Source organism: Chaetodon trifascialis, chromosome 1 (genome assembly GCF_039877785.1).
Source record: "Chaetodon trifascialis isolate fChaTrf1 chromosome 1, fChaTrf1.hap1, whole genome shotgun sequence".
NCBI classification, from domain to species: domain Eukaryota; kingdom Metazoa; phylum Chordata; class Actinopteri; order Chaetodontiformes; family Chaetodontidae; genus Chaetodon; species Chaetodon trifascialis.
Genome location: NC_092056.1, coordinates 34,065,118 through 34,137,206, shown reverse-complemented (window position 1 = coordinate 34,137,206; position 72,089 = coordinate 34,065,118). Strand labels below are relative to the sequence as shown.

At 42.1% G+C, this 72,089-nt stretch overlaps 3 protein-coding genes across 5 annotated transcripts in view; 1 reads left to right on the top strand and 2 right to left on the bottom strand.

Annotated features, from left to right (window-relative positions):
- The window catches only part of LOC139333376 (anoctamin-9-like), a 47,593-nt gene extending 42,375 nt beyond the window's left edge, over positions 1-5,218 (bottom strand). The window contains exon 1 of the mRNA XM_070965770.1: positions 5,003-5,218. Coding sequence (XP_070821871.1) covers positions 5,003-5,023 — 21 coding nt within the window. The 5' untranslated portion in view covers positions 5,024-5,218. The remainder of the gene's footprint in view (positions 1-5,002) is intronic.
- A 15,969-nt stretch (positions 5,219-21,187) lies between these two features.
- On the top strand, positions 21,188-40,978 carry shcbp1 (SHC SH2-domain binding protein 1). The gene is made up of 14 exons (XM_070964069.1): positions 21,188-21,406; positions 26,194-26,427; positions 26,562-26,677; positions 29,861-30,069; positions 30,151-30,246; positions 30,327-30,557; positions 30,685-30,752; positions 31,338-31,447; positions 33,365-33,485; positions 35,159-35,290; positions 37,064-37,182; positions 38,089-38,175; positions 39,644-39,782; positions 39,899-40,978. Exons 1-14 carry the CDS (start codon positions 21,238-21,240, stop codon positions 40,216-40,218), a joined length of 2,151 nt encoding a protein of 716 aa, XP_070820170.1. The 5' UTR covers positions 21,188-21,237; the 3' UTR covers positions 40,219-40,978.
- Positions 40,885-56,658, bottom strand: spg21 (SPG21 abhydrolase domain containing, maspardin). Of its 3 annotated transcripts, none has more exons than XM_070964661.1 (9): positions 56,521-56,658; positions 56,236-56,298; positions 54,206-54,367; positions 53,471-53,551; positions 51,525-51,670; positions 51,326-51,434; positions 48,386-48,493; positions 48,151-48,291; positions 40,885-41,885 (listed from the first exon to the last, which is right to left on the bottom strand). In XM_070964661.1, exons 2-9 carry the CDS (start codon positions 56,296-56,298, stop codon positions 41,760-41,762), a joined length of 936 nt encoding a protein of 311 aa, XP_070820762.1. In that variant the 5' UTR covers positions 56,521-56,658; the 3' UTR covers positions 40,885-41,759. The 3 variants fall into 3 exon arrangements, with proteins under 3 accessions (XP_070820762.1, XP_070820921.1, XP_070820840.1); XM_070964820.1 differs by having other exon boundaries at positions 54,260-54,367; positions 56,521-56,643; XM_070964739.1 differs by lacking the exon at positions 56,521-56,658 and adding an exon at positions 56,397-56,471.
- Positions 56,659-72,089: the final 15,431 nt, after the last annotated feature.

The window sequence follows — 72,089 nt, the reverse complement described above, 5'->3', positions numbered from 1 at the left end:
CAGACTGGGGTGGTGGTCCCTCTTTTTAAAAAGGGGGACCGGAGGGTGTGTTCCAACTATCGGGGGATCACACTCCTCAGCCTCCCTGGTAAAGTCTATTCCAGGGTACTGGAGAGGAGAATCCGGCCGATAGTCGAACCCCGGATTCAAGAGGAACAATGCGGTTTTCGTCCTGGCCGTGGAACACTGGACCAGCTCTATACCCTCCACAGGGTGCTTGAGGGTTCATGGGAGTTTGCCCAACCAGTCCACATGTGCTTCGTGGACTTGGAGAAGGCATTCGACCGTGTCCCTCGCGTCATTCTGTGGGAGGTGCTCCAGGAGTATGGGGTTGGAGGCCCTCTGTTGAGGGCTCTACAGTCCCTGTACAACCGGAGCAGGAGCTTGGTCCGCATTGCCGGCAGTAAGTCGGACCTGTTCCCGGTGCATGTTGGACTCCGGCAGGGCTGCCCTTTGTCACCGGTTCTGTTCATCATTTTTATGGACAGGATTTCTAGGCGCAGCCAGGGGCCGGAGGGGGTTCAGTTCGGGGGCCGGCAGATTTCGTCTCTGCTTTTCGCGGATGATGTTGTCTTGTTGGCTACCTCGAGCCAGGACCTTCAGCATGTGCTGGGGCGGTTCGCAGCCGAGTGTGAAGCAGCTGGGATGAGAGTTAGCACCTCCAAGTCCGAGGCCATGGTTCTCGACCGGAAAAAGGTGGCTTGCTCCCTTCAGGTTGGGGGAGAGTTCCTGCCTCAAGTGGAGGAGTTTAAGTATCTTGGGATCCTGTTCACGAGTGAGGGAAGGATGGAACGTGAGATCGACAGGCGGATCGGTGCAGCGGCTGCAGTAATGCGGTCGCTGTATCGGTCTGTCGTGGTAAAGAAGGAGCTGAGCCGAAAGGCGAAGCTCTTGATTTACCGGTCAATCTACGTTCCTACCCTCACCTATGGTCATGAACTTTGGGTCATGACCGAAAGAACGAGGTCCCGGATACAAGCGGCTGAAATGAGTTTCCTCCGCAGGGTGGCAGGGCGCTCCCTTAGAGATAGGGTGAGGAGCTCTGTCACCCGGGAGGAGCTCAGAGTAGAGTCGCTGCTCCTCCGCATCGAGAGGAGTCAGCTGAGGTGGCTCGGGCATCTCTATCGGATGCCCCCTGGACGCCTCCCTAGGGAGGTGTTCCAGGCATGTCCCACCGGGAGGAGGCCCCGGGGAAGACCCAGGACACGCTGGGGTGACTACGTCACTTGGCTGGCCTGGGAACGCCTCGGGATCCCCCCGGAAGAGTTGGAGGAAGTGTCCGGGGAGAGGGAAGTCTGGGTGTCCCTGCTCAGACTGCTCCCCCCGCAACCCGGCCCCGGATAAGCGGAAGAAAATGGATGGATGGATGGATGGATGGATGTTATCTATGTCATCTAATGTTAGCAAACTGTAGGTAAATATTGCTGTATAAAGCACATTACTGATGCCAAGAACTACAGTGTTTCCTCTAGCACTTATTTTTCTTGTTTTTTTGAAGACCTCTAAGGCTCCATCCTTGGGAAACTCATCCAGAGGTAGCCTGTTGATGCTCAGTAACAGTTAAATTAGCTAGCTGGTTAAATCAAAATTTTTTCTTGTTCTTCAAAGCTATTTGTTTACATAAGCATACCTATGTTGTGTATGCATGTGTGCACACACATGGTTAAGTTGTTGCTTGTTTCACTGGTTATTTAACCACTGTTCCAATGGTGGAAAGTTTACATAGTCAACAATAACTGACCTCAAAATCAAATGTTAGACTGACAACCAACCATCTAAGTATTATTTGGCAATACCATAGATGTAGTAGGGTTTTTTTGTCATGAAACCACATCTCAACCTAGACATCATCAGGGGATTGAAACATATTGCCAAAATTAAAATTGAACCAATGTCGGGTTGTAACATCGACGCCATCTTGCCTGCAGTCTTCAACATCTCAACAATATCAAGCCACAACATAGATGTCATCTCAATGTGCAGTCTTCAACTTCAGGTCTATGGCACAACCTGGTTGAAATGATGTGCAGATTTTGCCCAAACAAAAGAAATACAACACTCACAAAAATGTAAATGTTATTGAGTATAAACTCATACCCTAACAGTGTTGTAGAGGACTTTCATATGCAATCTGACATGTTATGAAGTTACATAGGGTTACTGACCTACTGATTTAAATATCCTGCACATATCTAAGGTTTTTACTGCTGATCTGGTCTGGTGTGACCAGTTGCTTGTGCAGTGCCTTATGTCAACAAAAATGTATTGCAAAGACCTTTCTCACAGTGCTCGAGAAGTTTCGCTTTAAATCTGTAACTGTCAGTGTCTCTAACAAACTCCTATCAACCCAAAATTTCTGTTCTGTTTTCTTCTCTTTGTATTGAAACAAAAAATCTATAATTTCTGGTCAGGATTCACATGGATGTTGACAGAGTACAATCAAATATATACGGAAATAACATTGATTGGATTATATTCACAGGAAGCATAAAACACGTGAGCTGCACCCCTTATAAATGAAGAAATCCCACTAAATTGTGAGGGAAATGAATATTATTTGATGTTGGGTTGCTGACAGAAAAAATCCAACAACTTTGTAGTCATGTCAAAGAGGCCCAAAGAACTGAGGAACTCCACAATTACAAACAAATTTAGAGCAGATTATGAAGCTCAGATATGAAAAGGAATCTTTGAAATGATGTATCTGTATTGAAGCCCTTTCTTTGATAGACAATGTTGTGTTATCAAATTAATTGATATTCATTACATTTTGAACATTTTCTCATTGAATTGTTGAAATTTGATCTATCCACCACAGGATTAGACACTGTTTCTGATGACAAAATATGCTTGAATTGTAAAACACAGAATTCAGAAAAATTAAAGTGGAACACACAAAATTTGGGAGAAAATTTAACAGAATCTGAAAAAAATTAAAATAGATTTCATAAAGCCCCTATACAAATCTGCCACTAAGGTACTGGTTACATCAATGAGGGAAGGCTGAAGAACAGAAACACACAACAGTTCAACAGCAGCACAACGTGATCCTACATCATAAGCTTCATTAAGGAGGATCGATAACACAGCTATTGAATTACAAAGGTCTCCACTTACTGATCACTGTGTGATGAATGGAATAATATTATCTTTAAATATCAATGAGCAAGTCGACGTGTAAAATCTTAAATCATTCCTCCAGCTGTTCACATGGTGTGTTGTGATTCATACGACATAATCAGGGCAAGTTGTCATTCCTTGCCTTCCTCCCTAACAGACATTCAGCAGCCTGCAGGTTCAGACCTGTCTTCTCTCCCACTCTCAGCCTCTGCCTTGTTCTGCTCAACACCGTTTCCACCTTTTACTTCCCTCACACCATTTACATGTCAGATAAGGTTAGTTTCTGGATCTGCTGGATCCGCATATACTGCAGTGAACCTTAATCATGGGTGTGACCCTGACTGCTCCCAGCAATAAATAAGTTTCACTTCTGGCCCGTTGACCCCACACATACACAACTGATCTGATAACTGACTATTCACACACTGTCACAATAAACTACAGTCACAAGGAAGGCTGCTCATGCAGTTCATCTCTTCTTTTTCATACTCCGTGTCTGCTTCATAGCTGAAACAAATAGCTAATCAATTCATGAGCAACAGAAAATTAATCAGCAACAATTTTCAAGGACAATTCACTTTTTAATCATTTTTCATTATTCTCTGGTTTGTTTAGATAGAAGCTGCACATGTAGTAGAAAATCTGATGAAGACTGCTGGGAAAGAAACTGTGTTAGCAGTTTAAAGATTTCAGGTAATTATGGTCTAATCTGAAAAGCAGAGCCTTTACTTGCCTTGGTGCTGTTTCCCAGGTCAGATTAAATGTTGTTGAAATTTTGAGCACATTAACAGGAGACAATCTACCCACAGACACTGTGCGTCCTCCTTTTAGTTGAATAAACATTTAACCTTTCCTAATAAGTGAAATGAGAGGTCAATCCATGTACTGCACTTTCTGAATGAATGTGGTCCAGTTGGCTGTGCTCCTCTGTCCCATATCAATAAGTAAGATAGAACTCAGGGCAAATCCCTAGATAATTTGACAAAGTTTGGAGCCCTATTAGATTTACTGGACACATCTGAGAGTCTGTTGAAACAACAACGGTGTTAAAGTGTGGTTTGTCTTTTAATTTAAGACAAAAAAAAAATGCTTTATATGCATTATTGTAGAGTTCATTTTTTCATTTTTCAGAGTGAGAAAAATGAAAAAGAATAAAAGATAAATAAATGTTTTGGGCATATGATGAGTTTTTAAGCATTCTGTATTTGCCCTTTTAACTTCTCTGTTCAGTTCTTCAACTAAACTGACCTTTGATGGTTTTCAGTTTCTTTTCTGAGTAATATATTAAAGTAGTGTGTGTGTGTGTGTGTGTGTGTGTGTGTGTGTGTGTGTGTGTGTGTGTGTGTGTGTGTGTGTGTGTGTGTGTGCGTGTGTGTGTGTATAGATAGATAGATAGATAGATAGATAGATAGATAGATAGATAGATAGATAGATAGATAGATAGATAGATAGATAGATAGATACTTGGACTATGTTCATAGATTGTTGGCCAGTTAAATGCATCACATTTGATAACTGGTCATCATATGTATGTTTTATCTGTTGATGACCTCGAAATTCCACTTGACGTAATAAACTTAGTAACGTGATGACGGATAAGAGCTAGTTACTGTAGTTGTGACGTTATTTTTTTAACAGTTCCGAGCGGTTTTGAGCAGTTCCGTTATGCACTACGTTCACTGCCCTGTTCCTGTTCAGTTTACTGCAGTTAGCCAACACTCACATCTGTCAGAAGCGAAATAACACGGCCGATGTGAGTCGGCTGTGTGTGTGTGTGTGTGTGTGTGTGTGTGTGTGTGTGTGTGTGTGTGTGTGTGTGTGTGTGTGTGAGAGAGAGAGAGAGAGAGAGAGAGAGAGAGAGAGACAGAGTTTGTGTGTTTACCTCGACAGTCTTGTAGAACATTTTGGAAGTTGCAGCGGTGTTTCTGTGGAGTTCGTCAGAGAAAACTACATCCAACAAGGAAATTCATGCTGCCTACTGAAGCTCTGTCCGGCTTCATCAACATCACTCCATTATTAAAATGAACCAAACCTAAATGAACATTTATCTCCTCAGTGACTCTTCTCGGTTCACTTCCGCATACTTTCAGACGACTGTTGCCTGGTCTTGGTGTGCGCGTCTACACGGTTAAGGTAAGGTGTGCCGCATCACCTGCGCCGCTGACGTCACCGTTCGTCAACATGGGGTAAGTAATGCTGCGTCCAAGTTCCACCGGTAATGTAGGTAATATGGAGCTTTTCACATACTGTATGAACTGTTTGTTTGTTTGTTTGTTTGTTTTACTGTTGATGTCAGTTTTAGAATAAATACCAGTGGATGTTTTTCAGACCAGCTTGCATAGAGGAAATACTTTGGAAATGTTATGAAAAGGCTAAAAACTCAGTAATTAACTCATTGTTTTTAAATATATAGTAGACTGCAAATTGTTTTTTATAAGATGAAAAATATAAAGAGTGATGTATAAAAATAAATCAGTGAAAAACACAGAGGACAGCCATCAACCCTCCTCAGCATCCCTCCCAAACAAGTGCAATACAAAGTGCATACAATAAGAAGTGCATAGGATTCATGCTGGTCGTGGGAAGTACTCAAGTACTGTGTTAAGTGCAAATTTGAGATAGTTGTATTTTACTTTTATGCTTCTTAATACTTCTGCTTCACGACATGTCAGAGGGAAAAATTGTACTTTATATGGCACCACAGTTATCTGACAGCTGGGGTTACTGGTTAGATGACAGAATAAGATTTTACAGAAAAACGTGTGAGCTTTTATAATATTAGTTAGATTAAACCTTACAGCAACATGTAAAGAGATAGTTTGACCTCAAACAGTTACAACATTAAAATGCTGCTTAAATGTTAATGCATGCTGGGCTGGCAAGTATATGAAATCAACATCGAATTTAGGAATGTTTTTCTGAAAATGATGTATGTCATCATATGACAAACTTATGAAAGATAACATGTGACAACATCAAATTCATGCTGCAAAACTCCCAACAGATGCAGAACATCAGAAACATTAACTTGGCAATAACAAAATTTGTTTTTATTGTCACAATGTGACTGCACTGAAAGCTGTTGGTACATAACACTCTGACAACAGCCATTATGAATAACAGATACTTTTACTGGCAATATTTTATTTTATGAATACTATTTCTCTCATGCAGGACTTGTAGTTGTAATGGAGTTTTATCATGATACAGTGTTACTAGTTTTACATCAGTACAGGATCCGAGCACTTTTGCAAATACAGATGAAAAGGTAGATCATAGTCTGGCAAGTTCAAAGTTGGTGCTGAAGTGAGAGCAGGCTCTAAAGTGGTAGCATGAAGGACAAAGCCCATTGCAGTAAATCTATGAATCGAACAACTGCAGTGACTGGTCATGCCTAAGGGCATTTGGATATGTAGTTAGTTTCATCATAGGAGTGATAGTAATAAATGCTTCTTTTATTAAAGTTAATTTGTGCATTACAGACACTCTTTAGCTAGCGTATTAATTCTTATTAATGACCTATTTCTCCAAAACTGATTCAGTTAAATATTAATAAAAATGTTGTCGTGAGTCAGTGCAGACTTCTCTAACATCAACCAAAAGCTGTGAGATTCTGAAAAAACCATAACACAGTTGAATAGTATGGTAGTGTCTACCAGTTGATATTAGCCAGAGTTTTTGGTGGAAAACTATTGAAAAATGTTGTCAGTGAACTTTTGCGGATACAACACAGACTCCATATAAAATGGGATAATGTGAAAGGTCAATAAAAACAGAATGCAATGATTTGCAACATTTACTTAATGCTCAAACTGATAGCCTTTACTGTTCTTGGTAAATACACACTCATTCTGAATATGATGCCTGCAACAAGTTCCAAAAAAGATGGGACAGAGGCATGCTTATCACTGCGTTACATCACCTTTTCTTTTAAGACTTAGACTGTTACTTCATTTATTCCAATTTGGGAAATTATTCCATTGCAGCAGCAGTTTAAACATACAGACAAACACAAAATATATACATCAAAGAAGAATAAGGATGAGAATGAAAAACTAAGAGAAAAAGAATGTGCTCAAAGAATATAACTAAGCGTATAAACATAGAATAATAGCAATTGTTAAAGATATAACTAAGTATGACTAAATACATAGTTATATGATAGGTATTATAATATATAATACCTATTATATAACATGGTAAAAATACAATGTAACTAAGTATATAAACAAGTATTTACAGTAGTTCCTAAGAGAGAGAGTGAGCCAGGGCCATAAACTATATACCAGAAAACAAATGTACAAGTTGCAGATTTTAGATAAATGTAAACAATAAACAGTATGTGCAATATTGCAGTAGTGCAGATAATATGTAAAATATTGGTGTTTGTGAGGTTGGTGGATTAACTGTTTAACTTACTGTTGTACAGTGTGATGGCTCATGGCAGGAATGATTTCCTGAAGCGTCCTTGTGACAGTGGAGCTGGAGCAGTCTACTGGAGAAGGAGTTCCGCTGTCTGTCCACGAGGTGGTGAAGAGGATGTTCAGGGTTATCCATGATGGATAACTGTCCAGTGTCCTCCTCTCCACCACCTCCTCAAAATGTGTCTGGTTTGCAGCCAATAATGGAGCTGGCCCTCCTGAACAGTTTATTCAGTCTGTTGGTGTCACCAACTCCTATGCTGCTCCCCCAGCACACTGCAGCAAAGAAGAGTGCACTGCCAACAACCGCCTGGTAGAAGATCTCCAACATCTTGCTGCACACTTTGAATGATCTAAGCCTCCTCAGGAAATAGAGTCTGTTCATCCCCTTCTTGTAGACAGCGTTGATGTTAGTTTTCGACATCAGTCTGTTGTCCGATGTATTTGTAATCCTCCATTAACAACTCAGTAAGCATTTGGGAACTGAAGAGACAAGCTGTTGAAGTTTTGAAAGCAAAATTCTTTCCCACTCTTGCTTGAAAGATGACCTCAGTTGCTCAACAGTCTGGGGTAATATTTTTTGCACTTTGTAATGTACCACACATTGGGAGACAGGTCTGGATGGCAGGCAGGTGAGTTTAGTATTCGCATTCTTTTACTAAGAAGCCACATGCCAGAGTGGCGGAGTGCAAATACCAACAACCCTGACAAGTTGTCTTGCACATTTTGGTGAATATGTAAATAGTGTACATGGGACATCCAATTAATTTGAGCTACAGAGGCAATGACACATCCTTCCTTTCAGCTACCAGACGTCATGAGAAAATGTATTCACTCTCCCTTGTGCTCAAAACAGCCTCTTAGGCCAGTTGCTCGTGCCTGACCACAAAACTGAAGTCATACTTTTAATAGTTGTTAGATAGAATACATAAAATGATAGATTTAAGATACACAGCACAACTCCTCATGACCATGGCTACCTGTGACTAATAATGGTGAAAATATTCATATCAATTCTGAAACCTGGAAACATGGCTTGTAGAATTGCAAGAATGTCACAGAAATGAGAGTAAAACTTTTTTTCTGAAAAAAGCACATGCACCATGATGCTTAGAAGACACTACAAGTTCAAAGTTTTGAGCTTTTTTGGATTACATTTAATTTTAGATTATTTTAGAATAACATTTTCATCTCTCTCTTTAAGGAGGTAATACAAAAGTGTGTTATAATGTTCAGTTTTTCAGAAATATGTAGATTTAGTTATATGTTTATTACTGAGCTCATAGTTAAATGTGGTGTTGTACTGAACTACATTATATAGATCAATAATGAGAGATTAAGATCCATACTTTTCCAGATCCATACACACACAACATGCACATAAGGTGAAATTAATTCCTCTGCATTTGACCAATCCTGGTAAGTCCTTCCTCCATGGCAGCCAGCCGACCGGCACCCGGGCACCCAGTTCCTTGGTCGTCAGGTGGTGATCTTCTTGCATGTTTTTAGTGGGGTTTTTTATGGAGGATATGGATAGGATAGGATATAGGAGGATATGGAGGTGAACTCGGGGAGAACATGCAAACTCCACACAGAAAGGCCCCTTTCCTCGAACAGCAGGCACCAAAGGCATGGTGGAGGACACGGCCCCCTGGCGCCCACACCTCCACCAACTATGACCTCAATGTTGAAACATTGAATTAATGCCTCTATAACAGTGTAAGAAACCCTGAACATTATACGTAGGCAACAAAAAGAACAATTAATGGCTGAGCTGGTGTATTGATTACATTATACAGGTGTACCTAATAAAGTGGCCCTGCAGACTCAAGTCAAGGATTCCCCTGTGTGCTCTTCTGGGATGTGTGGTTGAGAGTGTGGTCACTCAAAGCACTGGTCTAACCTGCCACTTAATTTACAGGAGATCACAACAGCAATGGAGACACGAAATGCAGAATGGATTGTTTCTGTGGTCTTACTTTGTTATCAGGGGGATTGCTTGTCACCAGACCCATCTGCATGGTGTTGACTTGTGGTGGTCACACACAGATGGAACTGCTGAAATGTTACCAGGAATTAACTGCTGATTCCTGATGGTGAGGAACATTCCTCGTGTCCACATTGTCTGAACCTGAAATTGGAGGAAGGAGAAGTGTAGGTGTAAGTTATTTTGTTTTGTTTTGTTTTGTTTTGTTTTGTTTTGTTTTGTTTTGTTTTGTTTTGTTTTTAACAGATAGCTCAATATGTATTTCAATACACAATTTTTGGTTACTTTAGCTCTGTTCTTCAGCACATTGGGTTTGAAATGAAACAATGATTAGGAGTTTAAAGTGCAGACTTTCAGCTTTAGTATGAGTGTATTTATTATTTGGTCATCAAAGAATGTGCAACCAAATATTTCATGTGTTTAATATTAAATGGCTATAATTACTACGGTTCTTGATGTCCATAGTCATTATTTCATTTCAGATTCTGTACTACAGTACAGAGATAAAATAAGAAATCATGACAACATCCAAATGTGCATGGACCTAACTGTAAGTGTGTACTCTCAACCTCATGAAAATGTTCATGAAACATTTTGAAATGCATTTATGTCCTTCAATGTTTTAACCTTAACACTGATTCATCTTTCTTTATCTCTCCCAGCAGCTCCCCAGCAGCATCAGGCTCGACTTGACTCAAAGCCTGGTCTTACCTCTCGGTCAATGGCATGGTCTACAGATATTCTTCTAGCAGTGGAATACTCTCACCAGGAAATTCAAGTAACTGTAACATTACCTGTTGTGTGGAGTTTGAATGTTTTTGCTGCCATCTCAGCAGTGATGTACCCACAAATCCTTTTCTTTACAGTTGCTATAGTAAAGGTTAAAAAGTGGTTGACTGACAGAATCTCCCACAGTTAAACAATAGCAGTGTTAATGAGATTAAGAGAATCTGTTGAGCAGCTGAAAGAAAATGGAGAAAAACTGGGCTCACAGTTCACTGTAATATATACAGAGAAGCCATGTCTGTCTATAACAAAGCAATATTTCTGCCAAGAAAGGATTCATTTGCCAAGATCATGCTGGGACCTCAATAATATTATTCCCGCCTGTCCACAGTTCTCTGAATCACACTGTGAAGGGCTAGCATTGTTTTTTTAATAACAAAATAACCTCAATCAGAGCCAGCACTGCTGCTGATGAAAATATAGGTGACCTCAGCAAACCCTGTCAAACAGATGTAACTATGGGAAAATTCATCTGTATTACATGAGCTGAGCTCTGCAAGACTGTCACTGAGTGTAACTCGTCCACCTCATGCCTTCACCCTGTACCTACAGCATTTTTGAAAGCAAATCTTCAGGACATGACCGTGTTTCAAGTCATGTCCTGAAGATTAGAAATATGTCTCTGCAAAGTGGCATCTGGGAAGATGCTGTAAAACCCCTTCTAAGAACCCAAACCTAGATGACAATGCACTCAACTATAGGCTGCCATCCAACCTTCCATTTGTCACTGGAAAATATAGTTTAAGTGCAAATTCACTCCTTTCTTTAAAAAAAAAAAAAACTTTCTGGAGTAATTTCAGTCAAGATTTAGAACAAACCACAGCACTGAAACTGCTCTGACTAAATTAGTGGCCTCAGACTAAATTTTTATGAAAATAAGGTCTCAGTTCTTGTCTTGAGTGAGTTCTTGAGTGCAATGTTTGATACGATTGACCATGATATCTTAACCAACCATTCTGTACAGTTGGTTGGTCTTTCAGACTGTGTTAAACTGCGTTAAAACATACATTACATTGAGAACGTTTTAACGTTTAACATTGCTAACTCCCTTATTCACCATTAGCTTTCAAGAACACTGTGATCATCTGTTGCTGGTTTATTGGAGGTTTCCAGCAACAGCTGAAAGAAAATGAGGCATGTAGCCTTTGTCCATTAAGCCCCAAAGCTCTAGAACACACTACCTACAGATATCAGGGGAGCCAGCTCACTAAATATTTTTATATACGCTAAATAGTTTTACTCTCCATCTTATTTTACATTAATTTTCTGTTTTAATGTCAATTATGCTATTTGCAAAGTTATTACTAGTACTCAGAGGATTTAATTTTTTATGTTAAGTTATCATTCACCTTTTAATCTTAGAAAGACTGTGGTGTGTATATGCATGCAAAATACGTCTTGAATTCTTGCCCAATAAGTCTCAAATTGCTGACTGAGGAAGGAATACAATGGCAATGATGCTTCCATTTTCACCCATAGTCTGATCTTATTTTTATTGTCATCAAGTAGATTTTATTCTCCATCTTATTGTAAATATATTTACAGCACAAAAAGTAAAAGTACTCATTATGCAGATGAGCCCATTTCAGAATATTGTATATAATTAAATTATAATCGTTGAGTTTTAATATATTAATATTAATAATAATATTAATACATATGTAACCCACTGCCTCTGCTTGCCCGCTGTCAGACTCTCTGCACATCCCCTGAACTCTGCGTTGTGATTAGTTTTGTGTTGGTAGTGGAGTGCTGTGCGGAGAGAAGGAGGCACCGGACGCAGGATTCGGGATTGTGGTTCAAGGCCTTGGCTGCACTTTATTTCACCGTGACATTCCTCATCTCTGCTGTCTGCTCTCACGGTAGCTGCTGGTCTCATCACTTTGCGGAGCAAGTGAAAATAAACTTTGAAAACATGGCGTCATACACGGATAAATTCCAAGCTACGGTGCCCTTAAAGGGACAAACAGAACGTATCGCCAAATTAGCTAAAGCATAGACAGCGCAACAGTGCCGCCCTCTGACATAAAGTGGCAACTGCCCTACATCAAGTAACTGCGTTACACAGCTCATGAAACAAAACACGGAAATGATCAAAGACTTAAGAGAAAATGCCGAATTCCTGTTCAATGAAGTTCAAGATATGAAAAAAGATGTTACCACGATCCAAAAGGCTTCCTCTGTATGGCAAGCCGTTCCTGTCCTGTTACGCCGTAATGCAGTTGAAACGCGACAGAATGTGGCGTATTCCTGACAGGAACGGCTTGCCATACCTCTGAACACGAGAAGAAAATCTCGGAGCTGGGGGAAAAACTACACGAAGCTGAGCGGTACCAGAGACGACGGAACCTGAGGCTGTACGGGCTACCGGAGCAGGAGGGAGAGGACGTCAAACGGCGGGTGACAGAGATCTGCTCGGCGATCGCACCGGAGGTCGGGGACCCTCTCTCCCATGTTAACATCAGCCAGAGGATCGGAAGGCGGGTGGAAGGCAAAACTCGACCAGTAATCATCAGGTTCGTCACAAGATCAGCAAGAGACATCATATGGAAGAAAGGGAAAGGTTCAGAGTACCTGTCTTCAAAGAGACTGCGCTTCGGGGAAGACCTGACGGCGAAGGACAAGGAGACCCGTGACAAGTTGTGGCCCCAAATTGAAGCAGCTCGGAAAGAGGGAAGGAAAGCCTTTTTCGTTGGGGTCAGAGCCATAATCGACGGCAAGGAACTGCGGCCTGAGAAGGGGACTACCTGACAGGTTAGACTTGGAAAGTGAAGCCCCCGCCAGAATAATAACCGAAGGTATTATGACTATTAATTTGTTATGACTAATAGGTGTTGAAAACCCTACATACAGACGAGAGTGTCACTGTCACTGTGTTCAATTAATGTTAGGGGTATCAGAGATGTATTGAAAAGGAAAGCTATATTTTTGTTTTGCAAAAAGTAAGCTTAGCTGATTTTCATTTTCTGCAGGAGACACACGCCTTAGTGTCAGATTATAAGTTTTGGAAAAACCAGTTGGGAGATGACATTTGGATGTCCTATGGTAGTAACAGATCGTTGGGCGTTGCTATTCTAAAAGGGAACTTTAAAGGAAAGATTTTGAAAAGTAAAACACATATTTTTGGAAGGTGGGTTATTTTAGTTGTTGAATTCATGGACAATGTCTTTGTGCTGGGGAATATATATGGAACAAATAATAGTGTAAAAAATAAAACGTTAATTCAAGAATATGAGGAGGATATTTCACAAATTATGGTTTCATTTCCTCAAGCCAAATTAATTTTAGGGGGTGACTGGAATTCAGTCCAAAACCCATCACTAGACTGTATACCACACCGTTCTGTACGAGCGGACAAAAATGCAGAATTTGAAAATATATGTGTTAATTTAAATTGTTTTGATGTTTGGAGGCATATAAATCCTGGTAAGTCTTTTTTTACATGGAATACTAAAGATCTGAGTAAACAGTCCAGAATAGATTTTTGGTTAATATCTAGAGAATTAGAAAAACAAGTTATAGAGACATATATTGAGCCCTCTGTGCTCACAGATCACAAACTTATTTACCTATCAGTAAGTTCAAATAAAATACTACAAGGTAAAAGACCTAATACAGGTTACTGGAAATTCAGTGGCACCTTATTAAAGGATAAACAATTTTTAGATACTACAAAATCAATTATTAAAGAAAGTTGGATAACAGGTAAGACCTTGAACTCATATTGTGGACAGTGGGAGTTAATGAAATATAAAATTAGAAGATTGGCAATTCAGAGAGGTAAGGAAATAGCAAAAAATAAACGTATTAAAGAAGATGGTATAGTTAAAGAGATAATCATTATACATGAAAAGAATCAACTGTCTCAAGAAGATAAAACAAATCTAACTAAACTTCAGTTAGAACTAGATCAGTTATATGAAGAAAAGGCCAAAGGAGCTTTTATAAGATCCAGAAGGAGATGGATGGAGCAGGGAGAGAAGAATACGAGATACTTTTTTAACTTGGAAAAGAGAAATGCTGAACTCTCCTCCATTCATAAACTTAACATTAATGGTCAGACCTCTGTAAATATGAAGGAAATCTCTAATTATGTTACTGTAAGAACTTCTATGAAGAGCTTTATGCTGAGAAGCTTCATAATACTGATGAAGCATTTTTTTCCTCAATAAAGTATGTAGTAAAATGTATTGATGAAGACTCCAAGAAAGTATGTGATGAAAAAGTAACTGCTGCTGAGATCAAAATTTGTATATCCAAATTGAAAGATAATAAATCTCCTGGCAATGATGGATTGACCAGTGAACTCTACAAAGAGTTCAAAGATGACATCGCAGACTTTCTGTTATGTGTATTTGAAGAAGCTCTTGAGGGTTGTAAACTACCACCTACTATGTCTCAAGGACTTATTTCTTTATTACCAAAACCAGGCAAAGATTTATTATTGGTTGAAAATTGGAGACCTATAACTTTAATTAATAATGATGCGAAACTATTTTCATTGATCTTTGCGCAGAGACTTAAAGCTTGCTCAATACAATTATTGATGAGTGTCAGTCAGGTTTTATGAAAGGACGGCACATAAGTAACAATGTTCGTTTAATCTTAGACCTGATTGATTACAATGATCTGCTTGAAGACGACAGCTACATTCTTTTTGTGGATTATTATAAGGCTTTTGATACAGTAGCTCACAGCTTTCTCTTCAAAACCTTAGATCTATTTGGATTTGGTAACTACATTAAATCTGCCATTCAGCTGTTATATAAAGATTGTAAAAGTTCAGTTAGACTGTCTACAGGCACAACACAGAGCTTTAATATATGTAGAGGAATCAAACAAGGAGGTCCTGCTGCACCCTTTTTATTTCTGTTAGTCACGCAAACCATGTTAGTGCACATTAATCAAAGCAACTTTAGTGGTATTAAATTAGACAGAAAAGAAATTAAGTGTTGCCAACTAGCAGATGACACCACAATTTTTCTAAAAAATGGAAAGGAGGTTAAAAAAGCCATCGAATGCCTGAACAAGTTTTCAGAGGTATCAGGGTTAACTGTAAATATTGGAAAGTGTGATCTGTTTGCTTTAAAAGAGAAGCCTAATGACCTACTTGAAATCTGTGGGATTCCTATTAAGGATGTGGTTTCATATCTGGGTATCAAAATATGTAAAAATCAAAAGGAACGGGCTAATATGAACCTGGATCCTCTAGTAAAAAAAGTGGAAAAGAAATTTGATTTTTGGTTGTTAAGAGATCTATCTCTGAATGGACGTGTTTTACTTGCTAAAAGTGAAGGTCTTTCACGACTAGTTTGCCCAGCATTGGTCATGGATGTTCTGCAAGAATTTATTGGACAGATTGACAGGAAAATGTTTGACTTTATATGGAAAAACAAACCACATTATTTAAAAAAGAATGTACTATGTAGGGCTGCACGGTGGTGCAGCAGGTAGTGCGCGTGCCTCACAGCAAGAAGGTTGCCGGTTCGATCCCCGGGTCAGGCGGGGCCTTTCTGTGTGAAGTTTGCATGTTCTTCCCATGCATGCGTGGGTTCTCTCCGGGCACTCCGGCTTCCTCTCACAGACCAAAAACATGCTCATTAGGTTAATTGATGACTCTAAATTGTCCGTAGGTGTGAGTGTGAGTGTGAATGTTTGTTTGTCCTTGAATGGCTGGCGACCGGTTCAGGGTGTACCCCGCCTCTCGCCCATTGTAGCTGGGATAGGCTCCAGCCCCCCACAACCCCAAAAGGGAAAGGCAGTATAGATAATGGATGGATGGAATGTACTATGTAATTCATACTCTGAAGGAGGTTTAAATGTGTTGGACTTTGGCACATCTAACACAGTCTTTAAGATCAATTGGTTTAAACGACATATAAAAGAAAAAGACAAATTATGGTTTATTATCCCAGAACTGTTATTTAGGAAGGTAGGTGGTATTGAGTTTTTGCTGCATTGTAATTTTGATGTGAATAAGATTCCTGTCAATCTGTCTAATTTCCATAAACAAGCCTTAATGTCATGGTTAATGATATACAAGCACAGTTTCTCTCCACACAGATCTTTAATCTGGAACAATAAAGACATCAAATATAAAAATAAAACATTGTTTCTTGGTGGGAAACAACGTTATATTTGTCACACAATTATTAAATAGAAACAGACACCTGTACAGCTATACAGAATTCCTAACGAAATATAAAATCCCTGTCACTCGTAAAGAATATGCAATAGTATTTGACGCAATTCCTACTGGACTGCTGACACTTCTGCAAGGGGGAGGGGAGGAGAACACACAATATTCATCAAAACTCTTTGTTGGTGGAGTACAATTAATAAGTAATAAATGTACCAATAAACATATTAGAAAATTGTACCACTAAACCTCAACCCCTCAGTCAAAATCCATCTGGAATTCCATCCATCCATCCATTATCTTCCGCTTATCCGGGGCCGGGTTGCGGGGGGAGCAGTCTGAGCAGGGACGCCCAGACTTCCCTCTCCCCGGACACTTCCTCCAACTCTTCCGGGGGGATCCCGAGGCGTTCCCAGGCCAGCCGAGTGACGTAGTCACCCCAGCGTGTCCTGGGTCTTCCCCGGGGCCTCCCCCCGGTGGGACATGCCTGGAACACCTCCCTAGGGAGGCGTCCAGGGGGCATCCGATAGAGATGCCCGAGCCACCTCAGCTGACTCCTCTCGATGCGGAGGAGCAGCGACTCTACTCTGAGCTCCTCCCGGGTGACAGAGCTCCTCACCCTATCTCTAAGGGAGCGCTCCGCCACCCTGCGGAGGAAACTCATTTCAGCCGCTTGTATCCGGGACCTCGTTCTTTCGGTCATGACCCAAAGTTCATGACCATAGGTGAGGGTAGGAACGTAGATTGACCGGTAAATTGAGAGCTTCGCCTTTCGGCTCAGCTCCTTCTTCACCACGACAGACCGATACAGCGACCGCATTACTGCAGCCGCTGCACCGATCCGCCTGTCAATCTCACGTTCCATCCTTCCCTCACTCGTGAACAGGATCCCAAGATACTTAAACTCCTCCACTTGAGGCAGGAACTCTCCTCCAACCTGAAGGGAGCAAGCCACCTTTTTCCGGTCGAGAACCATGGCCTCGGACTTGGAGGTGCTAACTCTCATCCCAGCTGCTTCACACTCGGCTGCGAACCGCCCCAGCGCATGCTGAAGGTCCTGGCTCGAGGAAGCCAACAAGACAACATCATCCGCGAAAAGCAGAGACGAAATCTGCCGGCCCCCGAACCGAACCCCCTCCGGTCCCTGGCTGCGCCTAGAAATCCTGTCCATAAAAATGATGAACAGAACCGGTGACATAGGGCAGCCCTGCCGGAGTCCAACATGCATCCTCTTGAATCCGGGGTTCGACTATCGGCCGGATTCTCCTCTCCAGTACCCTGGAATAGACTTTACCAGGGAGGCTGAGGAGTGTGATCCCCCGATAGTTGGAACACACCCTCCGGTCCCCCTTTTTAAAAAGAGGGACCACCACCCCAGTCTGCCAGTCCAGGGGCACTGTCCCCGTCCCCGTCTGCAGAGGCGTGTCAACCAAGACAGTCCTACAACATCCAGAGACTTGAGGCACTCAGGGCGGATCTCATCCACCCCTGGCGCTTTGCCACCGAGGAGCTTGCGAACTGCCTCAGTGACTTCAGCCCCGGTGATGAATGAATCGACCTCCAAGTCCCCAGTCTCTGCTTCCTCTACGGAAGACATGACAGAGGGATTGAGGAGATCCTCGAAGTATTCCTTCCACCGCCCGACAATATCCCCAGTCGAGGTCAACAGCTCCCCACCTCCACTGTAAACAGTGTTGACAGAAAGTTGCTTCCCCCTCCTGAGGCGCCGAACGGTTTGCCAGAATTTCCTCGAGGCCAACCGGTAGTCCTCCTCCATGGCCTCCCCGAACTCCTCCCAGACCCGAGTTTTTGCTTCTACAACCGCCCGAGCTGCCGCACGCTTGGTCCGCCGGTACCCATCAGCTGCCTCAGGAGTCCTATGAGCCAACCAGGCCCGATAGGACTCCTTCTTCAGCTTGACGGCATCCCTTACTTCCGGTGTCCACCACCGGGTTCGGGGGTTGCCGCCACGACAGGCACCGCCGACTTTACGGCCACAGCTATGGACGGCTGCATCAACAATGGAAGTGGAGAACATGGTCCATTCGGACTCAATGTCTCCAACCTCCCTCGGGATCTGGTTGAAGCTCTCCCGGAGGTGGGAGTTGAAAACTTCCCTGACAGCGGGTTCCGCCAGACGTTCCCAACAGACCCTCACGGTACGTTTGGGTCTGCCAAGTCTGTCCCGCTTCTTCCCCTGCCAGCGAATCCAACTCACCACCAGGTGGTGATCAGTTGACAGCTCAGCCCCTCTCTTTACCCGAGTGTCCAAGACATACCGCCGAAGGTCAGATGATACGACTACAAAGTCGATCATTGACCTCCGGCCTAGGGCGTCCTGGTGCCACGTGCACTGATGGACACCCTTATGCTTGAACATGGTGTTCGTTATGGACAAACTGTGACTAGCACAGAAATCCAATAACAGAACACCACTCGGGTTCAGATCGGGGAGGCCGTTCCTCCCAATCACTCCCCTCCAGGTGTCACTGTCGCTGCCCACGTGAGCATTGAAGTCTCCCAGCAGAACAATGGAGTCCCCGGTTGGAGCACTTTCCAGTACCCCTCCCAGGGACTCCAAGAAGGCCGGGTACTCTACGCTACTGTTCGGCCCGTAGGCCGAAACAATAGTGAGAGACCTATCCCCAACCCGAAGGCGCAGGGAAGCGACCCTCTCGCTCAGCGGGGAGAACTCCAACACATGGCGGCTGAGCTGGGGGGCTATAAGCAAGCCCACACCAGCTCGCCGCCTCTCACCGCGGGCAACTCCAGAGTAGAAGAGAGTCCAGCCTCTCTCAAGGAGTTGGGTTCCCGAGCCCAGACTGTGCGTGGAGGTGAGCCCGACTATCTCTAGCCGGTACCGCTCAACCTCCCGCACTAGCTCAGGCTCTTTCCCCCACAGTGAGGTGACATTCCATGTCCCCATAGCCAGAGTCGTTGTCCAGGGTTTGGGTCGTCGGGGCCCCCGCCCACGACTGCTACCCATTCCACATAGCACCGGCCCCTTCTGATCCTTCCTGCGGGTGGTGGGCCTACGGGAAGGCGGGCCCACGTCGCTCCTTCGGGCTGTGCCCGGCCGGGTCCCGTGGGCAAAGACCCGGCCACCAGGCGCTCGCCTGCGAGCCCCAACCCCAGGCCTGGCTCCAGGGCGGGGCCCCGGTGACGCCAATCCGGGCGACGTACGCTTCCTTGCTTTAATTTCTTTCATAGGGGCTTCTTGAACTGCTCTTAGTCTGACCCGTCACCTAGAACCTGTTTGCCTTGGGAGACCCTACCAGGGGCATTAAGCCCCGGACAACATAGCCTCTAGGATCATTCGGGTACTCAAACTCCTCCACCACGATAAGGTGGCAGTTCAAGGAGGAGCCATCTGGAATTCAAAATTTGAAAATATTGAATATAATATTGAATATAAAATATTGAAATCTGTATGGACGTTCAATCAGAAATTTTTTGTAACAAATAAAATCAATGAAGTAGCCTTTAAAATATTACATTTAATTTACCCAACGAATCATGTTGTTGTAAGATTTGGAGTCGTGGAGAGAAACTGTGCGTTTTGTAACCATGAGACAGAAAGTACCTGCCATTTATTTTTTGAATGTGTTTGTCAAATATTTCGGTCAAAAGTAGAGCAGTTCTACAATGTACAGACTGGTTCCAATATTCGGCTGAGAGAAAAGGATGTTCTGTTTCGTTTTGTTTGTTTTGAACATCGAAAGAGTTACATCTTGAATTTACTTATATTGTATGGCAAGTATTATATTCACAAGTGCAAGTGGAGTCAAAAACCTCCAACAATACAGCAGTTATATGACCTCCTTACACAGTGTAAAAGACAAAAGAGCAATGAAGACTCTGGACATTTGCGAATCCTTCAACATGTCTAATTAATTTTGCAGGTACCCTAAATGTCTATGTATATATGTACATTTGTATATATTGTATATTTGTATATACACTGGTGTTTGTATATATTGTAATGTATATATTGTGTGGTGGACACTAACAATTAAAAAAAAAAAAACTGCGTTACACATACATTAGTTAGCTTCTGCATACTGCTGGGTATCTTGTGAATTTCACCCTGGTCATCATCTTTTCTTATTAGCAAGAGTGTGTCGTAATAGTTGATTATATTTTGTCTTATTAATATAGATCTGAAATGTAACTAAATGTAGTGCAGTAAAAAATACCATATTCGCCTCTGAAATGTAGTAAGTAAAAGCAGAAAGTAGCGGAAAGTTGAAATAGTCAAGTAAAGTACAAGCACCTTGATATTGTACATAAGTACAGCATTTGACTGGTTACTTTTCACTACTGTTGATGCATTGTACGTCATGGGAGCAGTCCTGCTTCCCTCCACAATCAACAAAGAAAAACCCATTATTGCTGTGTCTCAGCCGGTCTCCCCTGCAAACATGAAGTAACTAACTTAAGGATGAAAAAGTACCGCAAGTTGATCACTAATGTTGAAGGTGAAGGTAAAGTTACTCTACAGTTGACAGGAAGTAAACAGACGTACACGTCGTAAACCGATTACGTCATGCTACTTTTTGCAAAGTAATCTCGCGGGAGTTTGGCAGTTAGGAGGCGGGACATCCTGCAGTTGTATTGTTTTCGATTGGCTTCGACTCCTCAGACCGGGAATATTTTGAAAGTAACTGGGTGTGCGCTGTTAAGTTTGAGTTTGCTTGTCAAACTGACAGAGCTTTGTGGCGCTGGTGGCTTTTTAGCCATTAAAATTAACTTGGCGACGTATTCAGTAGTTGTTTTTAGTCTTCATGGAGCAGGAAGCCCAGGAAACCCCGTCTGTTGGAACGAGGGAAACTGTAAACGAGATGACAGACATTGTGGTGGTTGATTTTGAGTCCTACGTCAACGTTGAACTCGACATGGAAAAGAACAACGCGTTTTCTGAAGTGGAACATGATCTGCCCGGTATAACTCAAGGTCTGTTTCATGTTCGTGTCTTTTTCTCTCTTTTTTTTTTGCCTTGAAAAAATTTGGCTGTCGTGAAGTCAGTCTTGCCACATGTAACTGACTTCTAACGTAACGTTAGTTTGGGGGTCAGACACTTGGTTTTCTGCATTAAGGTGACAAACGTAGTCACACTTTGTATGTTTTCGCATCTTCTCTGCGTCGATGCACCAAACGCTTATCAGTACTAATTAGAAATAATCTAAACCTAAAGTTACATAAGTTATAAATGACAACACGCATTTCCTTCGGGTTTTATCATCCACCCTACAACACTGAAAGACAAAAAAAATAAAAAAATAAAAATAAATCGGTGCCTAACAACACACAAACAAATGATAAATGGTAGTTGGCACTGGCACTAGTTTCTGCTCGCACGATGCTGTACAGTCAACAGTGACACTTAACATTTGACTTTAAATGGAATCTGGCCAGGTTTGAACTAATAGTAAATGCTCTTTCCTAGTGTGTGTGTGTGTGTGTGTGTGTGTGTGTGTGTGTGTGTGTGTGTGTGTGTGTGTGTGTGTGTGTGTGTGTGTGTGTGTGTGTGTGTGTGTTTGAGCGAGCTGACCTGTCAACAGGATTACCTTCTGTTTCAGATCTGTTTCATCTGAGAACTGGTGAAATTGAAGGCTGTAGTTATTCATGCAACAAATCTGTGATTCGAACCTTCTTCTGTGTAGTCTACATATCTGTGACTGAGGGGCAGACAGAAACGGACACGTACATGTGTGGACCACCATGTAGTCTGTGATAGTGTCCATTACGTTGTCTGACAGCGTTGACTCCACAAGGGGGCACTAGGTGGCAGTGCTGTTACTGTGATTGCATCTCTCTCTTTCTTTGTCTCTCTTTCTCTTTCTCTGTCTCTTTCTCTCTTTCTGTCTGTCTCTCTCTCTTTCTCTGTCTATCTATCTCTCTTTCTCTGCCTGTCTCTGTCTCACTTTCTCTTTCTCTGCCTGCCTGCCTGCCTGCCTGCCTGCCTGCCTGCCTGCCTGTCTGTCTGTCTGTCTGTCTGTCTGTCTGTCTGTCTGTCTGTCTGTCTGTCTGTCTCTGGCTCTGGGTGAGCGGGCAGCTGGCCGCCCATCTGCCTGTTAAAAGGAAGGTTTCCTCGCCACTGTCACCAGGTGCTTGCTCATGAGGGAATTGTTGGGTCTCTGTAGATAAAGAGTATAGTCTGTACCTGCTCTATATGGAAAGTGTCCTGAGACAATTCAGATTGACTTGAATTAGAGAAGACAAGCATATATTAACAAGCATATATTATGTTGGTTGCTGTTAACAGAGGCTCCAGTCTTCATTGTAGTTACACACTTGATAAACCACAGGATTGCAGAGCGACATTAGGCTTCATGATCAAAGTTTTATGTCATGTCAATGCTTTTGTCCATATTCTGACACTCCCTCTCTCACTCGTCCACATGAAAGCTCATGTGGACGAGTGAGCTTTGTTGCCATGGAAAAAATACATTTACCTTGCTAAAGGAGGTAAACGTACTCCATATAAGTAATGATAAATTAAAGTGTCAACAGAACTGAGGAACATCGCCACCTTGCAGTCACATATAGAAATACATGCCTATAAATAACCTAAAACTGTATGAATTTAATCCTCCACCACCACCGAATGGTTTCACTTCCACTATGAAATAACAACTAATTTATTCAGTTCAATTCAATGCATGTGTTTGTGACACCAAAATGGCAACCCACCATTTTATATTAAGTAAGTAAAGAATCCATCCATCCATTTTCTATGCCGCTTATCCCTTTCGGGGTCCCGGGGGGGCCGTAGCCTATCTCGGCTAGTAAGTAAAGTAAACAAAGTTAAATAGAACTAGTAAAATTTAAATTAGTTTTGAAATTTGAGTCCTTTTTTCAAAGTCTGTGTTGTCACTTAGAAGTCCCAGGTCAGCAGGACCATACTGTGTAGAAAGCAGAGTTGCTCAGCAGCTCTCCTGTGAGTCAAGGTGAGCTCACTCAGAACGGACGAGGGTGGTGAGGTCGTTATCGTGAAGTCTATCAACTGTAATGGAGTGCATTATTCAGTTACTCTGGTGGAAAAGCAACAAATATTAAAAGCCAGCGCTTTCACCTTCACTGATTGAAATCTCATTTTCAGTGGTATGATTGGGAGGGGCATGTTCGTCCTAAATTACGTATCGTAAAGATAGATCATAAGATTGTGATGTTCATTGCATCTTGTGTTTCAGCTCATATGAGACCATATTTCTTGCTTTCCAAAGCAATATGATGACAAGAGAGGTGTATGGGTCTAAGGAATAAAGCGAAAAAAAAAAATCTTTATTGGCTCCAAATAGGAAAGAAAATGTGTTTTGGAAGAGGTATCCTGCCCCATATTCTAGGTTAATTAGTAAATTCATTGTGATTAATTCTCAGAGTTAGACAAGCGGTAGGTTTCAGCCCAAATAAAACTATTAAACTTAAATAATATACTTTGGGATCTCTGCTTAATAGTCAGTGTACCACAGGGCATGTCTATCAATTACATCTACTTACGGCAGCAACAGACACAAAAACAGAGTTCCCCACATCAAAGCTAATACTCTAGTGATTTGATTGGCTTCAAATGAGTCCTAATGTCAACACAGTTTCTCTTGATTGTCTCTCAATATTAAATACACTAACATTGCTCCTGCGTGTTTGTCCACAGTAGATGCTACAAGCCACATTAGCCATGGAATGTGCTAACACCAAATTCAACGGGCTAACCAGCAAAATAAACTGTCAACAACGTAGAAATGGCAAAACTTACAGGTTTGAAATATAAAGTTGATATCAATCCATATTTGAGATTCAGTTTTGAAATGAATCCTGCTTTGCACTGGCCCTGAAAGCAGGCAGAGTTTTCCAGTTGTTGTGGGGACATTTCCATCAAGTTAATCTACTGGGTCCTCACTGCCTCCGATGGCAGTAGCAGTCCGATGCCTCCTGGAAAACAGTGGACCAATTTTCCAGTCGTGCACAAATTATAGAAAAAGTAAAATGTCCTGGCAACACTTGTCTTGTCCTGGAAAATAATTTTAACATTGTCCTATTTTCCTTTAGCTGAGCATGAACTAGTACACTATCTATCAGAGCTCCCCGAAACAGATAACATTGCCATCTGAAAGGGCTAATTTATGTTCAGGATCATATTGATGTTCAAATAGTAAATTATGGACAGGCTGCACTCAGTTATGTTGTGGAAATGCTGGGAACACCCCCCAAAGTCATGTCGATAGCAGCACATGCAGGCTAGACAACATTATAACTTAAGTGGTCAAAATTCCAGATAATGTAGGTTGCCTTGTCCTTCAAATGTAAATATTAGTCACTGCTGGCTGGTAATTGTGGTAGGTGTCATTAAGTTTATAGATAATGTTCTTACCAGCATTCTTCCCGACTTGGTTTTTAATTTAAGTGTGGCTAGGAGTAATGGTTTCATGTGTGCTGGGTATTGTTGAAAGACTTTGATAATAATGACTGTTGAAAGGGTCACAACAATGAATGGAACCAAAACAGTATGTGAGTACACCAGCTAGATACTGGCTAACAATACTTTTTCACTTGGTTAGCATTGTTCCTGCAAATGCAATGCTGCATTATTAAAGTAAAATGGACCGTAACATTACATGAAATGTTTTGTTTTAGCCATTGCTCACATTGGTTGTTATAAGCCTTGTTTAAGACTCCACTTAATATTACTAATAAAAGAACAGATTAACAGACTAACAGATTCAACTCTTACTTTGAAATTAAGGTCTGGAAATTCCAGTGTAGATACTCTTTAACAAAAAGGTTGGCATCCTTTCACGTTTAGTGGATGTAACTACCATATGATAATTCTAAACGCATTAGTAGCACAATACATTAGCCAACAACAGCTTAACTGGAGAATCCACTGGGCACAGCTGTTTTGTGCTCCAGCTGCAGTGTGGGTTTGTTCTGTCCTCCACACAGCTTCATACCCACCCACTCACTGGGACTGTTTCAGAATTTGTCTGCCTCATTGCGTTGACTTGCATAGATTTTGCAGATTCTTTGATATTTGTGTTTCTGCTAGGGTTAACAAGGCTACGTATTTAAATAGTTTTGTCTGTTTTGTGTTTATTGTTGCTACTCAATCGTCTGCACAGGGTGTTTTATTTTGAAAATTGACTGGATTCTCTTTGCTGTTCCTATGTCTGTGTAGCCTGATATGGTTTCCTTCAAAAATAAACTAAGTGTGTACACTCCACAGAGCTGAGTCTTGGATGCTTCTGAAATACACTGTGGTGGAATCACAAACATTGTCTGAAATGGGTTTGATCAGCTCCAGTTGGCTTGATCAGCTGCAATTTCAGGTTGGACTGTCCGCCATGGGTGACAGAAAATGTTTTCTTGAAAACTGCAGTTTGTCTTGTAGGCTTCTCATTCCCACCGTCAGGAGACTGTTGGACTTGAGCTTGAGTTATTCACTGGCATTTTTAAAAAGCTACATGTCTAAATCTCTATAAGACAGGGTGAGAATGGCATTTACTTTCAGATAATTTGCTAGACCTGGCAGTTAGTGGATGTAATTATTTAGTAACAACTCTGTATGTAAGAACTAGTTTGTGGGGTGCAACCTGTTTCAATGCAGTGCATAAAACTCCAATTCGTTAAACACTTTGAATGAGACAAAGGTCCAACTTTTGAATGTCTGATGCAGAAGGTGAGAGAGAAGAAACCAAAATTGTTCTACAGCTCTTTTATGTACTTATTTTTTTCCCCAAAAGCTCTGTTTCAGAATGAAGAGGAGGATGAAGATGTGAGTGATAATAATAATGATGATGATGATGATGACGACGACGATGACAGTGGCACCGACCACTTTAACACTGAAAAGCTGGGGACGCAGCTGCAGAGATGTGAGCGTCATGGAGAAGTGAATTCAAGTCTCCCTGACACCTTCCAAACCGGCCACCTGCTATTCTATGAAAGGTTCAAGGCATACCAGGACTACATGCTCGGTAACTACAGACATGCAGAAAACATGTACTTCTGGTCAATGTTCACTTTAAAGAATAACCTTGAATAATCCTTCTGAGCCATTACTTTCCTTATCTTAGCCTTTCTATGTATATTTGTATGTATTTGTGTGTAGGAGACTGTAAGCCCTCTGAGGTGAAGGCCTTCACAGCAGACTACCTGGAGAAGGTGGTGGAGCCATGTGATTGGTTGGCTCTGTGGTCTACTGACATCTTTGATGTTCTGGTGGAGGTAAAACTAACATTCGTGCACATACATCTCCCTTTATATTTTAAACATACTTGTATTCTGACCCCACTTGAACTTATTTCAATCCTGGGTCAGAAAGGGGATTTGGAAGAACTTGAAGCTATTCTTGCTGCACCAGCCCACAACCCATTTACCTTACATGGTTGTTGATGAGAGGATGCAGGATCTAAAATGAGTTCCTCAGCTGCTGTATGTGGTACCAGAAAGAGTTACGCAACAGTGGGTGCAGAGATCAACACAGTGACTCTGCATTGCTTCTCTGTGGAGCTGTTGTTGTTTTATCTCTAAGTGATTTGTCTGCAGTTCTTTGGATGTGGTGGTAAAAACAGGAATTCACTACAGTGGCTCTTGGTTAATAGTTAAGCCCCTGGTTAAGTTTGGAACTGTCTGGTCTAAAGGGACCCTACTTATTAACCCTCTGAGAGCCGCAGGATCGTATTCAATTCCAAATATCATGTTGTCTTCAGAGTTAATGGTCCTCTATGGTTTGAGCTAGAGACATGCAGTTTTTTTTTTTGGTTAAACTAGAAAAACCATGCTAACTGCACACTCCTGTTTGTCCATGTCAACTATTTACTTCCAGCGATTTCCATTCGATAATTCGTTAAGATGGAAAAGACGTGGGTAGTCCCTCCTTTTTTCCTCTCCTGGTGCATTGCTGGTTCTGTCTATATGGATCAGTTCCCATTCACCATCTTTGATGTGAATTCAAGAGTCACGTTTATCAGGATATCACAAACAAAAATGTTATGACAGTCAAGGCTTTGGAGCTAGTTTTTCAAGGCGAAGATGTTGAGAAAAGTGCAGACAACTGTGCACCTGAGTCTGCTACGAGGACAAGTTTATAAAATCCTATTATGAAATTATCCAAATTGTGATGGATATGTAGCTGGAGAGCAGGGAAATGTGCCTTTGGATAACAGATCTAAGCTATTGTTTTTGCACACTAGGGCACCATTTGTGCTACAAGCTACTGACAGACCTACAGTACAGTGCTTAACAAATTTATTAGACCACCCAAAGTAAGGTTTATGTCACAGCTGCCATAGATTAACAGCATTGGTAAATACCAAAATAATTTTTTATGTGTCTGTAATGGTTAATGCACCAATATGTAGAAGCTCTTTAACTGAAATGATATTTTTAATGCTAAAATACAATTATTATTGTTTTCCATTAATTTTCAAATTTACCAATAAAAAAAATAGAATAAAGCACAAAAAAATAGTAAAGCATATTATTATTTCTTGATTAATATGTCACATTATAGTCATTTACTTATATTCCTGAACAGAAAAGTTAGTTTTGGTGGTTGAATGTTATGCTTGATTAATTTCTGACTTCTCAGAGAAGCCCAGTGAGTTGGCTCAAATTTGGGTATATAAAGGTGAATTTAGTTTGAAATTCCTCATTCCTGTTCAAAATGGTTAAATGTTGACAGCTCACTGACAATGAAAGAGTCTGCTTTAAGCACTTCATGATGCTGGATGGTCTCTGAGACAAAAAGGGAAAGACAAAGTGTTCTCACAGTGTGGTCAAGTATGCTTTGGAGTCAATTGCTGAGACTGGTACTTACAAAATGTGCCAAGGAAGAGGCAGGAAACGAAAGTTACCTGAAGCAGATGTCAGACACCTCAAGATTTTTAGCACTAGAGACAAGAAGGAAGACCACTGCTGATCTTCAGGCAGAGATGAATGCTTCTAGATCAGAGTCTGAGAAAGTCTCCATAATGACCATAAGCAGACGACTGACGGAACAAGACTTAAAGGGAAGAATAGCTACTAAGAACCCATTATTGAGGCCTGCAAACATCCAGAAATGCCTCAGATTTGCCAGGGAGCACAAACACTGGACTGTTGATGACAAGTTTGAACTCTTTTGTCAGCATCGTCGTGTTTATGTCCACAGAAAAGCTGGAGAACGTTTTGATGCCAGACGCATTGCACCCACAGCGAAACACGGTGGAGATTCCATTATGATGGGGTTCCATTTTTGGAAATGGCGTGGATAAATTAGTGAACATCAACGGTATCATGAACAAGACCGTCTACCACAACATCTTAGCGCATCATGGGATAGAAGAAGAATTTCCTTTATTCGAGGAAACTGTACACGCCATGCATATGTGAAATTCCATCCCGCTATTTGACCCATCCATGGTCCATGGCAGACCAGGAGCGGTGGGCTGCCAGTCCTTTTCGTCACCATTGGTCAAGTGGTGATCTTCTCGCATGTTTTTAGTTTTTAGTGGGGGAGAACATGCAAACTCCACACAGAAAGGCCCCTTATTTGTCCTCAAGCAGCAGGCACCAAAGGTGAGGACACACCCAGCACCCACAGCGAGATTCGAACCAGGGACCTTCTAGCTGTGAGGCAACAGTGTTACCACCAAGCCACCGTTCCACCCATGGGATCCCTTCTGAATCTGATTGGGCGTGGGTTCACATATCAACAAGGCAATGACCCCAAGCATACTTCAAAGCCGTGCAGAGACTATTTGACCACGAAAAAGGAATCTAGAGTACTGGAACTGATGGACTGGCCAAGTCAAAGTCCGCATTTGAATCCTATTGAACAAATTTGGGATTTAGTAGATTCAAATATTGATCGCACAAAAGTTTCTGTCTGTGGGAACAGCTAGAAACTATTTGAAACTCAGTAACAAAAGAGACTCTCAAAAAGTACATAAAAACAATGCCAGCAAGAATACAAGCTGTTATCAAGGCCAAAGGAGGCCATACAAAGTTTTTTGGTTATTATGTGTGAAAAAGGACTATTTAGTCATTTCAGTTTGCTATTTGCCAAATAAATAACAATAATATTTTTAGTTGTAAACAAGTTTTTTAAAGATTTCTAAAATATTTATGTTTTCTTGTTTTTATGACGGGTGGTCTAGTAAATTTGTTAAGCACTGAATGTTTGTGTTTTCCCTGTAAACAAGCTGTTATCCTGAAAGAAATCTCTTTGCCTGTAGATGTATTTATGTACATAAATACTGTAACTACTGTATTAATTTTATTTTATAACTAATGTAAATATTTGTGTATATATTATATGTGTGTGTTGATCGAGGGAGCTGCGACTTACATTTCATTGAGCAGCCCTGTGTTGTAAAATGACAAATAACTGACCTTGACTGATTGAAGAGCTGCTCATGATTTCAGGTGTGTGATATGGACTTTAAGGATCTGAAGGCATGTGTGGGGCTGGTGCTGCCTCTGCAATGTGACACCAGAGGATGTGAACTCACTGAGGAGGCTATGAAGTCTCTGCTGGAGGCCACTCAGCACAAAGTCCCTCTGCAGGAGCTCCAGGTGGTCTACGATCAGTCTGGGGCCTTTGATCAGACTGCACTCGCTCTTGAGCACCTCAGGTGAGACATTTGTTTGATGAAGCGTACTGCCTACTTCTGCTACCTTTTGCTCTTTACTCTTCTATCCTCTTTTATCTGTAGATTTTTCTATAAACACATCTGGAGGCAGTGGGATGAGGAAGATGAAGATGATGACTTTGACTACTTTGTTCGGTGTGTGGAGCCTCGTCTCAGGCTGTGAGTGCACATCATACTTGTATTGTTGTAAATGTTGGTTCATACCCATTAATCCTAATTAAAAATATGTCTTATTTTAGCTACTATGACATCTTAGAGGACAGAGTCCCAGCAGGCCTGGTGACAGAGTACCAGTCCTTACTGGAAAACTGCTCCGGGTGCTTTCAGCAATTCTCAGTACTGCGCAGTGGCCTCAGTACCGACTCAGACTCAGAGCTGGACAACATATCCATGGTGGAAGGCCTGAAATTGTACGACCAGCTGGAGACATTGAAACGCAAGCTGCACATCATTGAGAACCCACTGTTGAGGTAGATGTGTTCAGAGTTCCCATCTCCAAATACCCTGCACAATTGCCACTACTTCCCCTGCCTGTCTGTCTTATATAACCCTCCGTCAAAATTTTCATCCTCCTTACCTCCATGATCCCCTGTCCAGGTATGTGCTGGGCTACAAAGGAAATGCGAGGCAGCAATGTGTGCAAAGCCGTGGGCTCAGGGTATCAGGTGAGTTATTGAAAAATAGTAATTAGTTAGTAGTTACCTCATTGAAAAGTAACAAAATTACTTATTAATTCCACCAAAAAATTACGTGTTACTGTGATAAGTACATTTTTCGTTACTTGAAAATGTTTATTTTGAAATGCTGCCACTGATAATAGGGCTGTGCGATGTGACCAGAATTTCATATCCCAATATACTGGAGGTAATTTCATATCCAGATAACGATACATATCATGGTACAGCACATTTTCTGTCAATTCAATGAATAGTTTATATAAAAATACCAAAATAAAGGACTTGGTCATATTTGATTATTTTTCTCCTTTCGTTGGTCCAAAATTACAATTCAGTATGTAACAAAATATAAAATATGAATGTACAAAATATAAAATTAAAAAATATATATACTATAGTTGTAAAACATGTCTGAGTTAAGGGGATTGTTTTGAGCTCTGGACTCTACTTTTGTGGCTCCCATTCGTAGATGGTAATTGTAATTGGGTTCTTTAGTTTGAAAAAAGTAATTAGTTATATTTGTAGTTACCACCCTTAACACCCTTAACACATTGCTTTTGTAACACTCATCAGGTATGAAGGTGGTTCATGTGGTCACAGCCTCCTGCAGCACCATCCAGCTCCAGTCCCTCCTCAGTGACAGACTGCTACCTCTGTGCTCCTCTGAAGACACTGAGATTCAGGTCAGTACCACTCACACTTGCAGTGTGACTGGAGTCGGGCTGCAGCAGACGGGTCCATTTTGGATCCGGTTCCTGGTCTGCAAAATACCTGGTTTCATTCAGCTGAAACTCTAACAAATCATCGATTTGGTCAAAACCAGTGCTGTCAAAAATATTGCGTTAACGAAAATCAATTTTAACGGCATAATTGTTTTTATTGCGAGATTAACACCCTTTGTGACCTTGTGAACTTGTAGTTTTTTATAAGCTGTGGCCACTGCTAGTAATGTAAGAAAAACTACAGGATCCGATTGTAAACCGGAAACAAAACAATAGGCATGCCCCCACGCACGTGTTTGGTCTTGCCTGCTTGTAAAAGAGTAGGCTACCGGTTTGTGTGGATGTGAAGCGGGAAACGGCGAAATGGATGCGAACAAGATTCTGAATGGAAAGTTTAGTTTCAAAAAAGTTGCCACATGGGTCGACATCCAGTGTGAAAAACCACTTGATGGCCAAACACCCAGCGAATGCGAATTCTCTACCGCCTCCTTGTCAAAACCAGGCGACAATGGATGGCTTTCCACAGAGGCATATGGATGCTGTTATGTTCAGAGGAAACTTAAGAAAGGAAAGTTTAAGCCATGGTTTAACTGCACTATAGCCTGAGTCCTAGTTTACAATGATGTGCGCTTTGTAACTTTATTTTGTATCACTCTGTTTCGATCCCTATGAAAGCGTTGTTGAAGGGGCTTTTTTGTAACCAAGTATTTATTTTTTTGTCATCTGTTTATTGACAGTTTTATATTGTGTGAGATTTGATTCATTCAAATGTGAATGACTGCTCAAAGTGAGAATGTTACTGTGAAATGTAACACTACACGTTGTTGTTTTCAGTAAAAAAAACATTTACACAAAGCAAGCCTATCCACTTTCCATGTTGATAAGAGTATTAAAATGATAATTGAGACATTTAGAATAGATAAAAATGTGTGATTAATTTGCAATTAATCGCAAGTTAATTACGACATTCATGAGATTAATCGCAATTAAACAATTTAATTGATTGACAGCACTAGTCAAAACATTTTGATGGCTGCTCCTCATGTTCAGCCAGCTTTGACTGTCACTTTTACCAGTTAAAACCATAAACATAAGCAGGAGTAGATTAGCTCAGCTGTAGCTCCATCCATCCATTATCTATACCGCCTATCCCTTTCGGGGTTGCGGGGGGCTGGAGCCTATCCCAGCTTCAATGGGCGAGAGGCGGGGTACACCCTGAACCGGTCGCCAGCCGATTGCAGGGCCACATGTAAGGACAAACAAACATTCACTCTCACACTCACACCTACGGACAATTTAGAGTCATCAATTAACCTAATGAGCATGTTTTTGGTCTGTGGGAGGAAGCCGGAGTACCCGGAGAGAACCCACGCATGCACGGGAAGAACATGCAAACTTCACACAGAAAGGCCCCGCCTGACCCGGGGATCGAACTGGCAACCTTCTTGCTGTGAGGCACCCGCACTACCTGCTGCGCCACCGTGCAGCCAGCTGTAGCTCATTAGCATTAATTCACTAAAGTTTGCGTGTTCTCCGTTTTGTCTCTGAAACAACTGCGAACATTCATAATACAGTTTTCAGTGGACATTGAAACCACAGCTGAGCCGTAACTGAGCCACAGCAGAGCCACAGTGAGACACACAACATCCGGCTGCACTATGTCTCATTTCACAAAAGTGAAATGGTTGCGTGTTTTGAAAAGGAAAGACACGTTTTCTTTTGTTAGATTGTCCTGAGAGTAAGAGGGAGGAAACTGTTCTCTGAAAGCACTGTGATTTCAGAGAACACTGTTCACAGACTTAGCTTCAAGCTGTACTGTACTTACAAGCATGGAAGGTGAGTTCAGGCTGTGTGACTTTGATTGATTTGTTTCTTTAGTTCCATAGAGACCCAATATCAGCGGTGGATTCGTGCCATCAGGGTGATGTGGTCATTGTTCTCCCAGGGATCTACAGTGTCACCAGCTCCATCTTCATACCAGATTCTATTACTATGGAGGGTAAAAAGCTTTTATCTTGTTTCCACCGAGATCATCAGACATATGATCCATCCATTTTTTTTCAGATGGTAGTTATAAACCAGTTATTACCTCCAGAGGCTCATTGTTGGGTTGTGTCTTCTCCTTTGTTTTATCTTGTAGCTGAGTGTGGTAGTAAATAAAAGAATCACCATGTTGTACAATGGGCTGATGACCCTGCTATGTCTCTTCTCAGTCACATCAGTCACATGGAACCATAACATAGGAAAATGTGGACTGGACACAGATGTTTTTTAGATTTAAATGTGTCCAAAACTAAATCAGTTATCACCTGAAGCAGCTGTTCATAATTCAGACCTGCAGATACTGTGTGAACGAAATCATTCAGTACCATAGAAAAGTGCGTGAATGAGGTGGCGCAGACCTACAGATCAGTTGACCTGTTTTTTCAGGGCCAATGTGCATATATATATATATATATATATATATATATATATATATATATATATATATATATATATATATATATATATATTATGATGTGTTATCACAGATTAAGATCTCCAGCAGTATTATAAAGTAGGGATGCCCTGAGCATGTTTGTTGCTGCTGACCCAGGTTGTTGATTGTTTTATGAGCCATACTTGCCGATACACAGCCGACACAGATTTTTCTCTCTTTGTTTTGTTATGGAGCAGCTGGTATGCCAGTATAGGTCAGTGAAGAACCTCAAAAAGTCCACTTCAGAGGTGTAGTGTAGTTGAATTGCAGGCAGAGGTCAGGCTCATCTAATGGGCTATGAAAATGTAGCTAGACAATCTTTGATTTCCTGCAGGCAAGATGGCCAAACTTGACAGGCTGGCTTTGTGATGTTTCTGTGCAAATGCATCACAAATAAAGTAATATAACATGGATGAATGAAATGGGATATTCTGCACTTTTACTTTTAATACTTGTGTTCTTTTTCTAAGTAAAAGAGAGGTCTGTTCTTACACTGTGGTATTGGTAAAAGATTCTAGTACTTCTTCCACCACTGAGAATAACACAATTCAAACACAGAACTTTGTTTAAATGCTTTTAAGCATATGGTTAATTAATTGCTGCAAAAGAGAACTTTTCAACATTATCTTAAAAAAGCTCCCAGCAGCATTTCTTAGAAAGTTAACTGAAATTCTGAATGAACAAGTAAGCAAAATCTTCAAAGTTTTATAAGGTAAAAATAAATAAAACTAGTAGAACTTAAATTTGTATTGAAATTTGACTCCATCTCTCAAAGTATCTGGGGAAAAAAGAAAAAGAATGTTTTTTTTGTTTTCCAGAAGACATCAGACTGAGTTTACTGTGTGTAAAGGCTGATAAACACACTTACATTTTAACACGAATGTGTTGAACGTTGTTGCTCAGCTGTGGACTGTCTCTGATAATAATGTTGTGTATTTCAAAACTCTCTAACATTTTTTAGAAATGTTTTACGTGTATATGTGAATTGTTCATGTGTATTTGGGTTTGTAAACTGGTTTCCTCAGAGAGTACTGTATCTGGATATGTTAATGAGGTTAAATTCAAAACGTCCCTCAGGATTTAACCTGACAAGTGTGTAGTGAAATCTAACAAATCCAGACACCACTTTACTTTAGAGCTGCTGTACACTGACAGTGTTCTTTGTTCTTGCCAACTTGGTTCTTGTGTATCAGGCTTCGGCCTTCCTGATGAGGTGGTGATTGAGAAGAAAAACAAGGGCGACTCTTTTGTGGAGTCGACAGGAGCTGATGTCAGACTGTTCAACATTAAGTTCATCCAACACGATGCTATCGAGGGCATTTTGTGTAAGTACACATGAAACCAGCTGTATAGGCAGAAATTGACAAGCCTCCATAACTGCCGAGGCTCCTCATGTGTAAGCCTATTTAGAACACTATGATGTACGTATGTAAATGATTTCACTTCTTAAGACCTTTTACCAAGAAAGCTGTCCGGCAGATGTTGTACAACCTGTTATAGGCTAAAATATAGTCATACAACATGAGTAAAATAAAGGTTAGAATCAACAAAACTTTTCAATTAAATTTTGTTAGATGCTTAGACATCTCTAATGATCTGTTCTGTTCAGCTGCTTCTGCTACATTATGAGTGGCATATACACAAAGTACCAGTCAAGGACCATGTACAGATGCCAGCCTACAGGTGAATTGCCACCCACTGATAAGATGGTGTGGTACTCTCTGATGTTGCGACTATTACAACATCATGTGTTTCAGATTTTGTACTCAGTGTGATTTATTCTCATGACAGAAAAAATGGAGTTCGATGATTTAAGTGAAAAGCTCATCGTAACTCCTGCTGCAGCAATTTGACATACAGACTCTGGAGGTCAGACTGAAGCACTATGTTCATGTTTTCACAAAATCTGTGTCATTTTAGGTGAGTGTTTAAAGACTGAATAACTTCCACATTTACACCGATACCCATATCAGTACAATCACTGTAAGTTCAGCTCTGACACTGCAGTGAAGGCTTCAGAGAGACAGCACAAAAATCTGAGAGAGGATTCATCTACTGTTGTGTCCATGTTAAGGGTGTGACTAGAGATGTCTCCAGCTTCTGAATCTTTCCTGAAGTTCTTATTATCATAATCCTTGTTATTATTCTCATCTGCAGTTTATCATGTATAACAACCCATCAAGCTTTAGACAGTATAACTAAGGAGTTCCCAACAAAAGCAGGAATCCGTCAGGGAGGTGCCCTAGCCTCTTTGCGACTGTGTTGTCTCAAATCCATCCAAGTCAGAGGCTTCACCATCAAGCAGAAGCCATTAGTTCAGCATTAATGTCAGCAAAAGCTGCTTTGTCACTGATCTTGACCATGTGGACGATCTTGCCCTCACAGCTGATCGGCTATGTGATGATGCAGCCAAGGTTGGTCTGTTTGTCAGTGCAAAGACTGAGTACATGACTGTCAATGAGTATTAAAGTCACCTGCCAATATGTTCCGTAGATGGTACACAACTAAAAGAGGTCAGTCACTTCAGGCACACTGAGTTGCTGACAGTAAGAGGGATTTCCTGTCACACAAAGGACACACCTGGAGAGCCCGTAACAAGCTCAACAACATCTGCCAATTAAGTATCTCAAAGTCAATAAAGCTGGCCTTCTTCAGAGTTATGTGATGAGCATTCTTCTCTATGGAGCAGAAATCTGTACATGAAGAAAGAGCCTCAAGATAGCCTTGATGGTACATACACCAAGCTGCATGAGCATAAGACCAAGTAAGAGATTGACAGACACTCCACCCCTCTCTGCACTTGTTCTCAACATAGAACAAGTTTTGCTGGCCACTAATTTGGTGCTGAACCCCAGGGCACATCAGATGCTCATAGAATACAAAGACCACTCAACATATATTGGTGTTGTTGGCAGAGACACGCAACAGGAAATTGAGGACCTACCAAAGTTCATGAAGGACAAAGACTCCTGGCACAGCGTGATGAAGCATATCTCAGTTGCAGCCACAAGATGATGATAACTGTTGTGTGTAAAATAACAGTCTGTTGACATGTTGACTTTCTCCTGGTGTGTATTCTCCTGTTTGCTTTCTGTCAGGTGTGCGACAGGGCACACTGAACATGGAAAACTGCGTGCTGCAGTGTGAGACCACAGGAGTTATTGTCCGAACATCAGCCCATCTCACCATGAACATGTGTGACCTGTATGGTTCCAAGGTATGTGCCATAGACTGTATATACAGCTGAACAATGTGTCTCAAACGCTGCTGTGCCAAGTAATCTGGGCTTAACCCTAACCTGCCCAACTCCATTGCGAACAGGGCTCAGTTGTCATTTATGATGTCACACCTGCTTTTTGTAGCACAAAATATCAGCTAAGATCATTTAAACATATACCCGATGATTAGAAGGACCTAAAATGACAGAAACTATGTTTGAGAAAAATCTATTTGACATGTGCATGACTGCTGTATTTTTTTAGTTTTGCAAACGTCCCACCCATTAACGTGAAGGGGTTGGGATTCAGAGTTGCCATGTCATCCATCTGTTTAGTCAATGGGGAGTGCGAGATGATGCTCATCACAGGTAGAAACTCCTCTGAGGCTTCACGTCACAGAGGATCCTGCATCCTTTTATGAGGTTACAGTCTGTGTGCCGCTATGATGAAGCAGATGAGCTGTTGATTCTTCTTTCACTGCAACTGCAAAGTCTTCTCATCCATCCATTGTCTATACCCGACTATCCCTTTTCGAGGGGGCTGGGGGGGGTTGGGGGGGCTGGAACCTATCCCGGGGTACACCCTAAACTGGTCGCCAGTTGATCGCAGGGCAACATGCAGAGACAGACGACCGTTCACACTCACACCTAAGGACAATTTAGAGTCACCAATTCACCTAATGAGCATGTTTTTGGTCTGTGGGAGGAAGCCGGAGTACCCAGAGAGAACCCACGCAAGCACAGGAAGAACATGCAAACTTCACACAGAAAGGACTGACATGGGGATCGAACCGGCGACCTACCTGCTGCTCCACCGTCAGACACTGGGATGGTGTCAGGAACGGTCCTGAATGTGAATGTAAATGTGTATTTGTGATCAGTTATGTTGCTCTGTGTTGTCTGCAGGGGGCTGGTGTGGAGATTTACCCCGGCAGTGTTTGCAAACTGGTTGGTAACGGCATCCATCACTGTAAGGATGGGATCCTCATCAAGGTGGGCAAAGACAAAACTATTCCTCCACATTTGGCCTGTTGGAAGCAAATACTGAGTTCAGTATTAATACCAAGGACTGTTACAACCCTCTGATGGAAAAGACTTGGGATAAAGGGAAGCAACACGGTGCTGTGATGTTAAAGAGCAAAAAAAACGCCGTTTATTGTTTAATGATTTAACCCACAAAAAAAAAAAAAAAATGACAACAAAAACCACAAGCAATGAATAACAAAGGGAGAGGGCGGCAGGTGGCGGCAAATCATAAAACAAACAAAAACCAGCTACGCCTATCCCCAAATCCACCCCAAAGCTAACTACCATATAAAGAAAAATTAAAGAAGAAATTGATCTATTTACACTATTTCTAATCTCTACAAAAATGACATCACGGTTCCCACGCTGTAGACCTGGAGATACTTATGAATGAATGAATTAGTTAAAGTACAGTTACAGTAATGTATATACTGTACTTTACTGTATATACCATGCACAGTACTGAAACATCCCAATATAATCACTGCATGTTTCACAAAACTTTATTATATTTGAAGTAGTGTACTGTATACTGTACCCAGTACTGTAACATCTCAATGGTACAGTATTATGAACAAACTGTACTGTATGTTTCACAGAACTACCAATTTTTGTTGCAAAAGGAGCGTTAGCCAACTATTGCTTAGCTGAGACCTATTTGTGGCAGGTTGGTGTTCAGTTTTGTAAGTAAGTATTTTCAGGTGTGTATTTGTGAGTATTTCCAATTACCCAATGTGTATTTTGAATGGATGTGTTTTTCCCAATGGCATCCTGAGATTTAATTTATGAACAAGATGTCTTATGTATGAAATAGTGTGCAAGAGCGAGTATGTTACAGAATTGCAACAAAAGTGCAAAGCAGCACTTTTGTTTAGGGTATGGTTACACTGTGTTTAAGGTAAAGTAACAAAAACTTCAAGTTTTGTTACTTTGGTCTAAGCATGTGTCAATAGTGTTCGAGCAATCGACAAAAACTGTAAAACAACACACAGAGGCTGATGATTAATACAACGGACAGGTGGCCTAACCTGTGTCACCTGTGTAGACTCACTTTCACATTTAAATTCATTCATTGGATTCCTCTCAAGCTTAATGTTCAAGCATTCATGGCCATCTGGTGTATGGTCCAAAGAGTGAATAAAGGATGGCCAGAAACAGTGTTTTGTAACTTCGTATTGTATGTCATGGGGTTTCAATTGGATGTAACGACAGACTTGTGAACCATAAGATAAGAAAATTGATTGGTTCTTTAATAATTCGGTCCAACGCCCAGCTGTGTACTAACTCTGCCCTTTTGTGTATTGCCAAACTGAACCTGTATACTGCTCTGAAGGCTCTGTCCCAAAACAAGTAAGCGTTTTTCTGTTGTGATGTGAGCCTACTCCTGATTTTTGATGACTGAATGTGGAAATGTTTGTGTTTGGTGTGTGTGCAGGACTTTGCTGATGAGCTGGATGTGATGCCATCCATCACCATGGAGAACAATGTGATTCATAATAATGAAGGCTATGGGGTGATTGTAGTGAAACCCAGCAACGGGGAACAATGCAGAGTTCCTCTGGACAGAAGTGAAGGTAGATTGAGCTCTCACAGTCAGAATATAACATTGAAGAAATGAAGGCATGGATAAGAGGGCATAGCAGGTTGTTTTGTAAAAAGCAATCAATACTGATCAGATCTTTTGTTCCAGAAAACCCTGCAGGACTGACAGCTGAATACAAAGAGCAGGGAGGTGTTCCTGATCCTCCCCTTATCTGTACATCAACATCAAACCCGACCAGCAGCAGCACAGCAGATGTTCCCGAATCAGCAGACAACAGCAGCGCACATGTTGGCATTGCCTCCACTTCAGGCAGGAAGTGGCATTTCAGTCGTCGGCTCAGCAGAAACAAGGAGACATCTTGCAGCCGAGCCGTCCAGGATCTGATGGACCACCAGATCTTTGTGTCCATTCATGGAAACCAATTCAGACGCAATGGCATGGGTGACTTTGGTACTTTTTTCTACTGACAATGATTATGATGTCAACACACTCATAACTTTTCAACTTCGAAACACCCTAAGACTTTTCTTATCTACTTCCACTTCCAGTGTTTTGGAGCAGTAATTATTGGAGGACAGCTTTATATTTTAGGTGATTTCCTTACTTTGTCATGAAAGATTGCTGATTCATATCCACCCACTAAACAGAACACAATTCAACAGACCTCTGACTTCCACCTGTTTGAATTAACAGTGAATTAATCTCCAAGTTTGAGCTTACATTAATGCTTTTATTGTATTTATTCCTTTGGGCTCCAAACGCTAGATGTTTACGTTTTTTTTAATGGATCATTAGTTTGAAATCCACTCGTCACTTTGAATGTAGTTTTGGTGATTTGACTTCAGATCTAATAAATGTTGTTACCTGTAAGGTGGTGGCTTGCTGAGAGCAGTGCATCGTTGATGATTCCGAGTTCACACGAATATTCTCAATTTCTTTTGTTTCGAGTTTGATTTGACTTTCACTTGGTTCCTCTGGTGTTTTTAAAGGTTTGATGATGTACAGTATTTTATAGGTGAGGGCTCTCTCTCTCTCTCTCTCTCTCTCTCTCTCTCTCTCTCATATATTCTGTCATTATGAGCAACCTCTTCACATTCCATGTCATTTGATCCATTAGAAGCCACAAACACTGTACATTGTAGACAGAATTGGTACTGTACTGTAATGAAAGATGTGGAATAAATATGAAGCATAAAGCAATAAAACATGAGGACATGTTTCACAGTGTAGAGAATGTGTACATTATCTTTAAGGCACAGCACATTTTCATTTATTCAACTGAAGTGTTTAGAGGCAGAGAAAGAAAAGTGATAAATTCCAGCTGCAGGAATATTTGGAGCAGTGGATGAGGCCCACGGCTGTTTCCTTTATATTAAGATCCATGACAAAATCACCCAGCGACACTTACACCTAAGCACAAATTGCAGTTTGAAAAAAACAAAAACAGAACTTCCATTTTAGAGGTTGAAGCTTTTTGGCAGTGCTGGGGCTTGAAAGTTATTACACATTTCTCACATGTCAATTTCCTGCAGAGCCATGTTTCCAACACCATCATGAGTGGAAATAACATGAAATTCAAAATAATGAACATTATAACAAAAAGAACAAATGTTACTTCAAGTCATTGAAATCCACAAAGATATATTTCTCCATAACCAGTGTGTCCATCTTTCAGTTAACCGGAAGCCAGTTCACTGCTGGCTGTGGTAACCACTACATATTACAGATCAAAATCAAAAATTTGAGGCAAACAGTTCAGTTTGTCATATTCATTTGATATAAGGCAAGGTGTCATTCGTTTCTTTAAAGCAAAGTGGCCCAGTACCATGTATGTAGGAGTCATTATTAAAATATTGCTTCATCTGTCCAAAATATTCTCATCTGACTTGCTGATTCGCTGCTGAGCTCTGAAGAACGTCCTGTGAAATGATGCACTCAAGGAAAAGAGTGCTGTTGAGAAGGGAACTGTTGGAAATTGTCAGAGGGGAGAGCGTGCAAAGTAAAAGTCTCATTGGTTGTCAACAGAGTCCTGGTTACCGCTCAGGTGACTCTCCTGCACCTCCAGCTCCTCAGCAGACACCATGGCAGGACTGATGGCAGCATATCTCGTCCCATGGAACTGTCGCAAGTGAATCTGTACATGAACAGCGAGCAAATCAATTAAAACATGTCACATCACAAACAAAACATTACAATATTTGCAGGTGCACTCGTTCAACAATATGGCCTTCTGTGAACTTGAAGGTGTTGTATAATTTAAATCTCATACAAAGCTACATCCTTATATTTTTAAGTTTTCTGCTTTTCCTTCTGCTCTTTTTTTATTCAGCTCACTGTCCAATTCCACTGTTTGTGTGAAAATGTGAAAAATGTCGCTAATCTGAAACATGCTAATAGCAACATAATTGGGAACTTCTATGAGAAAAGAAAAACATTAAAGCAGAGCAAGACCTCGTAAAAGTTCATCAAATTTGCTGTTGTAATGTCAGCTACAGGTACATAATGCTATTCTCTTTTAAGCTGTCTTTTAACTTTGAGTACAGGTTGTAAAATTGGCACCCATGAAAGAAGCTGATTTAGCCATTAGCAGGCCTGTTTGCAGCATACCTATGGACTACAGACCATTTTGAAACTGAACAAAAACATGATGATTGTCAGACAAGTTCCGCTCCTTTTTCTATGATTCCTAGAGGACATTTATTTTCTTGATGGCCAGCAGAGATAATAATATCCTTGGGAAGTCACGCTGAATGATAACAATGTGTGTCACGTTATGACTCAAATTCGCTTTGTGCAGTATCTTCTTTTCTTACTGTTAGCAAATCAGATCAAACCAACAAAGTGTTAATCTATCTCTTAACACTTTCTGACTTCTTATCTATGGCTCTCAGCTTGAAGCCCACTGGTTCCTAGTAAAGACTTCAATGTCTAAAAACACATCACAAATATATAGTTTCATTTATCAAAAAAGGCTCAGTAATTTCCTCGAGATGGAGGAAAAAGTGCATTTGTTGGGGACTGTTTTCAGTGGTGATTAACGCTGACAGGTGATCTGTTCGCCAGGAGGTGGCAGGAGTAGCAGGGAGGAGATAAGTCACTGCATGGCAGTGAAATGCCAGCATGGGCAACTTCTTCTTAATGTCAAAGAAAAACGTAACATCTTGTTTTTAGAGATATTCTGGGTGCCAAAGGTGAAAATAAGGATATTATACAGCCTATCTGCAAGCGATGTAAAAGATGAGTGCCAGTGAAGGACCCATTTGAAAGTCTGTCATACCCAAAGGTAAGAAAACTGTTTTTATGGAGAGCAGAGCAAAGTTTTGGTGTGCAGGTTGTCATAAATGGATGGTTTCATATGTGAAGTAATGCTGACTATTACGACAGTTAACGATGTTTTACGGCAGTGAGGCTGTACGGTAAAAAAACGTATGTTTTGGCGGTGTGAAGAGACCCTACAGCTTGCTGTCTGTTGAGAGGTGTTGGTGAGAGCTGAGAATAAAGCTGATAAAACTGAAACAGCCTTCCTTCAATCATTCTATATGGTGTCAGAAGTGTTTCGATGCATGGAGAAGCAAGAATAAAAGACGTGCAACGGTATGGCGAAGTTTAATCCCCCAGCGAACTTTCCCTTTGATAAGCCGACGGAGTGGTTGGACTGGAAGCAGTGCTTTGAGCGGTACAGACTCGCTACTAAGCTGAATAAAGATGAAGGTGAAGTGCAGGTGAGCTGTCTGATCTACGCGATGGGCAGTGAGGCAGAGAATATTTACAAGTTGTTCACATTCACTGAAGATGAGGACTGTAATGACTTTGCCGTAGTGATAGGGAAGTTTGACGACTACTTTTTCCTGTGGAGGAATATTATCCATGAGCGGGCATGTTTTCTTCAGTGAGTCCAGCGGCCAGGGGAAAAGGCGGAGTGTTTTATCCGGGCCCTGTATGATTTATCAGAGCACTGTGAGTTTGGTGTGACCAGAGAGGAGAATAACCGCGACCGCATTGTTGTCGGGATACTAGACAGAGAGCTCTCCCGCAAGCTCAGCTGATGGAGAACTTGACGCTGGCGCTGACAATACAGACCGTCAGGCAATCGGAGGAGGTCGCAGCGCAAGTGAGTCTGCAGGGGGACACTGTCGGGGCGGTACAGGAGGTACAGTTTAAGAGGAAAAACACACACTGGAAAGCACAACACCAACAACAAGGCAAGTCTAAAGACAGAAAATGGGGAGGAAAAGATAAGAAATGTGGATGGTGTGGCAAAGCATAACATAAAAAAGATGAAAAGTGTCCTGCAGAGAGAGCTACATGCCATAACTGTCATAAAGTTGGACACTGGGCTAGAGCATGCCGCAGCAGTAGATCAGTGAATGAGGTGTCAGAGACTGTGAGGGCCGGGCAGACATCTTACTTTCTGGGCTCAGTGAGAAATGCTGATGAGACAAATGAATAGTGGACTGTGCAGCTACAGGTGGATTCCATTCCCGTGCAGTTTAAAATCGACACAGCAGTGGATGTCACTGTCATAAGTGAAGACACATTCCACACATTCTCTCCTGGACAGCCCTGGAGGAGAGCTGGTGTGTCTGGGCCGTTTTAGGCACAAAGAAAAAGATTACCCCTTCACAGCCTATGTGGTCCGTTGACGCAGAGTCAACAACCTACTCAGCCGGAGCCTATCAGTAAGGATGAATCTGGTGAGGAGAGTGGATGAAGTGAGGCCCGACACCAGTCACCTACAAGCCTATGGTGAGCATGGCACATTAAAAACTGAACCAGTCATAATTGAGTTAAGAGACAATGCTGTACCGTATGCTGTGCATGCTGCACGCCGTGTGCCCTTACCCATGCTTCATAAAGTAAAAGACGAACTGAAAAGGATGGAGGACAACGGGATCATCGAGCGGGTGACCCAACCCACTGAATGGCGTGCACCCATGGTCCCGGTTTTGAAAAAGAACACGGGCAAAGCCAGGATATGTGTGGATCTGACAAAACTGAATAAGTCAGTTAAAAGGAAGCACTACATCCTGCCAGTCCCAGATGAGATAACAGCCAAGTTGAGCGGTGCAACAGTGTTTTCTTCCCTGGACGCTGCCAGTGGATTTTGGCAGATTCCACTGCATCCAGACAGCTGCAAACTGACAACATTTATTACGCCGTTTGGCAGGTACTGTTTTAAAAGACTGCCTTTCGGCATAACCAGTGCACCAGAGATCTTCCAGCGGAAGATGCTCGAGACTCTTGAAGGACTGGAAGGCGTGGAAGTCTTCATGGACGACATCTTAGTGTATGGGACTTCAATGAAGCAACATGAAGCGCGGCTCGAGAAGGTGCTCCAGCGTGTCAGCGGGTTTGAAACTCAACAGAGAGAAATGCTCCCTCAGACAGAGCCAACTACGCTTCCTGGGTCATCTTATTGACCAATCAGGGGTAAGGCCCAACCCGGACAAAGTTGAGGCCATACACCAGCTACCTCCACCTGAAAATGTGCAGGACCTCAAAAGAGTCCTGGGTATGGTGAACTACCTTGGGAGGTTCGTCCCAGCTCTTGCAACAGTAGGCTGACCACTGTACGAGCTCCTGAAGAGCAAGAACGTCTGGTCCTGGGGCCACTCACAGCAATCAGCTTTTGAGGACATTAAAATGATGCTGACACAGGCTCCAGTTCTCGCCTTCTATGATGTCACACGGCCCACAGCTGTGTCTGCCGATGCCAGCAGTTTTGGACTGGGAGCTGTACTGCTCCAACTCCATGGAGAAGAGTGGAAGCCGATAGCTTACTGCTCCAGGCGTTTATCTGAGGCTGAAACACGCTATGCCCAGATAGAGAAGAAGTGCCTAGGTGGCGTGTGGGCGTGTGAAAAGTTCGACAAGTATCTATGTGGCCTGGATGAGTTCAAACTCGAGACCGATCACAAGCCGTTAGTGCCACTTATCAATAACCGGGGTCTTGACAATGTCCCTTTAAGATGTCAATGCCTTTTAATGCGGCTCATGAGGTACAAACCAAAGGCTGAATACGTGCCAGGAAAAACCCTCTCTCATAGCAGATACTCTTTCCCGAAGCCCACAGACATGCACAAAAGAAGTGACAGATACACACAGTGACGTGGAGTGTTATGTGGCCACAGTGATACAGGGCACACCAGCATCGCCGAGCAGAATGGAGAGCATCAAAATGGCCACTGCAGCTGATCGTGAACTACAGTCAGTCATCAAACATGTTAGAAGAGGATGGCCGGAATACAGCGGAAACGTGCCACAGGAGGTCAGAGCATACATGACAGTCAAAAGTGAACTCTCAGAGGCTGATGGGTTGCTCATACGTGGGAACAGGATCATCATTCCACAGTCGCTGAGAACGGACATCATAAAGAGAATACATGATGGACATCAGGGGCTAACAAAGTGTAGAGACAGGGCAAATTCATCAGTCTGGCGGCAAGGACTTTCTGCAGAACTGAAACACAGTGATGTCGTGTCACACATGCCAACGACAAAAGCGAACGCAGCAGAAAGAGCCACTCATCTCTACACCTCTGCCTGATTGTCCATGGAGACGAATAGCCCTCGACCTCTGTGAACACAACAAAAACAATTACCTTGTCGTATCAGACTACTACTCACGGTTGCTGGAGGTACTGCACCTTCCGTCCACTACCAGCACTCAGGTTATTCAGAGACTTAAAGCAACCTTTGCTAGGTTTGGAATCCCGGACAAAGTTGTGAGCGACAATGGTCCCCAATTCTCCAGTGCAGAATTCCAAGAGCTGGCCAGAGAGCTGGACTTCAGACACATCACGTCGAGTCCTCACCATCCTCAAGGGAACGGCCATGCGGAGAGAGCAGTACAGACTGCCAAGAGAATCCTCAGCCAGGAGGACCCGCTTCTAGCCCTAATATGCTATAGATCTACTCCCTGTACCACCACAGGAGTCAGCCCAGCAGAACTCTTAATGGGGAGAAAGATCCGAACGACACTCCCCACACTTGAGAAGAATCTTCGGCCTAAATGGCCTAGCAAAAAGACTGTTGAACAGAAAGACGCTGGTGAGAAGGCGAAACAGGCTTTCTATTTCAACCGCCGCCACGGTGCCAGACCTCTCCCACCACTTCAACCGGAAGTTTTCACTAAGCTGGATCAGGAAAAGGCCTGGGTGACACCAGCGGTCGTTTCTAAGGAAAGTGTTACTCCAAGGTCTTACCTCATCAAAACACCACATGGGGCGGTGTTTCGGCGGAATCGTCGCCATCTTCGGGCAGCTATATCCTCACCACCTGCGCATGACACCCCGCCTACACCAGCCGTGAGTGCAGGAGAGACCTCTGAATCAGTTGTCACCCCAGAGACCTTTTCTCCTACCTCGAGTGAAGTCATGACCCTTGCACACACCCCTACTGATAAAACGGCGAAAGCCTTGCCTCGATCATTCTACACAGGTGTATTGCTCGCCAGAGAAGTGTTTGTTTCCTCCTGGGCTAACTCCTTTCACCTGCCCAATCTAGCAGTTGGGAAGCAGCAGACAATATTTTTGTTGATCTTGAGAGACAGCAGCATGACACAATGTAATCTATACTGTAGGTTCCTAATTAATGCTAACCTTTTCCTGTGCTCTGGTGACTTTCACTGCCACTTTTCTACTACCCGCACTCTCACTCACTCAACTACACACTCGGCAGGCACGCACCTAGATACAGGGTATCAGATCCATGGAACAGAGACCACAAACTGGTTTGTCATTAAGGATTTAAAATGTGCTTATCATTTGTACTTTTTAACCGGGCTCAGACATGCTGCTCTACCAAAACATCTCTAAATGCACAGTAGGGCAGACACTAAAGACATTAGTCGTTGAAAGATGTTCTGACTTGGCACAAGCCTACTGCAAGTTGTTGATTGTACGGCATCACTGCATTGCACTATGTAAGTGTAGCACTAAGACATGAACAGGATCAGAGCAATCAGACCAACTTGTGTTTCTACTAAAGGATACAGACACTCCAGTCAGTCTACTATGACAATTTCAATCAGTTAAAGGGAAAATTTAGGGGGGGTTTGGAGTTAATCATATTTATTAGGCAGATCCACATATCCATCTGTTGATGATGAAGCAAGAGTGAGACATTTTTTCTCCACTTTTGACTTAGAATGGCTAAACGCAACGGGTACAACTTATAGGCCGTGTTAGTTTCACGTTCAACATGTGGAATAAGGTCATTTCAATCAGTTTACAACAAACACTGATCCAGTCCGGCCCTCAACTTGGAACAATTTTTTAAATTTTGGTCCACTGTGTGCTTGAGTTTGACACCCCTGACCCAGATTATCAACATGTTTCTACCTGCAGGATGCAGTTAGTAAAGCAGTACCATCATTATTTATTAGTAAATGAGTGTACCTGTATGTAGAGGTTGACTTCAGCACTCCTGCACAGGTACGGAAAGTTTCCTCCTGTTTTCAGATGAGCTCGTCTTGCATTAGGATATAACTTATACATCTCCTCCTTCGCCTCCAGAGACAGAGCACTCTGATCAAACACCTCCACACCATTCACAGAGAAAACATGACTGAAGTTACTGCAGTAAAATATAGATGAATAAATACCTGATGGGAGGAGATGCTTTACCACTTACATCTATAATGGTCACAGCAACATCTTTTATTTTGTGTGGCTCCACGTAAGAGTTCTGACAGTTGAGTGTTAGCCGCGATGCTAACTCACTTTGGTTCAGACTCTCCAACTGCAGCACACATAATACATTGAGGGCAGAGGTTAACATAAAGACATTACATACTTACATTTAAACAAAGCAAGGGTTTACCTGGTTAAAAGTAGTTGTTCAATATTTTGGGAAATAGACTTCTTTATTTCCAATAGTGAGATGACAGGATGGATATTAATCTCATGTCTGCTGTTTAAGGATATTTCTCATTTGTCATTTGTCCCTCCTGCTGAAGAGACCAGGAGAGATGTAGGAAAACATGCAGCTGAACTGTCACCATCAGTTTCTGATGATGGCGACACAGCTGGCTCACAGCCAGATCACTTTGGTAGCAAACAGTGATGTTGTGATGCAGAATCAGATTAGTCCAATCAGTGACAGATTTCTAATAAGGAGGTGTGTCTGTCTGATAAAAGACTTCAGTGAGGGATCCTTGCTCTTCGGAGCAGAAAGAACAGAACTGGAACATCTTTCATGATAGTGGAGCAGTTTGATCTCCAGGTAACCCGAGGATGATCTCCAGAACTCATGAAGTTAAAGATGAAATATCGTCTTCAAACATTTTAAGCGATATTAGTGACTTATTTTTGTTTTGTAAAATTTCAGAGTGAAAAAAAGAGCACCATGCAAAACCTGAGTTCTCAGGCAACTTTTACCAAGGTCTTTGACCTTCATTAACTTGTTCAAAGTCATTGTTAGGAAAAGGCCAGCTGATGCAAATTTCAAAGCTTTATAACTACTCTGACTCCTCAAACCTTGTCCCAACAATCTGCAGCATGGGCTCCTCTAAGCTGCTGCTTAGCACTCTTAAAATTAAACAAATTCAGTGTTTCCCCAACCATTATATTAGGGGGACGCCCCGTCTCCCCCAACAGCACCCCCAAGGTCAAGTTAAGTGAAATTTGAAATACAAGTATGGATTTGGAATGGATGCCAAGAATTTGTATGAACCCTGCTATCGGCATCTTCCACTGCACTGAGGATTGTGGATCAGGATAGACAGAAAAGCATGCCTTCTTGCTGCACAGTGTGACTGAACGCAGTGGGACATGCTTGTATTTTTGTCATATACTGCATTTGGGGAAACCAGCGATGGTAACACTTTAACATCAGTAACTCACTGCTTATTTGTGCTAAGATCCACATTATCTAATTTATGTGAAACCATTCATTTTCAATAAAGTGAACAATTTAAAGTGACAAATAACTTACTTCTTTTAAAACATTAAATTTAGCACAAAAACCATTCCTCGGTGTGTGTTTGTGTGAGTGGTGTGGACTGTATTGTGTCACATAAGGGTCGAATCACTGTCACAGCTGTGGCAAACACAGACATTGGTGCCCCTGGGGTGCAGGCTGTGTTGGCCCAGAACTGACACTTGACCCACACTTCTTCTGGCATTGAGTTTAAAAAGTGTTTCAAGCACACAATTCAAAAACTTTCATCATCAGAGGTTTCAGAATCCTCTTGGTCATTGGGCTGGGGCCTTTAGTTCGTTTGCTTTGTTTTCTTTTGTTGTTTCTTTTCCACTTTTCCCAGAGCTCCTCTTCTTTTCTTCCTCTTTAAGTGCCTGTTTCACAAGTGTATCTGTCAGGATTTCTGATTATCTCTTCTTTCTCTCCCACTGGGAGTCTTCCTTGGTCCTGCTTTGGGACATGGATGGAGAGCAGATGGACTGAAACCCTGTTGAGCAGCTGACGCATGACTTGATTGGTCCTGTTGATTCTCCTTTTCCTGATGGGTCAAGTAAGTCTGAGATGATGCTTGGCCTGTCTGGTCAACTGGAAAGGAAACTGGGGCTGCTTGGCTAGCTGAGGTGGAGGCTTGGGTCGTGAGGTTAGCTGAGGTGGAGAGTTAAGCTGGCTGATCAGATGGGTAGGAGGCCAGAGAGAAAGATGGCTCAGGGCAGTCTGTGATTGTACATAGTCACATTCCTGAAAAATGTCTGCACTGAAAGGCCAGATGCCCGTACATCTAAAACCAGCTTGTGTGTTGCTTGGTGTTTCAGTATTGAGAAATGCGGTCCTGACCAGGGTTGGGATGTCACTGATTGCCATTGTTTTTACAGAGTTCATTTTCATCCATGCATCACATCTTTTTAAATGGATCACAGACACTACAATCAAGAACATGGGGAGGGAAAGACAGGAGTAGCTCGACAGGAAACCCAAAGTATAGCCAAGCTTGTGTTGCAGTATGGAGATAATGTTAGGTGTGGCTATGTGAGACTACATAAAAAGCAATGTGACAAAACAGTTACCCACATCTAAGCTACTACTCAAGTTATTTCAGTGGCCTCAAATGAGGACATAAGAGGTATCTATCTTAACATTGCACTATTGAATAAGTGTGTGCAACCATACAGCCATACAGCGTCGAAACCCTTGTATGTCATTTAGAGGTGTAGTTCCCTGCTGTTTCCAAGGGGAGCGCAGTGGTAGAGAGCGCTACGTGCAATTTGCACATCACTGCTGCTTGACATCTCTTCCTGAAAGTGTCGAACAAACATGCTGCAAACTGTGTAAAAATGCCTGGTGTGAAATGCGACAGAACAGCCATAAATTTTCCAAAACTAGGATAACACAGGACAGAGACCAGTGTTCACCAAAATATCAAGGAATAGGCATTAACATGTGCATGATTACAAAGTGGTGGATGTTCAATTTCTACTGAAGACCGACGAAGGCTTGATGCCGGCATGATCATCACGCTCACATGCAACAGAATTTAACTTCATGTCTTTACCTTGAAAATCTAATCAAGAGGTATTATAGTGTAGTGACACATTACTCTAACAACAATCAGTAACACATACAAACACATATACACCATATATATGTCATATTTACCCTGTCCACCATGAAGTCGATTGCATCTGCCATTTTAGAATCCACAGGTCCTTTAGCAAAGTTTCCAAGAACAATCTTCTTCAACATAAATGCTGGCATCATCCAGAAACTGTTGAGCAGGAACATTGAAACCAAACATTAATAATGAATGTTGATATTCAGAGGAATCAGAAAAATGTGATGGAATCAGAAAAATCACCTGTTTGCTGTCCATGTCTGATTAAAGATGGAAGTATCACTGAATGAATTACATAGTATCAGTGAGTGCACTCTGGGAGACATGTGTGTGCATTCAGCAAACTTCTGAGCCAAGAATCCGCCCAGAGATGCCCCAAACAGATGGACCTGAAGGTTCAGATCATAATTAAACAGAGAGACAGTGTGCACAAATGTGATCAGGTAACATGCCCACATTAATGACAGTCCCATTCATGGGTCAGCTTGTGTCTCTATATTTCTATAATATTCAGACAGATGGTACAGCTGTCCGTCATGTTTTTGCCACAAGATGCAGCAACCAAAAACACCTCATGTCACTCCACTTTTCATTACTCTCCACTGACTCCATGTTGCTGCTCAAATTAAGTTCAAGACACTTTTGCTTGCCAACAGTGCTAGACCACTAGAACAGCAAGCACCAACCTGGATTCCCTCAATTTGCAAAATTACTCGTTCAACTGTTGCTGCAAGGCAGGAAATCTCAATCTAAACTCTCCTCCTGCGTTCTCACTGTGCTGGAATCAATCACTGAACTCTTCAAGAATCACTTTAGAGACCTACACAGAGTTCTTACCCAGCTAATATGCTGTTTCTGTCTCTGTGTCTTTCTCTTTCTCTTGTTCAAAGAGTTTTTATGTGTTACTTGATGCACCTGCAGCCTTGTGCCTCTTGCATCAAGTGGAACATAAACTGACACTGAGGATTCTCCTTAGGTTGGACTCAATACATGATTACAAGATTCCCATTCCTGTTAATATCACATGCATAATTCCTGTTAGTAATAGTAGCTATCCATTTTTAATATTCATTCATCCATTCATTCATCTTCTATACCAACTATCCCTTTCGGGGGTTGCGGGGGGGCTGGAGCCTATCCCAGCTGTCAACGGGCGAGAGGCAGGGAACACCCTGGACCGGTCGCAGGGCAACACACAAGACAGACAACCATTCACGCTCACACTCACACCTAAGGACATTTTTAGATTGAACCTGGGGATCAAACTGGCAACCTTCTTGCTGTGAGGCACGTGCACTACCTGCGGCGCCACTGTGCCACCCCCATTTTTAATATAATTGACATAATTTTCCTTGTCTGGTGAAAATGTTATTGCAGTTTTAAGTATTGTTTCCTTGCTTTCTTCTTCATTTCTATACATTCTAAACACACACACACACACACACACACACACACACACACACACACACACACACACACACACACACACACACACACACACACACACACACACACACACACACACACACACACACACACACATTTGTATGACTATCCCCTTGTACAGGTAGTACTGGACTGGCTCTCTGTCTTAAGGGTCTGATTCTCAGTCCTTCCAAATAGGTTATCACTGAGAACTATCTAAAGGACCTACATTCAGGCACCTACCCGGCATCCTCTGACACTGCACCTGACTGAATAGCCCTTGAGTCAGGAACAAGATATCAGACACAGCCATCACTGGCAGCTCTCCTCTAAATGATCTGGGCTCTTGATCGGTGCTAAGATGAAACTGAGTGGCTGGGGATAAGCCCCCCATGGTCTGTTCATTTCTTTAGGCTAGAGTAATCTTTAAGAACCTTCAAGATGTGAGTCACACAACCAACTACATTTTACTTTACATTATTTATTGGCACCCCTCTGGAAGTGTTGGTTTTCTAGCAAAAGTCGCACACTTTTGGAGGTTTTTTTGATAAAATAACCAAACCAGGATCATTTCAATAACTTAACACAACTGAAACAATTGGTTTCCCCAAATTCAACACAAAATACTGCCATGTTGCTGTAACTTAGCTTGCTACAGTTCTGGTGATATAACAATACTAACCATCCTGATCCGTAACAGTGATCATCTACTCTAATTTAAAGAGATGAGTCAGCTTTGAAGCAGGAGGAAAAGACAGACTTACTTTATCCAGCTGAAGGTGATCGAGAAGTTTCCTGAAACCGTCACAAAACTCTATGAGATCCCAGTACACTGGATACTGCAGCTGGAGAAAACACAGAGAAGTTTATTATTTAGTGTCTCAGTGACATGAGTAAGTAATTTATGAGCTTACTCAACATTTTCACATTCTCACAGGAGATGACAAAGCTTTTTAAACAGGACTTAAATGAACCAACAACAGACCTCTATCACATCTATGATTCACTGCCCTAAATATTAACTGTAATTCTGTATCCTGTATGCTCTTTATCTTGACCCTTCTGTGCAACAGTTTTTTTCTGTTGTTACTTTTTTAATACTTGATGGCTGTAACAAATTAATTTCCCCGGTGTGGGATCAATAAAGTCTTATCTCTTGGCTTATCTTAATAGATTAGTCCTCATGCAGAAATTAAATTGATAATTGATTAACCATTTTAGGTATTTATCAAGCAAAAATCCAAAATATCTTCTGCTGTGAGTTTGTCCAGTGTGTCAGATCTTCTACTGTACTGTGTTTTCTGTCACAAAAAATGAAAGGGACACTGAAGATGCACATTTATTACTGTCTTCAAACATTTCATCAACAAAACAATCAGATTCATTGAGAAAATAATCAGCAGTTGAATGGTGTAATGTCATGGTTAGCTGCAGCCTTAGTATATGTGAAGCTGTTAAAACGAAGAAGTCACTGTGTTTTCTTTCAGTCACAAACTCACTGAGATGACTCTGTAGCCCCACCCCGTCAGAGCCAACATCTGCTGGAAGAATACCTCAGCTGTCCCACTGACTGGAGGCAGGAAGATGATCGGACACCTGATGCTCTTGGGGCCGGCATCATACAGCGACCACACCTTACTGTCATCATCGTCAACGATAATCTGGTGGAGAGAAAAACAGTGAACAGGGCAAGGTGAGCAAAGTCCATCATGTTCCAGAAGTCTCTTCTCAAACTGGCTTTCAAATGTCTTTTCAATGTTTACAGTGTGCACTGCTATAAACCCAGTTGAGGTTGTCTTTTCTAGAAGCCTGCCACAGTAATTTTTCATGGGAATATTTTGTCATGCAACTTTCTCCATGTATAAAATGAATAAACTGTACCGCTGTGCCTCTTTATGTGTGTCTCACATCTCACTCAGCTCATTGTGTCACTGACTGTTGCTACAAATCCACCTGGTTCAGAAATCATAATATATTTTCAATAGAAGTGATGGGTGACAAAAATAAAGACTTCATTTCATTTGACAATATATTCTATATTCAATATATTGTCTGAAGTTAAGTTTGAGATTTCAACAGTGTGAGTTACACACATCAAGAGGAGACCTTCCTAAGTACCAGTATGTTTACAACAGGCCAACTGATAAGGATTTTGAGGTTAACAGTAATATTGATATTTAAGTTCCCTCGTGATGATTAGTAGATATTAATTTTCTTTACACAACCCATAATATTAATAAACATTTTTAATAAGCAGTGAGCTAATATTGGCAATATAGCACTCAGGCTTTACTTTTTAGTTTAAAATTCCCTCTGTGCTACGTCGCTCCACTGCAGCTCAGCACGTAAACACAGAGCATGTGGAAAAAGTGTTTCCTGTCGTATGAGCAGTGGAACTGGTGTGTGGAGAAAAGCAAGTGGTCACGGGCTAAGTGAATAAACGATGACGTGCACAACCGTTCAGAAGTTTGGAATCACCTGTTAACTGATGTTTTTCTTCATCATGGATACAACCAGTGTAATTCAGATACTGCTGGTATTGTTTAGAGTTGAAGTGGCTTGGGCTCCAAAAGAAGAAGAATCAAATGATTAAAACTTCCATTAATCAATGTCCCCACTGTGTTCTTACACCTAATTACATGTTCCCCCTGATGCCCTTCAATTCTGAATTTGCTTTCCACGTCAGGAAAAGTAAATGGCCTGAGATTATTTTCATTTCATTTCATGTTAATCATTGCAATTGGACTCAATTGGGAAGCCGTTTCTCTTTGGGTGCTCTGCAGTCTGCGACAATAGAATCAGAAAATGAGGTAAGTTTGTGTTTAATTCTCCTCAGCTGTATCTAAAATTCAACTTCATTTGTGTCCCATGAATCCTGGTAAAAGAAAACAAATGTATTTATGACAACGCTCTGCATATGTTAATTTGAGAAGGTCAACATCACGGCCCATAATAGACTGGAGAAAAAATCTAGTATTTCAGCACACTTACTGATGGCAGATGAAGAAAAAGACCTCACCTAGATAGAAAAACATTGGGCTACATTTACAAGGAGTGTGCAGGTTTGATTGTATGTTGCATCGGTGAAATCCAGCAACACTGAACTGAAACCTCCTGAAATACTCTCTACAGTACAATGCAGTCTGAAATCTCAACACAATTCACAATACATAACCTTTTGTTATCACAGAGATATGCAAATTTAACCATGCTCAATTACAAATGATCAAGCAGCAATATGTTGAACACCAAACAATTTTGAATAACACAGCTTCATTATCACTGGGACACTGGAAGAATCCATCAGGAAACAGGACAAAGAAGAATTCTGACCTGGTCTTCATTTTCAGTGGATTGTCATTTCTATTTACTGGGAATGTTGTTCATTGTAAAGCTTCTGAGTTTCTGTAGTTTTGTCATATTATTACTTGCACACGTTACGCGTTGCTGTGCAGTTGCTGCCCTGCCGAAAGCAGCGGGCCCCGAGAAAACACACCACCTAACAGAGTGGAAACGATGAGGGACTTACTCTCTTCAGCGGCACTGTGCTTCTGAACCAGTTGTAGTCAGGAGACACTTTAATCTCCTCCATCTGAGGACACATTCACACAAACGGTCAGGAGGTACAGTGGTATCAACAGTTAAATCACTAACGATTATTCATTTGTTAATGTAGAGTAAGACAAACACCTGACTTGTTTTCTGGTAGCTTAACCACTAACTGATAAACGGGAATGCGTGGCCTCGAATATTCGTTACGGTGAAAATCAATGGCCAAAGCCTATAACTGAATAGGATTTATGAGCAGTGTTACCGCGTTCGCTGTGGATGTTATTCACCGTGTCCCAGGAATTTTATCCATGTCTTGGTAGCATTTTCTCCGGTTGCCTGCCTGGTCATATGACTCCGATTTCACAGACTTCCGCAAAGCTTCTGCACCGCCTCCAATATCACACATCTGACTTCCTGGCTGCCTGTCTCACACAAGCTATCGTATAATTAAACGGGTGAGTTTAATATTATGTCCGAACAGTTGTCACGAACAGGGAAATTAACTATAAAGACTAAAACCGTTTTTTGTACTAGGTTGCAATCTTGTTAATTTCTGCCGTAAAGTTTTTAATATGGGAGTCTGTGGAAATTGGTTCAGTTTTGGAGACAGCCTCAAGTGGCCGTTTGACGAACTGCAGTTTGAGGCACTGGAGGGCCGGTTTGTGTTGGTTTAATTCACATTGCTATGTGCAAAATCTAGTTGCAAAACTTTATGGCATAATTATAGAGCCCCAAACCATACATTAATGTTGATTACAAACCAGTAAACTAAAATACACAAAACAATCTTCAAACAGGATATTCAGGATATTAACAGAGTTGGGGTACTATTCCAGCAGCATAAACAAGTCCATGAAAGAAAACAAGTTCAGAGCATTTCTGTTCATCATGCACTGGGGAGATTACAAATAGCTTGAAATCATTCGTCCAGCCACTGATACGAGCCATAACTTTGAAAGATTTCTATCTATGAATTAAGTGTTTACTCATCAAGATATTTACTAGAAAATCCACATTTTTCTCCTCCATAAATACTCCAACTGGTATCATGTTTCAAGGGTTTAACACTATATTTTTGGATTGAAGCATACTGTGACAGGCACTTCAAAATTCTTGATTAATTCACACTGGAAGAAAACAAGTTCTACTGTTTCAATATCCTTCTCACAGAATTCAGTTCAATTCAATTCAATTCAATTTCATTTGTATAGCGCCAAATCACAACAAAAGTTGTCTCAGGACGCTTTCCATACAGAGCTGGTACAGACCGAGCTCTTTTATCTACAGAGACCCAACCATTCCCTCATGAGCAACACTTGGCGACAGTGGCAAGGAAAAACTTCCTTTTAACAGGCAGAAACCTCGGGCAGAACCAGGCTCTGGGTGGGCAGCCATCTGCCTCGACCAGTTGGGTTAGAGAGGGAGAGCAAGAGAGAAAGAGTGAGACAGACAGAGAGAGATAGACAGAAATGCAGTCAGGGAGAGAGAGACACACACAGAGAGACACAGAGAGAGACAGACAGACAGACAGACATGCAGTCACAGTAACAGTGACAGTGGATGTAATAACAGTAGTAGCAGTTGCAGTGGATGTCAGGCAGGGCCAAGGCAGGAGATGCAGCTGCAATCCACAATCCAGATTCATCCACTGTCCATGGGAACCTGCGAGACGACAAAGCACAGAGACTCCGGGGAAGGAACTAAGTTAGTAACATGCCGTGGTAGGACATGAAAGCGTGCAGATGGAGAGGAACAGAAAGACAGAGGAGCTCGGTGTATCTTTGGAGGTCCCCTGACAGTCTAATCCTATAGCAGCATAACTAGGGGCTGGTCCAGGACAAGCCTGAGCCAGCCCTAACAATAAGCTTTATCAAAAAGGAAAGTTTTAAGCCTACTCTTAAATGTAGAGACAGTGTCTGCCTCCCGGACAAAGACTGGAAGATGGTTCCACAGGAGAGGAGCTTGATAGCTAAATGCTCTGACTCCTGTTCTGCTTTTTGAGACTTTAGGAACCATAAGTAGACCTGCATTCTGGGAACGCAGTGTTTAGATAAGAAGGTGCCTGGCCATTTATGGCTTTGTAAGTAAGGAGGAGAATTTTAAATTCTATTCTAAACTTTACAGGGAGCCAGTGCAGAGTGGTTAGTATTGGGGAAATATGATCTCTCTTCCTGGTTTTTGTCAGAACACGTGCTGCAGCGTTCTGGAGCAACTGGAGAATATTCAGCAACGAATTTGGGCAGCCTGATAGTAAGGAATTGCAATAATCCAGCCTGGAAGTTACGAATGCATGGACTAGTTTTTCTGCATCATTTTGAGACAAAATATGCCTGATTTTTGCAATATTACGTAGGTGAAAAAAGGTCGTCCTTGAAATTTGTTTTACATGGGAGTGAAAGGACATGTCCTGGTCAAAGATAACTCCCAGATTCTTTACAGTGGTGCTGGAGGCCAGCGCAATGCCATCCATAGCTGCTATGCCATCAGAAAGTGACTTTCTAAGAAGTTTAGGGCCTACTACTATAACTTTAGTTTTGTCTGAGTTTAGCATCAGAAAATGGCAGGTCATCCAGGTCTTTATGTCCTGAAGACATGCTTGTAGTCTAGTTAACTGACTGGTTTCTTTTGGCTTCATTGATAAATATAGCTGGGTATCATCTGCGTAGCAATGAAAATTTATTGAGTGCTTCCCGATAATCTTCCCTAAAGGAAGCATATATAAGGTGAATAGAATTGGTCCAAGCACAGAACCCTGCGGAACTCCAAAGCTGACTTTAGCATTACGTCATTAACATGTAGAAACTGAGAGCGATCTGACAAGTAGGATTTAAACCAGCTTAGCGCAGTTCCCTTAATGCCAATGAAGTGTTCCAGTCTCTGCAATAGGATGCCATGGTCAGTGGTGTCAAATGCAGCACTAAGATCCAATAAGACTAGTACAGAGACAAATCCTTTATCAGATGCAATTAGAAGGCCATTTGTAACTTTAACCAGTGCTGTCTCTCTGCTATGATGCACTCTAAATCCTGACTGGAAATCCTCAAATAAACTGTTGTTTATAATGTCGCACAGCTGATTGGCAACTGCTTTCTCAAAAGTTTTTGAGGGAAAGGGAAGGTTGGATATCGGTCTATAGTTGGCTAAAAACCCTGGATCAAGAGTAGGCTTTTTAAGTAGCGGTTTTATCACAGCTACTTTAAATGACTGTGGTACGTAGCCTATTGATAAAGACAGATTGATCATGTCTAATACTGAAGAGTCAATTAAAGGTAATACTTCTTTAAACAGCTTAGTCGGGATGGGATCTAAAATACAGGTTGATGATTTTGATGATGAAATTATTGAAATTAGTTGGTGAAGGTCAACAGGAGTAAAGCAGTCTAAAACTGCGACAGGCTGAGTAACAGTTTCTACGGTTTCTGTGTTTGAAGACAAAACAGTACCTGTTGATGGCAGGAGCCGATGAATTCTGTCTCTAATAGTTAGGATTTTATCATTAAAGAAGCTCATGAAGTCATTACTGTTCAGAGCTAAAGGAATACATGGTTCAACAGAATCATGGCTGTCTGTCAGCCTGGCTACAGTGCTGAAGAGAAACCTGGGATTATTCTTATTTTCCTCTATTAGTGCAGAGTAATAGGCTGCCCTGGCACTGCGGAGGGCTTTCCTGTATATTTTAAGACTGTCTTGCCAGGCAAACCAAAATTCTTCCAAATTGGTAGAACACCATTTCCTTTCTATTTTCCGTGAAGTGTGCTTTAATTTGCGGGTTTGAGGAGTATACCATGGAGCTAACCTCCTCTGTTTAATTATCTTCTTTTTTTTTTTAGAATCCGCTTGAGTTGTTGTTCCATTCTCTTTATTGTAAGAATTGATTGGATGGGTAGACATCATTCAAAATTTTAAATGTCACATCTTTGGCATTAGGTAGGATTGGATTAGATATACTGTATGTCATTATTTTCCTTGCCCCCCTAACCGCCTGTTTGTCCATGAGTCAGTCGGTTCCAAAGTCCTCCTGGGCTAACACAGCAAAATTCACCTGTCACCCTAGCATAAATTGTACATTCACCATTCTCAAAAGACAGCTTTGGTGGCCTTCCAAGGACAATGACACCAGGTATGTATGTGTTGGCCTGCTCAGTGTATGCCCAGAACAAGGCCTCTCAATGTCCTTTAGCCAGCCTGTACCCAGTTGCCCCTGGTCTCACATAGCTTTGGATTTTGTGATGGGTCTGCTTCCTTCTCAAGGTAACGATCTTTTTTCTAAGGCTGTTCATTTTGTGGATGTCCCCAAGTTACCCACAATTACAGAGAAGGCCAAGCTACTGGAGACCCATGTTTTCTACCTGCACGGTATTCTATTGAACATAATTTCTGACTGGGGTCCTCAGTTGATTTCGCAGGTATGGAAGGTATTTTGTCATGCTCTTGGGGCCACAGTCAATTAAGATTGCCCTCATGCTCACAATTCCATGACCATTGTGGCAACTGGGTTCTATCCTTTCAAGTCATCAATGGGCTGCCAGCCTCCTCTCTTCCCAGCCCAGAAGGTGGAGGTTGCTGTGCAATAAGTCCAACTACATCTTTGCCACTCCCATCAGGTCTGGAAGAACAGCTGCTCAGCCCTGCTTCACTCCATTGACCAGAAACAAACACCTTGCTCATAGCCATTGGACCCCACCCACCACCTTATCAGTCAGGTCAGAAAGTGTGGCTTTCTTCAGAAAATATACCCAACTGACTCCAGAAAATGATCTCCTCATGGGACCTTTGATATTGAATCAATTATTAACTCCTCAGAAGTTAAAATAAAGTTACCTTGGTCCACAGTGGCATTGCTAGGGTCTCTTGGGGCTCCAAGCAAGAAATCCCTGGGGCCCCCACCCCACCCGTGCATGTCACAAAAATTTGGTTTTTGCACACATAATGCACAATTTCAGGGACATTTGAGATGAATACCAAAAAAATAGATTAGTGGTTCTCAAAGTGAGGTCCATGGACCAACAGAGGTCACTGAAAGCCCAAGCCTATGAATAATTGTTGTTACCTACAAAAATATAGAAAATATTAACTTTCCTTTCCAGAAAGTGCACTGCAAATTAGTAGAACTTAAAATATAAAAAATACAAACCTGAGTAAATAAGAATGCACACAGCACTTTCTATTACTACTACTTTATGCTACTGTCATAAAGAATATTTAGAGGGCACAGCATATATTATCAATTAAAGTGAAATACTGAACTTTCAGTTTTCATTATCGGTGTTGGGAGGGGGCCCGTTATCCTTCCCTGGCTTTGCTGGTTTTAAAAATGTTTGTAATGATCCTGAGGAGAAATAGGAAAGAAATATCTTAGAACATATGTCAGTTCAAAATGATTTCACATTATAATTCAACATGTTTTAAGTTTAAATGTTCTCCTTGGACTACACACATATCCATCATTATGCATAGCTTGTTCATACAAGGTGCACTTTATTGTTATTGTTTAGGCTATTATCCATCCATCCATTTTCTATACCGTGTATGCCTTTCGGGGGTTGTGGGGGGTGCTGGAGCCTATCCTAGCCGTCAACAGCAAAAGGCGGGGTACACCCTGGACCAGTCGCCAGTCGATCGCAGGGCACAAACACACAACCATTCACACTCACAGTCACACCTAGGGGCAATTTTACAGTCACCAATTAATGAGCATGTTTTTGGTCTGTGGGAGGAAGCCGAAGTGCCCAGAGAGAACCCACGCATGCACGAACATGGAAGAACATGCAAGCTTCACACAGAAAGGCCCGACCCGGGAATCGAACTGACAACCTTGTTGCTGTGAGGCACGCGCACTACCTGCTGCGCCACCGTGCAGCCCTATTAGGCTATCATTATTATCATTATTATTTGACTGTCAGTCTGCCTGTCTATCTAGACACTCAATAGAAGTTTTGTGGTTGTTTTTTGCTGGTGGTGAGTGAAGCAAATCTAGCGGGACTTTCCAGCATCAGGCTGCTGCTAGCTAGCCTGCTAATGTTGTTGTGTCCTGTTTTCATAGCATTCATCCATCCATTTTCTATACCAACTATCCCTTTCAGGGTCGCGGAGGGGCTGGAGCCTATCCGAGCTGTCAACGGGCAAGAGGCGGGGTACACCCTGGACCGGTCGTCAGTCGATCGCAGGGCAACACACAAGACAGACAACCATTCACGCTCACACTCACACCTAAGGACAATTTAGTCACCAATTAACCTAATGAGCATGTTTTTGGTCTGTGGGAGGAAGCTGGAGTGCCCGGAGAGAACCCACGCAAGCACGGGAAGAACATGCAAACTTCACACAGAAAGGCCCGACCCAGGAATCGAACCAGCAACCTTCTTGCTGTGAGCAACCTTCTTGCTGCACCACCGTGCAGCCTTCATAGCATTCATCATGGCTTAATTGTTAGCTTAGCTAGCTGTGTTAGCCCCTATGGAGTCCATGACAACACAATAAGTCAGTAGGCAACAATGCACTTACCACTGTCTCTCTTTCTTTTTTCTCCCTTTTCTTTTCTCTGCTTCTTTTTTCGGCTCCAGGGGGATAACTCACCTTCATTTCTTCTACAGTCAGGGTGGGAGGTGGGGGAGTTTGAACCAGGGGGCAGTGGGACAAAATCACGTTTCAGCACAACACCGGACAAATCACACTTAAATTTCACTTTTCACACAGTACAGGGTCAGGTGCAGTCTGAAGGCAGATGGGGCGGAGGCCCACAAGGGGGGTTTGCTACTGCGGTGTCATGTCATTGCAAATTGCTTGCGGAAAGACAAGCCAGGCAGTTGCTTGGAGGCCCCAGCCATTAGGGGGTCCCCCTAGTGCTGCCAAAATATACTCCACAGGTGTCAGATTATTTAGAACAATTATTGATAGGCCTGGACTTTCCGGGACCTCTGTTGATACCTGGACCTCACTTTGAGAACCACTAATCTATTTTTTCAGTATTCATCTCAAATATCCCGGAAATTGTGCATTTATGTGTGCAAAAACCAAATTTTTGCAGGGTGCAAAATTTTTGCAGGCCTGTTGGGGCATGCCTCAAAATGTTGGTGAGGTAGTCGGTAGTCTGCCACAATTAGATATGATTAGATCACGATTAGATCAGGATTAGAGTTTTTACACACTTCTCTATCTCGTCCTCAAAGAGAGAGAGGAAAATGTTAACTTGAGATAACGTAAAATAATTAAATGTCACCCAAAACTATTAAAGTGATGTTGGTTCAACAAAATCTTTATATATAAAGTTTTAAATAAAACAGGATTACAGTCCAATCTTTTTAGGGGCAGAGGAGAGAGATTGGAGACTTCAGTGTCCTTACAGCCTGGTGGATTGAAGCTGTGTCTCAGTCTGGTGGAGCTCACACGGAGGCACCGGTATCTTCTCCCAGATGGTAGGAGGCTGAAGAGGCTGTGTGAGCAATGAGCTGGGTTGCCCACAATGCTGAATGGTTTGCAAGTAAGACAGGTGTTGTAGATGTCCAGGAGGAATGGGAGGGAGGAACCAATGATCTTCCCCTCTGTATTTACTATGTGCTACAGAGTCTTGTGATTGGAGGTATTGCTGTTCTCATAATACACAGTGATGAAGCTGGTCAGGATACTTTCAGTGGTGCTTGGCAGAAAGAGCACACGATGGGTACTGAGGCCTTTGCTCTCTTTAATTCGCAGAGGAAGTAGAGGCGCTGCTGGGCTTTCTTGGCCAGTGTTACAGTGTTGTTTGTCCAAGAGAGGCCCTTGGTGATGTGCACATCCAGAAATTTGTCAAAATTTGCTAACAATATCCAAATACCTCTGTAGCTCAAATTAATTGGATGTCCCGTACTCTGTTTACATATTTAATAGAGAGCTGTGTCTGACAGTTACATACCTTATTACTTTTTGGATCCTTTGTTGATAACTGGCCAGTGAGGTCATCAGTCTCCAATGGTTTCACGTCAGCTCTTCAACACAAAAATATTCATTATCATTATCAATATTATCAGTCATTAGCTATCTGCAGTGCTGTTTTCTTTTTACTGTCATCACCCACATTTATGCTGCTGATCTTATCACCCATCACTGATACACTGTCTAACAAACAATGTGTGTAATGACTGAATTAACCAAGAACAACCTTGTTAGATGCAAGCTAGCCATGTTATCTAGGTTAGCTAGCTACCATTCATTTTAATCAGGCGTGCTGATATGGTAACTAAACTAAATGCTGCTCACTTTAACTTCTTAACTTTTCTTGTCACTGTTGCCATGTGCTTGCTCATGGGGGAATTGCTGGGTTTCTGTAGATTAAGAGTATGGTACTGATCTTCTCTGTATGGAAAGTGTCCTGAGTGAACTTCTGTTGTGATTATGCACTATATACATAAAATTGAATTGAATTGAATTCAACAACAAATCTAATGATCGAAGATAAACCTTCAGTGCTAGCCAAATGCTAACTGCTATTCATTTGAGGTAAATGTAGGCCAACTCAACATTTTTTGATAAACATTAACTAAAGCTGGCTACATAAAATACTACTATTGACAAGATTCACAAGAAGTCAATGTGATAACATGTCAAAAAATGCAGTAATTTTGTCAACTTATCAGCAGGCATGCTTGGAAAACACTGAAAATAAACTACTCAATGTTTGGAACTATCTGTTGCACATTCCACAGTTCCAGTAGAAGTCTATGAGAGTATGTGTATATATATCCACTTTCATAGTGTTTATGAAAGTGGAGGATAGGTGGCAGAAGAATTCATCAAGGAGAAACCACTCATTTGTTTTGATAATGGGAAAGGTAGCAGGGTAGATGTTACAAGAAAGGTAGTTTCATGTTAAGGTACTTACTTTTCGTCTCTGGAAGATTGAGTATATTCTTTAGATGGGATGTAAAAATCAATACTAACAAAGGGAGAGATCACTTTCTAATATTATCCTCAATTAATTTTTGATATGTACTGTATGTATAGGAAGGATACATGATAGAAAGATGACTGGAAACATTTTAGAGATTGTTGTGTTGAGTCCTCTAATAGACTATTAACAATTCATGTAAAATGATATGAAAGAAAGAAATCATGCATTCATATTATATTAAAAAATAGTAGCAGACCAAAATGAAGACAATTGCCAGAATTAAGCAATACCATTTATTTACAAAGGAAAACCAAAGGCCCACTCAAACTGAGTGGAAATAACAAAGAAACTATATTGATGAACTGGGGGTGAGAGGCACACTGAGCGGGGTTGAAGACAGTGAAAAAAGAGAGCAGACATAAGCACAGTCCAAAAAATACAACAGAATAAATCCACCGGAAAATCCTGGACAATACTTAGGAGTATGACTTTCGAAGGTTTTCTTTTTCCTCTATTACTCACATGGAAAGGAGGATGATGACACAGTTCAGATCAGGATCAACTGATAGCCACGAGTCCCATGGACACACCTCAGGTGTGCACTGTGCAGGTAATTAGCAGGGCCAGCAGTGCACAAGGAAGATGCGCCCATTCTTAGACAGACAGGGGAGACACACAAACAGCCAAATAACACTAGGAAAAAAGGAAAGAGAAAACACTTGGAGAGGACAAAAGGCAAATCCTAACAGATTTTCAAAGGAAGAGAACTATTGCATGGAAAATAATGGAGTCATCCAAGAAGAAATCACTGGGGCATTTCTGCTCCTCCATTGGCAGATAAATAAAATTGAGTGATATTTGGTCAATGATTAAAAGGATGAATGGGGAAAAGAAAATCTGTTAAAATCCCAGAGATAATAGACGGAGGGTATCTGCCAATTGCAAATAAGGAGAAAGCTGATCTACCGGGTAAGATGTATAAGATGTAACATATTAACACTGCTTCATTAATTTGTGTCTCAAATCACTGAAAAACTACAGTAATTTAAGGAAAAACAGACATACTCCACAACATCCATTATTTACTGACATTAACTGTAATATATCAGCAGACATTAAAATAAGATAAGTTAGATGAGATAAGATATAACTTTATTGATCTCACACCAGGGAAATTAGGATGTTATAGACAGCAATAATAACAAGAATAAAAAGGAGACACAGAAATTATGTAGAATTCCAGGCACCAGTGCATGTTGGTACAGAAGAACTCTTGGATCACGTCACATCACACTTGTTGAATCAGCGTATCTTCCTCTGTAGACACTACAAAGTCACACCAAAGCAGCCCTGTAATGGGTAGATGACCCTGCCAGTAGTACACACGCAGTTGCTTGAACTACAGTTCGTCATTTCGTGTTTTAAGGTGGATAGTCAACATAGCTCTTGTCCGGACATTTAATTTCAACAAGGCCAAATCAGGGATTCTTTGGTGGGCCAAAGACAACCCCATTTGGAGATGAGCCAAGCCATGAAGTGTCAAGGTGGATTACAAACCTACAAGGAAAGCACAGTCATGGACAAAAGTATTGGCACCCCTCTGGAAGTGTTGGCTTTCTAGCTAAAGTCACACAGTTTTTTGGTGGTGGTTTTTTGATAAAATAACCAAACCAGGATAATTTCAAAAACTTAACACAACTAAAACAACAATTGTTTTCCCCAAATTTAACACAAAATACCACCAAAATGCTGCAGGAAATGAAAACTGCATGGTAAAAAGTATTGGCACCCCTTCACAAGTGTCTTTTGTACTGATAAAAGCACATTTCTCATTGTTAGAATCTTGTGTTAAGGTTATGGGTAGTCAGACTTCAGCTCTGGTAGCATTCCTGACAAATATCAGTCCATTTCTAAAGGACAATAGGCTCCAGTTGACTAACATTACAATTCAATTGATTTCTATGGAAGGCATGATGTTTTCTTATTTTGACATTTAACACCTAGGCTCTCTCAATCTGTGGTTCACCCAAAGATAAGTCTAGACTTCATGCAGTGTCGGCACGCTCATCTTCTGGAATGGATGCAAGCACCTCTTGGCAGTTGGAAATAAACTTGTGAATGTGAAGTGAGCTGCAGGGCTGCAGGGCCTGACTTCTCTGACTAATTGTATGGCTTCATCATCCACATTAAAAAATGTCTTTCAATGAAGCAGATGGATGGTCTAAAGTAGTCTTGATCTTCTTCTTGATCTTATGAGAAGTTGGTGAAACATGTCTTCAGTATCGCACATCACTGCAACTGGACCCTTGCAAAACCAACAAAGGCCATCTACAAAGGTATTCGTTAACTCTCTTTAACAAAAAACGCAATTTCCTAAACACAAAAACAGCTCTTAAACAAAACAATCAACAACACCATGGCAAGCGCACACTATAACAAGAAAAGAAACCAGGGAAACACACTATGGAATTAACAAACCAACTGAAATGAGATACGCTCACAGGTGACAAGAAACAAGATTAGAAATACTATGAATGCGAGGGACAAGAAATGGCTGGAAAGTCCAGCATGAAGCTCGAACAATCTGACAGTGAGACATCTTCACCATGCTGCTTAAATAGGGAGAGAATCAGTGGATGAGCATCAGGTGTACCGTCTGCCCTCTGAACAGCCAGGCCACACTTCCACTGCAGAACTGGAATGAAAACTCACACACAACACATAATACAGAAAAACAAAACAACCAAATAGTAAACAACACACTGGATAACACTTCCACATTGTTTCTCATGTTCCATTTCTTCCAAGACTTTTAGTGTGGCTTGGGTTGCAGCTAGCTCCGCTGCAGCGTCCTGTTTCTTTGTGGAGGGCAGCCTTGAACATCTTGACCCTTTAATTGAAGTGCGTCCAGACTTTGAGCCTTGAGAGCTTAAACTGGACCTTTGGGATGCGACAGATGAAAACACAGAGCTAGTCTCAGTCTCAGTCCAAGGTACTTGCTCTGTACGCCAACAGTGTTGGGAGTAACGCGTTACAAAAATAATGCCATTACTGTAATGCAGTGGTTCCCTAACTTTTCACAGCCATGTACCCCTTCAAACATTTGACCTCCAGCCATGTAGCCCCTACCCACTCACACATAAAAAACGGTCTGTAAGCCCCCCACTGCCCCTACACACAGCATGTGTCATCAAATAAAATCTCTTAGACTTAAATGATTTCTATTATATTTCTTTTTTTTTTTTCTCACCACATTTTACCAGCATTTTCGGTGAACAACACCAGTTTGGCTTTTTTGTGAAACAAAAAAAACAAAAAACTCACCACATGCAGGTTTAATTAGAATGGTGTGCTTGAGAGGAAGCACATAACTCTACAATGTTTGGCTGAATTTGAGAAAGTCTCAGTCTTAAATTGTTCTCCACACATAGTCTTGCTCTGTATTTTGTTTTCATACTTGTCAGAGCTGAGAATTCACTCTCACAGTGTTCAAGTAGGTGGTGGCAAAGGGCATCAAAGTCTTAACAGCGCCTTTGGCCAGCACACGCTGTTCTGTGCGCAGTCCGATCCAGAGATCTGGCAGTGGCTTCTGATTAAATTCCATTTTCAGGGATCCATCGGTTGTGATTTCAAGTGAAAGCAAAACATTGCCACCCTCTACATGGCCAGAAACCAACATAACGGTCAATGGAAAGTAGCACATGAATGAATTACCATATTAAGTAGCCATGTGTGCACTTATGTATGTGGAGGAGATGCGAACCCTGGACAGAAATGGAAGGAAGGGGAGGAAAAAGCGGGTAGAATTTGAGTTTGTTTTCTCTTTCTTTTTGCAGTCTATGTACTTTTAATAAAAAAAATATATGATCTAAAATTTCATGTTTTTATGAACTTCTCATGCTCAAAAGTAGGTTGGGCCCAAGCCCTATACCGGCCCTTGCAGTTACGCAGCCCATGAATTCACTGACTTTTTTTTTTCTCGCGTAGCCACTACATCACTTCCTGCACCCCTGGGGTACAAAAAAGAAAAAAAAAAAGGTAATATTTTACTTGGTACAATGCATTTTAAACCCGAAATTAAGTGGTGTGTTGTTTTCATACAAATTCACCAACACCATGAGTTTAGCAGAGGACAAAAATTAGTGCAAATGTTTACTTCCTGTTAGTGCCAGAGGACTTGATTGAGGTGAAGATGACTGCCGCAGCAGCTGAGTCGGACTCTACATTTGCAAGATGGACAGACACTCTTTATTTTCAGTTTGTAAGAGACAAGGATACAAAGAACATAAGTACACTTTGTGTGCCAAACCAAAAGATCCCTCTACCCCACCCTGACGAACAGGCACTCAGACTCTGAGGAAGCCTCAGAGCCCTGAGGAAGGTCAACGCACGGAAAGCTGCAGGCCCTGACAACATTCCAGGACGGCTGATCAAGGAATGTGCAGACCAGCTGGCCCACGTGCTCACAGACATCTTCAACACCTCACTGAACCAGGCTGTCGTCCCCCGTGCTTCAAGTCAGCCACAATAATTCCAGTGCCCAAGAAACCAGCCATCACATGCCTAAATGACTTTCGCCCTGTAGCACTCATATCCACCATCATGAAGTGCTTCGAGAGGGTGGTTAAGGACCACATCATCTCCATACTCCCCCCATCATTCGACCCGTTCCAGTTGGCATACCAGCCAAACCGCTCCACTGAGGATGCCATCTCCACTGCTCTTCACCTGAGCCTGGAGCACCTGGGGGAGAAGAACACCCACGTACGGATGCTGTTCCTGGACTTCAGCTCAGCATTCAATACGATCATCCCCCAGGACCTGGTATGCAAATTGGAGCCCCTGGGTTTCAAAACCTCCCTGTGCAACTGGCTGCTGGACTTCCTCACCGACAGAACCCAGTCTGTCCGAGTGGGTAACAACACATCCAGTGTTATCTCCCTGAACACCGGCTCCCCCCAGGGATGTGTTCTGAGCCCTCTGCTGTTCACCCTGATGACCCACGACTGTCGCCCCAGGTCCAGCAGCAACCAAATGCTGAAGTACGCAGACGACACAACAGTTGTGGGCCTCATTCAGGACAACAACGAACTGGCTTACAGGGAGGAAGTGCAACATCTTGTGGACTGGTGTAAGGTGAACAACCTGGCTCTGAATGTCGACAAAACTAAGGAGATCATCGTGGACTTCAGGAGATCCAGACCCAGCCACACACCCCTCCGCATCAATGACACAGCCGTGGAAGTCGTGAGCACAACCAAGTACCTGGGGGTACATATCACCGACAACCTCGGCTGGTCACTCCACACCTCCTCCCTGGCGAAGAAGGCACAGCAGCGCCTGCACTTCCTGCGGCGGATGAGAAGAGCCTCCCTCCCCCCTCCCATCCTGACCACCTTCTACAGAGGGACCATCGAGAGCCTGCTGACCAGCTGCATCTCCATGTTGTCTGGGAGCTGCAGGACCTCAGACTGGAAGTCTCTGCAGAGAGTGGTGAGGACAGCGGAGAAGATCATAGGGACCTCGCTCCCCACCATCCAGGACATAGCAGATAGCCGCTGCCTATCCAGAGCCCACCGGATCCTCTCTGACCCCACCCACTCCCAGCATGGACTGTTCTCCCGCCTGGCGTCTGGCAGAAGGTTCCGCAGCATCCGCTGCAGAACAGCCAGACTCAGAAACAGTTACGTCCCCCTGGCCATCAGACTGCTAAATGCCAAATAATCAAGATCCCCGTCCACGTTCGCAACGTTTATTGTTTTTTGCCTTAGGGTCTCTAACTTGCGCCTAGGCTACATCAAACACCACTAATTCAGCCTACTTAGCATAGCATGAGTTTGATCTGGCTATTGTCTTATATTTTCAGCATGTACTGCCAAACAGAAATACCTTCACAAAGGACTTGGAAAAGGCATATGCTATCATGGCAAAAGAACTTAAAAAGACCATTGAAGCACAGCCCCACCTGTCCACCGCTGCTGATCTTTGGAGTGCAAATTACAGAAGCTACCTCGGGGTGACTTTGCACTGGATTGATGGTGAAACTTTGAAACAGAGGAAGGCAGCAATAGCCTGTAAATGAATCAGGGGTCGCCATACATTTCATAAAATGGCCACTGAGATCGAGGACACATCATGGCCTTACTCACCACAAGTTACTGCATGTGTAACCGATAACGGAAGTAAATTTGTGAAGTGTTTCAAGGAGTATCAGTATGTTGAGTCTGAAGAAGAGGAAGAGAAGGAGGAGGTGGGGATGGCCAAGGAGAAGTAGAGTTTACAGACCTTCACAGTGTGCTGCTTACTGCTGAAGATGAAGATGCTCAGGCTGGGATATGTGTACTGCCTCCACACCATAGATGCACAGCCCATACACTTAATCTGATTGTGAACAATGACGTTGATAAATTGCTGGCAACCAATCCAGAATCAACAGCGGTGTACTGACGTGATACAGCCAAATGTTCAGCGCTGTGGACAAAGACCAGCTGCTCCACAGTTGCATCAGATTGTCTGGAAGAGGTTGGTGAGAAAAAGTTGATTGGTCCCACAGCAACAAGGTGGAAGTCATTCTATGATGCCTATGCAAGAAATAAAGAAATGCCCCTCACAGACATAAATAGTCTATGTACACAGTTTCACATTAAATGTATGAATGACTGGGAATACCACTTTCTCAAGGAATACTGTGCAATCATGAAGCCTTTCAGTCGCACTGGACATCCTACAGGGTGAGGACACTTGTTTTTATGGGACGCTTCAACCATCACTTGAGGATCCTATGGCCAAAACCTTAGCAATGAAACATGGTCTATCGCCAGTGACCACTGGGTTACCTGAAGTTATTGTGGGAGCAATCAAAACTACTGGCTTCCATCTCACTGCCGAAGTTTAAGCTGCACTGGGTAAAAGAGGAAACCAGAAGAGGCCACATCACTTTCCTCCTTCCAACGGAGGAGCCTGCA

Coding starts and splice junctions, on each gene's coding strand:
- shcbp1 (XM_070964069.1), top strand. CDS start 21,238: ATGGAGCAGGAAGCCCAGGAAACCCCGTCTGTTGGAACGAGGGAAACT. Junction 31,448..33,364: donor CTGAAGACACTGAGATTCAG/GTCAGTACCACT, acceptor TTGTTTCTTTAG/TTCCATAGAGACCCAATATC. Junction 35,291..37,063: donor TGCTATCGAGGGCATTTTGT/GTAAGTACACAT, acceptor GCTTTCTGTCAG/GTGTGCGACAGGGCACACTG.
- spg21 (XM_070964661.1), bottom strand. CDS start 56,298: ATGGAGGAGATTAAAGTGTCTCCTGACTACAACTGGTTCAGAAGCACA. Junction 54,368..56,235: donor GCACAGTGCCGCTGAAGAGA/GTAAGTCCCTCA, acceptor TCTCTCCACCAG/ATTATCGTTGACGATGATGA. Junction 51,671..53,470: donor ATCACCTTCAGCTGGATAAA/GTAAGTCTGTCT, acceptor CTGAACCTTCAG/GTCCATCTGTTTGGGGCATC.